Source organism: Oncorhynchus keta, chromosome 10 (assembly GCF_023373465.1).
Source record: "Oncorhynchus keta strain PuntledgeMale-10-30-2019 chromosome 10, Oket_V2, whole genome shotgun sequence".
Lineage (NCBI taxonomy): Eukaryota > Metazoa > Chordata > Actinopteri > Salmoniformes > Salmonidae > Oncorhynchus > Oncorhynchus keta.
This window is the reverse complement of record NC_068430.1, coordinates 66,611,424-66,683,512: the sequence shown is the minus strand read 5'-3', so window position 1 is coordinate 66,683,512 and position 72,089 is coordinate 66,611,424. Positions and strand designations below refer to the sequence as shown.

The following is a 72,089-nucleotide window of genomic DNA, read 5'->3' as shown; positions in this document are numbered from 1 at the left end:
CAGCAAGGAAGAAGCCACTGCTCCAAAACCGCCATAAAAAAGCCAGACTACGGTTTGCAACTGCACATGGGGACAAAAATCGTACATTTTGTAGAAATGTCCTCTGGTCTGTTGAAAGAAAAATAGAATTGTTTGGCAATAATGACCATCGTTATGTTTGGAAGAAAAAGGGGGAGGCTTGCAAGCCGAAGAACACCATCCCAACCGTTAAGCACGGGTGTGGCAGCATCATGTTGTGGGGGTGCATTGTTGCAGGAGGGACTGGTGCACTTCACAAAATAGATGGCGTCACGAGGAAGGAAAATTATGTGGATATATTGAAGCAACATCTTAAAATAAAGTGCTGATCCTAACTGACCTAAGACAGGGAATTTTTGATAGGATCAAATGTCAGGAATTGTGAAAAACTGGGTTTACATGTATTTGGCTAAGGTGCATGTAAACTTCCGACTTCAACTGTATACACCTGTTCTGAAAGGCCCCAGAGTCTGAAACACCACTAAGCAAGGGGCACCACAAGCAAGCTGCACCATGAAGACCAAGGAGCTCTCCAAACAGGTCAGGGACAAAGTTGTGGAGAAGTACTGATAAGGATTGGGTTATAAAAAACATCCGAAACTTTGAACATCTCACGGAGCACCATTAAATCCATTATTAAAAAATTGAAAGAATATGGCACCAGAACAATCCTGCCAAGGGAGGGCCTCCCACCAAAACTCAGACCAGGCAAGGAAGGCATTAATCAGAGAGGCAACAAAGAGACCAAAGATAACCCTGAAGGAGCTGCAAAGCTCCACAGCGGAGATGGGAGTATCTGTCCATAGGACCACTTTAAGCCATACACTCCACAGAACTGGGCTTTACGGAAGAGGCCATTGCTTAAAGAAAAAAATAAGCAAACAGGTTTGGGGTTCGCCAAAAGACATATGGGAGAGTCCCCAAACATATGGAAGGAGGTACTACTAATAATAATAATAATAATAATAATAGCCATTTAGCAGACGCTTTTATCCAAAGCGACTTACAGTCATGTGTGCATATATTCTACGTATGGGTGGTCCCGGGAATCGAACCCACTACACTGGCGTTACAAGCGCCATGCTCTACCAACTGAGCTACAGAAGGACTCTGATCAGATGAGACAAAAATGTTGCTTTTTGGCCATCAAGGAAAAAGCTGTCTGGGGGGAAGAGTTATGCACGCTCAAGTTGTTTTTGTCTTATTTCTTGTTTGTTTCACAATAAAAAATATTTAGCATCTTCAAAGTGATAGGCATGTTGTGTAAATTAAATGATACAGACCCCCAAATAGTCTATTTCAATTCCAGGTTGTAAGGCAACAAAATAGGAAAAAATGCCAAGGGGGGTGAATACTACCTTGTGGCTGTGCTCAGTCTTGCCATGGTGTATGACTTTTGACAGTAAACTGTCTTCAGCAACCTCACCTTGTAAGCTGATCCTTACCCAGTTTTATTCCTCCTACACCCATGTTTCAGTTAATGATTGTGTTTCAACCTACATATTTAATTGATGATCATTAGCACCTGTGTGGTATAATCATACACCTGACTATATGCCTACACAATCCCTGACTTTGTGCAAGTGTACCTACAAGAATTGATGCTGTTTTGAAGGCAAACAGTGGTCACACCAAATATGGATTTGATTGACATTTTTCACTCACTTTGTATTTAGTTAATGTAATCTTTATTTAACTAGGCAAGTCAGTTAAGAACAAATTCTTATTTAGAATGATGAGTGGGTTAAGTGCCTTGTTCAGGGGCAGAAGGACAGATTTTTACCTTGTCAGCTCAGGGTTTCAATCTAGCAACCTTTCGGTTACTGGCCCGATGCTCTAACCACTAGGCTACCCTATAATCTATTAATATGTCTATTTTTGAATGCATTCTTACTTTACAGCATTTTTTCATACCTGCCTAAAACTTTTGCACGGTGCTGTATATTTTGCACCCTTGAATATTATTACATCCATCCAATTTTATATTTAAAAAAATAAGCATGAATATAACCATAAATAATATCTAAGAAAGTCAATAAACAGCCTCAAAATGTAATATAGGAAGTAGGCCAAGCTTTTTAATAATTTCCATGCTTGTAATCTGCTGCCTTGAGGTTAACTGCTTCCTTTAACCTACTAGATGAATGCCTGATATGTCAGATATAGTATCATCAAAATGATCCATGGAGCAGCAGGACATGACTAAAATACATTTCATGTGACCGCTGGTTTGGCTGCCTCTAATTTGAACATGGCTGGGCTGCAAACTGCAGGGAAGTTACTTTTATGATGTACCCAGGGAACTTCCACTGGATTTATTTAGGTGGTTTTCTATAATAATGTTTTGTCTGTTGAAATCAAACAACAAGGTATTTGTGTACATCTTATACTTACATGTTAGCCACATTCTGAACACATTGACATTTGTAATACATACAATTTCACTAAATAGTTTTCATATTTGCGCATGAATGCGAGATTGTTGAGGTGTTCATCATGTCTGTTACTGTTCCTGGGGGCCACTGCTTCAAAGTATTCTAGCTAAGCAAGGAGGTTGCTCGTGAAACTACATGTTCCATAATGCTTCGCTTCCAAGATGACCAAATACAGACGGACCCAGCGCTTTGAAAGCCCGAAGTCCGGAGGAAAAGTTCCTGTCAAGTTTGCCTACAATGACCTTGAAGAACTTGGATAAAAGCAAATGCGTAAGTCTCTATAAACTTGTCACCGTATGTCACAGTATTATCTGTTGATGGTTGCATTTAGGTAATTATCTTCTAAACAAAGCAATGTGTGACCAACTTCATGAAGCGAAGTTTCCATAGGGTGGGATCCCTGCCCTCTTGTTGTCGGTGGAAATGCAAAACGCCTGTGCTCTTTGAAAATGTTCTCAAAAGAAACACTTATTTATCTCAGAAGTAGGTCACATTAATTCATTGTACACGACTGTCACCCTTTTCAGTTGCAGCATAGTGAATTAATTATCAGCAGAAAAGATGAAGAGAGATGTAACGTTAGCTCGTCAACTGGAAAATTGGCTGAGGCAAATCGGATCGTATCACGACAACATTATCTAATCTTTGTTAGGCCTAATTGACAAATGAATCGCACCCATCAGGTTGCCGACAATTCAAGTCGATAATTAACATTTCCTTTTTACCCCAAACATGTCAATCTTTAGTTTACATGCAATTGATTCATAGTGGACGACAAATTACAACGGGATATAGGAAGACGGCAGATAAATATTGAATAGGATAGTTTACTAACAGGATTTGCCATGTTTCTGTTTGCAACATTGTTTCTGTTTGCGACACAATATTTGCAACGTTTTGCAATGTTTCAAACAAACAGTACAGTTTGTCTTTGAAAATCCCCTACCGGTATAACTGTGGTAGGCTATAATTTTATGACTACTGTCAATGTGTTCTGTAGTGGTGTTTCCGTACCAGTCCTCTGTCAATGTGGCCATGTTTTGAAAACATTTATCAAAATAGGTGTATAAGGCCCTATTCTGTCATTTACTGCATATTGATAGTGTTAAACAACTGATGTTAGTCCTTGGAACTATCCAACACACCATTGACACTGACTATACCAACCCTACATATTGATGGGTGTTTGCAATATACTGTAGCACCTCGATACAGATACAATCAAGCGAGTTGCTGCATGTCAGATCCAGTCACCTCACTCTTTGAACGTCATAATCACTTTAGCCTAGGCTGTCTTGACTGCATCCTGTTGTATTAGCTCGGGACACAACAGGAGGTGGCGCTATCACCATCATTTTTTTGATGACTAAATAGAAATGCCCTTATATGGCAGCCGTTATTACTCAGAGCTGTAACTTAGAACATGCCTTTTTTTAAATTTGTGATACTTTTCCATAAATAGCCTAACATGACCAGCCAACTGGTTTAGAGTCTATGCCAAATAATGACACCTCTGTAATCACAGATCTATGATGTATTCATGCCTTTCATATTCAGTGCATTCCTTTATTGCCCATTGTCTGGTGTTGCCCTACCATATGCCATCAGCATGTAGCCGAATCGTCCTAGTTTTCCGGTTAGTTTAATTGTCAAACTACAATGGACAATTATTTCTAAAACCTATAAGCCAGATTTAGAGAGCATTTTGGAGCCAAACAACATGAGCTAAGTTTATCTTGGTTGGTTGCACGTCACTGGTTTCATTATGACCATATTTGAGCATTCTTGTTTGTTAATCAGTCATCTTCTACTTTAGAAAAAACGATTCATTATAATAGCTGTAGGTAATAGATGTTGAACTGTAGCGTAATATAGTAGTGCATGAGTAAGGCATTTGATTTAGCTCGTGTACAGCCTTGTGTAAAGCAGAAAGTGAGATGTCTGATTTGACTGATGCAAATGAATGGCTCTAATCAGAGCACCAGACGGAGGCAGATAGTATGACAGAGAGAGAGAGGGGAGAGGGAATTCCTTGCCTGCAGCTGCAATACGACAGGGTGTACAAGTGCTGACTCACACACTGTCTTTCATTCTCACACACACACACACACACACACACACACACACACACACACACACACACACACACACACACACACACACACACACACACACACACACACACACACACACACACACACACACACACACTTTGTCACACACACCCTCTCTTTCTGTCCCTCCCCAACTCTCCATTATAACCCCACCTCTTCCCGCCTTCCCTCCCTCACTTACTCTCTCTCTCTCTCTCTCTCTCTCTCTAAGGTAGCTGACAAGAGAAACAGCAGCTGTAGAGGCCATTGGATTTGACTCGGGCTCACTCACTCTCAAGGAGAGACTGTCCTACCAACAGTACCTGCAACCAATCAATGCAAGGATACTCCTAGCAGCACAGGAACAACTGTAATTTACAACAGTAAGTGATATACTGAGTTAGTCAATAAATCGAATAACCTAACGTTATTAGCATTATTAGCATACCGTCTCTGTGTCTATGCTGCTGTAGTTAGCCTCTGACTCGGTTTGCGTTCATTATCCCTTATTTGTTGTTATTTTGAAGATCATAGAGGCTGAGGTTCACTTCATAGCTGATGTATTGTGTTGTCATGTGTGTATTGTTGGCCTTAGCTAGGTTGTGTAAGAGCCAGTCAAAAGGCCTTCAGAAGGACTATCGGCCTGTTGAACCACAGGTTGATTTGGTTGTAGGCCTGTTGAACCACAGTACTTGCAAGATGGGGTTAACATATACCAAGATACGGTATTTCACAAACTGATACTGTGGTTGTACTTTATCAACTGTTTAACTGTTATTATGATGGTATGGTTTATCTATCCTAAGGTTGTGGCTGTGTTATTACAATGGCATGAGTCTGCTAATGTTGTGGCTATGTTATTATAATGGCATGAGTTGGGTAATGTTGTGGCTATGTTATTATAATGGCATGAGTTGGGTAATGTTGTGGCTATGTTATTATAATGGCATGAGTTGGGTAATGTTGTGGCTATGTTATTATAATGGCATGAGTTGGGTAATGTTGTGGCTATGTTATTATAATGGCATGAGTTGGGTAATGTTGTGGCTATGTTATTATAATGGCATGAGTTGGGTAATGTTGTGGCTATGTTATTATAATGGCATGAGTTGGGTAATGTTGTGGCTATGTTATTATAATGGCATGAGTTGGGTAATGTTGTGTCCATACCACCTGCCACCTGTTCTCTTGACTAGGGAGGCCTATATGGAAAATATTAAATATATAGAAGTATAGGGAAATATGTGTCTGGTGTGTGAGAGGGCACATGTCTGAAAGGATTTATAGTTTACCAGGCGTGGTATGACTGACAAACAACTGAAGGAGCTTTTGGCCAGACAGAGCATATGTAGTTGGCAGCCATTGCAGAATGTGTGTGTGTGTGTGTGTGTGTGTGTGCACTCAACACGTTCATTTGTATTTGTGTGGGGCCACTTTAGGTTGATTATTGACCTGTGAGAACTGCCTCGTGAGCTGGCACAGTGGTTTCAGTTTGTAATACCGTCTTCCTACTAAAAATGTCGAGAGAATGTAACACGGTGTAGTCGTCCAAGGTATTTGTGCAGCGTCAAGTTAGCATGAGTCTGATTGCATGTTGTGAAAGTCTAGTTTAGCCACGTCGTAACTGCAGCAATTCACACCAGCGCAGATCAAACGTGTGCATGATAAAGGATACAGTGCATGCATTGGCGTTCCCAACTACCCAAACCATCAGCGTACTCTCTTCAAATACAACCATGTGTCTAAAATAGCAACTCTCTGTCTGTTAGCATATTAGAATTAGAATGTCACTCTGCTAAGCTGGAATGGTCCTATTTGTCTTCTTAATGCCGAGTTGTGAATGACATTACATTGATGAGAATTACCACTTGACAGACATAATGATGACAGTGTGCGATTCTCAAACCTTCAACCTCTCATTCACTTGTAGTTTTTGTTCACAGACTCTTGTCTCTAGCTACAGAGTGTGCAGGCTTTTGTTGCAGCCCAACACTGATGTCAACTAATTCAACTGATCAAGGTCTTTATGAGTAGTAGATTGGTCCGGTCACATTAGTGGGTATGTTAGAGCTGGGCTGGAACAAAAAGCCTGCACACCCTTTGGTGTATTAGATCTGTAGGAGCAGGGCTAGTGACCTCTGGTCTACACAGAGAATCAGCTGAGAGTGTGTTGGTATTTAGGTTTAGGCATTTAAGGCCACTTTCTATTCACACCATAGTTGGAGTCCAGATATAGCTGCTCCAGTTGTCTGGGTGACTAGTGGGTTGTAAAAATAACCGGTATCTGTCCAAGTAAAGGTTCTCCTGATACACTGCTGTTGTCTCTCTCTTTCTCTCTCTCTTTTTGTGGCTCTGTGGCCTCTCTCTCTGTCTCTCACCCCCCTCTTTCTTTGTCCACTTTCCCATGCCCTATACCTGCCTCTTTATCATAGCTGTGTTCATTAGCTTGGAACAAATCTTCTGAATAGAGGTCATTTTTAAAGATGCATGCTGGTGTCTGTGTAGTATCTCTCTCTAGCTTTCTTACTATTTCTCTCTCTCTCTCATCCACTCATCCTGTTTTGTCTTTCTCTCAGACTATACCAAGTGTTTCCTCATTTGCTTTGTGGAGCGTTATCTCTCACCTCACATCCTGCCTTTTGTCATGACTCATGACAGGCTTGGTGATTTGCATTTTGCCTTGGTTTGTACCTGATCGAGGCCCTGCTCCTATGATCATGTCAATAGTACCTGTGGCTTCATCTCTGTAGATCCAGAGGCTTCAACGTTTATCCAGACTTTGGTTTCGTCTGTACCATCCATATGAAATGTCACAGTGGAAATGCACAAACAATGATCTTCAAATGCTTTGTCCTACTCCTTTCCCTCTCTATTCCCGTACCAGAATTAACACCATATACGTTTAAGAGACGCCACACCTTTATCAGTGAGGTGGTTGATAAGACTGGGTCTTTATGGGAAATAGTACAATGAGGAAGTTAATGGTTAACCGAACAGTGCTCCCAGTTTGAGTTAATGGAGATTGCAGTGTTTGGGGTAGAGGTCGACCGATTATGATTTTTCAACTCGAATAGCGATTTATTGGAGGACCAAAAAAAGCAGATACCGATTAATCAGCCTATTTCATTTTTTTTTACAACAAAACTGAATTAACACTTTTTTTTATTTTAACTTAAATATAATACATACATAAAATCAATTTAGACTAAAATAAATATGAAACAACATGTTCAATTTGGTTTAAATAATGCAAAAACACAGTGTTGGACAAGAAAGTAAAAGTGCAGTATGTGCCATGTAAAAAAGCTAACGTTTAAGTTCCTTGCTCAGAACATGAGAACAAATGAAAGCTGGTGGTTCCTTTTAACATGAGTCTTCAATATTCCCAGTTAAGAAGTTTTAGGTTGTAGTTATTATAGGAATTATAGGACTATTTCTCTCTATACTATTTGTATTTTATATACCTTTTGATTAGTGGATGTTCTTATAGGCACTATAGTATTGCCGATCTAATCTCTGGAGTTGATAGGCTTGAAGTCATAAGCAGCGCTGTGCTTCAATCATTGTGAAGAGCTGCTGGCAAATGCAGGAACGTGCTGTTTGAATGAATGCTTACAAGCCTGCTGCTGCCTACCACCGCTCTGTCAGACTGCACTATCAAGCATCAAATCATAGACTTAATTATAATATAATAAACACACAAATATGAGCCGTAGGTCATTAATATGGTCAAATCTAAAACAAAACGTTTATTATTTCAGTGAAATACAGAACTGTTCTGTATTTTATAGAACGGGTGGCAACCCTAAGTTTTTAAATATTGCTGTTACATTGTTAGGAAGAAATGGTCTTCACACAGTTCGCAACGAGCCAGGCGGCCTAAACTGCTGTATATACCCCGACTCTGCTTGCACTGAATGCAAGAGAAGGGACACAATTTCCCTAGTTAATATTGCCCGCTAATATGAATTTATTTTAACTAAATATGCAGATTTCAAATATATACTTGTGTATTGAATGTAAGAAAGGCATTGATGTTTATGGTTAGGTACATTGGTGCAACGATTGTGCTTTTTTCGCAAATGTTTTTTTGTTAAATCATCACCCGTTTGGTGAAGTTGAAGTAGGCTGTGATTCGATGATACATTAACAGGCACTGCATTGATTATATGCAAAGCAGGACAAGCTAGTTAAACTAGTAATATCATCAACCATGTGTAGTTAACTAGTGTTTATGTTAAGATTGATAGTTTTTTATACGTTTAAAGCTTGCTAGCAACTTACCTTGGCTCCTTGCTGCACTCGCGTAACAGGTGGTCAGCCTGCCACGCAGTCTCCTCATGGATTGCAATGTAATCGGCCATAATCAGCATCCAAAAATCCTGATTACCGATTCTTATGAATTTGAAATCGGGCCTAATTAATCGGTCAACCTCTAGTTTGGGGGGGACGTTGTTTTATAGGAGTGAGAGCTAAGCGTCTGTTAGAATACCTATGTAGACAGGGTGTGATAGATGTGGTGTCATCTGTTGGATGGGATGGTGTGTGTCAGTTTGTCTTCAAAAAAGAGAATGTGTTAAACATTTTTAGTAATTTAGCAGACGCTCTCATCCAGAGCGACTTATAGTTGTGAGTGCATACTTTTTCATACTTGTTCCTACCGGTCCCCCGTGGGAATCGAACCCACAACCCTGGCGTTGCAAACGCCACAAGCTACCAACTGAACCACACATTAATTGAGAATCTTTGCACCAAGTGACAGCTATTTTTTTTCCATTTGCAATTTCTATTTTTCTTGTTTATTTTGTACTTTAGAGTAACCTTGTTTTTGGTGTATGAATGTATTTTGATATGTCACGGCAGTCTGTTTACAGGGGCGTTGACTTTGTCAGCGGTTTTAATCTGGTTAAAGAGAAATTTAGAACATGTATCGCGTTCCTCGTCCTCTGAGAAGCTTGAATTAGTTTTTTTTTGTATTGGAATCAGAACTTTGTTTACTTTAAAGGTAGGCTCAGCGATATGATGTCGATGCAGAAAGTAAACGGCACAGTGGGCCAATTTCCGCAACAACTGAGAGCGTTGAAGTGTGAGGCTGTTTTGGTGCCCCGTCTACCACGCTTTAATACTGTGTGAGAGCGAAGTCTTGCATCTCACTTATCTCAATATCTGCGGTGCTGCTCGTGGCGACGTCATTTCGCAGAGTCCACCTTTTTAAATTGAGATATAATTTAGTTGTAATTGCCTTGTGACTTGATGAATCAGGTTTGTAGTGAAGGCAGTTCAGCCATGGTAAGTGTGCAGAAGGTTTCGTAGGCAATGTTTATCGTTTGGGGAGTGAACACTGTGTCTAGATACTCAACTGATACAACACAGCAGCTTATCTCTGACCATGAGACAGTGGCTAAGGTCATCTCATCAGTTCAGCTGTTTGAAATGTCTCTGCATACTCCTCACCCGCCTCAACCCATGTTGTCTGGCTGCTTGGCTCCAGAGATGTGTATAGTATTTACTTACTTACTCAGGCCTGTTACTCCTTCTGGATCATAGGCCCTCGACTATTTTAATAGTTAATTTTCTGATTTTTATTAGTATAGTGTGTTGACTAATTATTGTCTTTTCTCAGAGGTTTGGTGGGTTTTTGGTGTCTTTCCCGCAATTTTAGTTTGAAGGCCTACCTAGTAGGAACTAATGTTACCTGTTCTATTTTGGGGGGGCACCTCTATTGCCATGTATACACTTGACACTTACATGCGGTTTCTGCTATCAGAATACGAAGATCGTATTAAAAATTACGGGTCTAGACGCATAAAAGTCCCACTGTGGTCTGGGATGCATTGTGGGCGGGTTTCTCCTCAGTCTGGATGCAATCAGGCTACCTAAAGCGTACACAGTGGGTGACGTCATCAGCACTCCGCCCATAAGTCTCCAGAAAACGTGTGTTTTGCTACTGAGAGGCACCTTTTCATTATAACGCTGGAGGAAATACGTTCCTAGTGTGTGAGGAGCATGTTCGCTGGCCTCAAATGCTAGCCGGCTAGTTAATAGTTAGAAAAAAACATTTTCTTTTGGCTAAACTTATGTTCTCCTGTTTGCAATCCCTTTAGTTTTGCTAGTTGTTGTGTTATCATATTTAGCCTATCCTACCATTTGCAGAATGCAGTCTGGCATTTTAATATAGTGCGGGAAAAGGGAATCCGGACACAATGTGGACATGGTGGACACATTTTAGTGTAGATGCATGATTTGTTCGGTATTCCATGATCAGAACTCCATAGTCCGAATACAAAAACTGCATTAACTGTCAAGTCTAGACACGGCCATACGGGAGCCATACGGGAGCATCACTCCAAAATGAGGCCACTATAATTAGCCTGAACCACAATCATTAGAAAGGCTCTAATCTCGTCACCCATAAACTACATTTCATGTGCATGCTGGCCGTTCAGCCTATCAGGAGAGACTATATACGCTACTATCTCATGGCAGTGTTAAATAATGAAATGGTGGGTATCGTTCAAGCACTAGTTTTATCTACTTACCTATCAATCTGATCTCAATTTCCCATAGTGCCCACACTGCCCTCCCTGGCCACCACAGTAATGGACAGTGTGGCACTGCTTGATGTAAATGAGGCCAGTTATGGGGTCAGTTACACCCTCAGTGAAAGAACGTTGAAGTTCTTGGATGGAAGCCCTGTCTGGGTTCAGAAAACAAGTTTCATCACTGATGCATTGTATATTAGCTTGTGTGGGGCGGGGTGATCTGGCTTAGATTTACTAAAGCGATCTCAGAGTTGTACTTTCCTCTTGTTGTTATGTGGAAGTCTTAAATGGTTTGCCTTTGATTGTTCTAGCTTTTCCTGTTCCCTCTGGGGGGGAAAAGGTGCGGATTTCGCTCTAGTGCAAAAGGTCTTGTAAATCTTGCCCCATTTTAGTACAGAGCCTTTCTCTGGTTTGTGTAAAAGCCTCTACCTTGAAGTTGAATAATTACGTACTTACATTTGACTAAAATCCCTACTGGCAGAGGCATCAGTTGGGCTTCGTCACATGACTGAACTGTTGCCCGGGTGACCATGGGTCCAGAGTCCTTGGCCCTCTCAGCCAATTAGAGGCGCGATTTGCATTTGACAAGCTTCTCCCTCTCAGCTGGTTTGCAAATTCTGATTTGTTATTCAATCTGGTGGTGACAGGCTAAACCCATTCATCCCTTTCTTTCCTCTTTCCTAAGTACCCTTTTCTCAAGGGCCCCTCTCCTCCCTCCTGTGCCCTCTCTCGCCGTCTCAGTTTGCGCCCTCTTTCCTACCCCTTCCCTTCCCACTTTCCTAAGTACTGTACCCTGCAAGTGTCCCTCCTCCCTCCTCAACCATCACTATCTGTCTATTTTCTACCCCCTCCCTCCCACCCTCCCTCCCTCGCTTCTTTCTGTAACACCCTCATCTGCCCTTCCTTCCTCTCTCGTTCGTGTGTGACTCCACACACGTACACACCCCTTCTGAATGGCCAAAGAGCACCAAAGACGGGATCTTCCAACCGGCCTCTACGAGTTCAACGCGAGTCCTCTGGAAGGTCAGTCGGACTCAGAAGGACATCCATTATTAGAGTCAGAGAGTTACACTTTTATACGTGACTTATTGGAAGTTCCCTCGGACAAGTCTCCTTATTATTCCTTCACCTTTGGCGCTGTTCATCTTGGATGAACGGCCCTATGCAACTGTAACACTTTAAGGTAACGTTTTAACTTCTCATTTACGTTAGGAAAGCCGTTTGCGATCCTTGACATTCAGATTGACGTAACTTTCCTTGTTTGAGTTAAACCACGTAGCATACTGCTGTGCATATTGCTGTTCATTCCACATTTCTCAAGAGTAACTTGTGTAGGCTACACAAAAACAATCGCCTGTGTGTTTGATTATATCCTCATGGATATACTGTACTGAACACATCCTCAGGGATCAGACGTTTTTGGCTTTGCCCTTAGTAGTCTTCCGCACCCCACTGTGTGTTTGTGTAGGGAACTGGACAATTGTTTTCTCACAGTTCCTGTAGATTCTCTGGACTGTTAATTTGCTGGCAGACCTCGGAACGAGGACCTAGTGGAGCCCAGGGTTGTACAGTGGGCACACTGGGCAGCGTAACAGGGTCTTTCCCTTGGCATTCTGCCTGGCCCAATGACAACCACACAGAGAAAGAGACGGGGAGATGGCCAATAACCATACTCACTGGTGACCCCCTCTAAATGGGATACAAGGCTGCGCTTGGCTGGGTAGTTAATAGACCCACAATACAATGCCTGCCAACTTGGCCTTGGCAGCATGTAAATATGACTGATAAAGATATGACATGTCTTTTGTTTGTGTGTGTGTGTGTGTGTGTGTGTGTGTGTGTGTGTGTGTGTGCGCACGGATGGGCATGCTCCATTTGTTTTGTGTGTGAGACTGTGTGGTTAGTTGAGTGCCAGTACCAAATGCCAATTGATTCCCCTCTATCTTTTAATTTGTCATTTAAGACGTGGGAATAAGACATTTTATAATTGTATAATAACATGATATTTTGGATTGCATCCATGCACCCTTATTTAGCATCCTAGTGTAAACACAAGTACTTCTTATCATTCTTGTCAATAGACACGACATGCTACAGGACTACCAGACATAAATCATCATGGTGGTGGGTGTGGATACAGTAAAAGCCAGACCTAGAGTATGTATACGACCCTGCTGTATGTATACGACCCTGCTGCTCCCTCTGACAGCTGTACGTGGAGGGAGTGGATGGATGTATTTGGCAGGAGTGACCAGCGCAATACACTCAGTTAATTAAGGAGGTTGGAGAGGGGGAGGAAGGAGGAGGAGAGTGTCATTCTCATCTGTCTCTTGAGTGGGTGTGTGGCGAGCTGCACACAGCTGAGTTAATATTTTTTTTTAAATGTAACCTTTATTAAGGTGGGCAAGTCAGTTAATAACAAATTCTTATTTTCAATGACGGCCTAGGAACAGTGGTTTAACTGCCTTGTTCAGGGGAACGACAGATTTGTACCTTGTCAGCTCAGGGATTCGATCTTGCAACCTTTCGGTTACTAGTCCAATGCTGTAACCACTAGGCTACCGTCGTGTGAGTGCATGCGTGTCACATGTTTTGTCTACCCACATGCACGGTCAGTGCTTTGTTAACCAAATAGTCCTCATTGGGGCGGCAGGGTAGCCTAGTGGTTAGAGCATTGGACTAGTAACCGAAAGGTTGCAAGATCGAATCCCCGAGCTGACAAGGTACAAAATCTGTCGTTCTGCCCCTGAACAGGCAGTTCCTAGGCCGTCATTGAAAATAAGAATTTGTTCTTAACTGACTTGCCTAGTAAAATAAAGGTAAAAAAAGGTAAATATACATATAATATGTCCTCGACTCAGACTGCAATGCATAGCTAACGTATTGTATGATATCCACTGTCCTTTACCACTGACCTTGATATTGCCTATGTCTGATGTATCCAAACACTAACAACCACAATATGACAATAAAACTGGATGTGACAATTAGGACATTGTTAGAATGTCCTGAACCCCCCCCCGCAGCATTTCCTGGCAGACATGTAGATGAATTGATATGCCTTACAAAGAGGGACACTCATGTTTCTCTTTGCTTTTGTAAACGGTATGAATTAGCATTTTACTCCTAATACTATAATACAGGTTACAGCAAGCCTTAGCACACAGTCCCAGTTCACTATTTATTGTGCCTCGTCAACATTTGTTTAGTAACTGTGTTGGTTTAAATGTCAAGGTGGTGCGTTGTGCTCCGGTTGTAACGTGATCTGTGTGTAGCTAGGGTAACTCTAGCTTTCTGACCCTGAAAAGTCTGGGGAAAAGGCCAAGCCTAGTGAGACAATTGGAGCATACATGGCTTTAATAAAATTAAGATGCTTGTAAATTCGTGGTTCAAGTGTCTGAAGTAAATTTATTTTCAACTGGTCCTTAAAAGTGACCGAAATCTGTATGTCTTTTCACCAGGCTGTTATAGAAAACGAGAGCATCATTTCAGCGTCTCACCTGGAAAAACGGGTGAAATACATTTCAGTAAAGGGATAAGAGTTTTCTTGATACATACATTCCGCACTAAAACGTAAAAGACTATGATGTTGGTGAATTAAAGATGGTCGGTTTGAATTCATCTTTCTAACCAGGTTTCCATCCAACCTTTTTATGCGAGTAAAGTACATGTCAGATCAAAACATGTAAATGACAAGACTGATGGAAACAGAAAATGTTTCAGTAAACTTTCCAAAAATAAACTAGACTAGGTGGGATCTTTTTGTCTGCAAAATGAATTATGCCTAAAATGTCATTGGAAGCTCTTTTATGCAAATATGAATATAATAATCGTAATGTCAAAGGTAACTTGGAGTCACACATGGAGTTTATTAGGCTACAGATTTAAATACATTATGATGAACTTCACAGGGTGGTGAAAGTGCAAGGTGATGAGCTTGATGCTCCTTTCCAATAAATACCCAAAGGTCTCATTCTGGTGACATGGTCATCAATGCTTGACTGCCGTTTGACAAATAAAAAATAATCTTGCACTTTTGTAGTAGATACAGTAGCCTACTGTATCTACGCTGTTGGCTGGAGAGCACGTGCCAATACCAGAGTTGGCACATGCGCTACGTCACGCAATTTTTTGTTGTTGTGATAAACCTGTCAATGTAGTTGAAAATGCGATGGAAACCCATTTAAACTTGTATTTTTTATTCAGTACATGGGAACTTAACTGCAAAATGTATTTTGATGTGCATTACGTCATCACACACCTTTCATCTGCAACAAGTCAATTTGATGGAAACGCATCTCTGGTGGGAAAATGCGCATAGTGTTTTTATGCAGATTTTTAGAATATTTGCATGAAAATCTGTTGCCAATTGGATGGAAACCTAGCAACACTATATATTTTTTCTCTCTTCCTCTCTCAGACCAGCCCTGGTACCAGATGTGCGATCAGCCTGCTGTTTCTCCCTGATCCACCAGGGGGCCTCAGTCACTCACAGAGACCAACCCTGAGTCCTCCACCCTCACCCTGAACACCCTGGCCCCAGTCAAGCTGTCCCACCCTCATCCCTCTCCCTCTCCTCCTCATCTCTTCTTCTGGCCCGCACACTCCCCACTGGACCCCCTGTTGACCCTCTCCCTTTATAGGGGGGAGGCGTCCGGGGGCCTCGATGAGGAGACCCTGCCCCTTTATGAGGGCCTTAATAAGGAGTGCGACCTCCTGGAAAGAGTGGATAGGGGAAGCCATGATGTGTCCACCCTCACTGGTAGGTCACAGTAAATGAATGTAGCAGATGGGTTGTAGGGAATTGGAGAAGGGGTTCACTTTCATGTTGGACAGCACTTGTTAGAAGCTAGTGGGAAGATGTGTCTCCTAGAACCATTGTAGGGGACATTAGATGGGAACTCCATCCAGTCAGTGCCTCAGGGGGGCAGCAGAGACTTGGAGATTTCAGAACACTCAATCCAATGTGATGAATGCTGTCTCTTTGTTCTTCCATATCTCCCTTGCCACACCCTCATACACTCCCTCCCCACTGTCAGAACTTTGTTCAGGTGGCGATAGTGAGGTAGAGATAGTGAGCCTGCTGTCTGAGGGACTGCCTAACTACACTCTGCGGGCAGACTGCATGTTTGGCTACGACCACGACGACTGGCTCCACACTCCTCTGCTGCCCCCGGAGGTTGCCCTGGGACTCACACACGACCAGATAGAAGAGACACTCAAGTACTTCTGTAAGTTCACCACTCTGTCCACGCTAGGCATCTAACACAGGAGAAGGCAACTCTGGTACCGGAGTGCCAAATGTACCGCACCTGTTTTACTAGTTAATCACTTCACCAACTTAGCTTGGAGGGAATCAACCACTTAAATCCAATGATGAGTGAAACCACCTACCTGGTCTCCTAGATCTAAATTGGAGCTCGTATTCATAAAGGGTTTTAGAATAGGAGTGCTGATCTAGGATCAGGTCCCCCTGTCTCTCCTATATTACACCATTATTATCATTGCTGCATATCAGAGGCAAGAATAATATAATAATAATATAATATATGCCATTTAGCAGACGCTTTTATCCAAAGCGACTTACAGTCATGTGTGCATACATTCTACGTATGGGTGGTCCCGGGGATCGAACCCACTACCCTGGCGTTACAAGCGCCATGCTCTACCAACTGAGCTACAGAAGGACCACAAGAACAATTCGCAGATGAACATGAAAATGTCTGGTATAGCCTACGCTCCAAATTGCGATGTGATTTGACGAAAACACAGACATTTTGCCAAGGCAGAGATGAGTGGCTGACACCGAGACATACTTGGACAGCAGTGGACACGTCCATTCGGGCCCTTTTGACAATCGCCAAATGTCATAATACTTTTTGGTGTTTTGTGTAACAGATGTCTCTTTCAATTCACCACTGTTTGGAGGCTGGAAATATGTTGCCAGTGGCTGAACATGCACAGGTAGTCTAGTAAAACAGCCCTTTGAAGCAGGGCTGGATTAATGCAGGGGTTTACAGGGGCTGATGCCCCTGGGCCTAGGACTGTGGGGGGCCCAAGAGGTAGCAAAAAAATATTTAAAAAATGTGTTTCAAAAAAATAAATATACGGTGCATTCAGACCCCTTCCCTTTTTTGAAATGTTATTACGTTACAGCCTTATTCTAAAATTGATTTTTAAAATGTTTTCCTCATCAATCTACACACAATATCCCATAACGACGAAGCACAAACAGGTTGTAGAAAGTTTAGCAAATGTATAAAACATAAAAAACATAAATACCTTATTCACAAAAGTATTCAGACCCTTTGCTATGAGACTCAAAATTGAGCTCATGTGCCTGTTTCCATTGATCATCTTTGAGATGTTCCTTCAACTTGATTGGAGTCCACCTGTGGTCAATTCATTTGATTGGCCATGATTTGGAAAGGCACACACCTGTCTATATAAGGTCTCACAGTTGACAGTTCATGTCAGAGCAAAAATCAAGCTATGAGGTCGAAGAAATTGCCCGTAAAGCTCTGAGACAGGATTGTGTCAAGGCACATATCTGGTGAAGGGTACCAAAAAATTGTATGCAGCATTTAAAGGTCACTAAGAACATCATTCTTAGATAGATGATGTTTGCAACCACCAAGACTCCCCCTACAGCTGGCCGCCTGGTAAAACTGAGCAATTGGGTAGAAGGGCCTTGGTCAGGGAATGTTTTCCTCAACCACAGGAGGACTCAGAAGCCCGCTGTCAATGAGTGCACACAGCCTGCTCCTGCTGCCCTGTTAATCGTTAGATGGTGGGGAGGAGAAGGAGGTAGGGGGCCCACATGGGTAACTGGGGAGCCCTGTCTTGATTGGTTAACTGATTAATAAACTTAAATTTTTTTTTTTTTAAATGCATAATAAATCAATGTTACTGGTCAATTGTGTGAGTCAGGGGCTGGGCCCAAGCCTGTTGGAAGCCCAAGAGGCAAAATAAAATGTATTATTATTATTAATTTTATCCAAGGGAATTGACCAAGAATCCGATGGTCACTCTGACAGAGCTCCAGAGTTCCTCTGTAGAGATGGGAGAACCTTATGGAAAGGGAAGCCAGTCCTCAGTAAAAGGCACACGACAGTCCACTTGGAGTTTGCCAAAAGGCACCTAAGACTCTCGGACCATGAGAGAAACAAGATTCTCTGGTCTGATGAAACCAAGATTGAACTCTTTGTCCTGAATGCCAAGCGTCTTGTCTGGAGGAAATCTGACACCATCCCTACGGTGAAGCATGGTGGTGGCAGCATCAGGAAAGAAAGAGGAACGGAGCAAAGCACAGAGATGAAAACCTGCTCCAGAGCGCTCAGGACCTGACCGGGGCGAAGGTTCACCTTCCAACAGGACAACGACCCTAAGCACACAGCCAAGACAACGCAGGAGTGGCTTTGGGACAAGTCTCTGAATGTCCATGAGTGGCCCAGCCAGAGCCCGGGTCTTGAACTCGATCGAACATCTCTGGAGAAACATGAAAATAGCTGTGCAGCGACATTCCCCATCCAACCTGAGAGCTTGAGAGCTTCTCTTCTGCAGAGAAGAGTCTGTAACGTAATAAAATGTGGAAAAAGTTGAGGGTCTGAATACTTTCCGAATGCACTCCATCTTTCTTTTTACTGCAACCGCCAACCACAGGAGGACTCAGAAGCCCGCTGTCAATGAGTGTACACAGCCTGCTCCTGCTGCCCTGTTAATCGTCAGATGGGGGGAGGAGGTAGGGGGCCCACGTGGGTAACTGGGGACTGATTTAATAAACTTAAAAATAATAATAATTGCATAATAAATCAATTTTACTGGTCAATTGTGTGAGTCAGGGGCAGGGCCCAAGCCCATTGGAAGCCCAAGAGGTAAAACAAATTGTATTATTATTATTTATTTTATCCAACCACAGGAGACAACTCTCAATGTTCAAAATACAACAGAGAGCATAATTTAGCCAAAGAGGATCAATAGTTTCTAAACAATAACTGTGGATTACATTTGATCACAAGCCATACATCTAACTGCCAAAATAAATGAAACACCAACATAAAGTGTCTTAAAATGGTTAGATGCATAGATTCATGATGCATAGATTATACAAGTAGATCTAAACCATGCCAGGAAAATGCACCCGACACCATAACATACTGTATACTTTGTATGCCTCATTAAAAAATAAATAAGCCCCCAGCTTTGAAGTCATTGTTTGACAATCAGATCAAAACATCATGACTGGTTGTGTTTATGCCACAATAAAAGGTCATACATTTTTCGAGTAAAATTACAAATCTTTTTGACTAGGCCCACAGAGATCATATTAAATTGATTGGGATTCTATATTTAATTCTATGTTTTAGGCCCATACATTTTTTGGGGACACACTCAAATGGATGCACATATAGGAGGTCCTGTACCGGGAAGAAATTAGTTCTACTTTCAGCCCTTACAGGAACTGATGCTTAAACATACACAACTTGATGTACTGTACCTGTGGCATTCAGGACCAGGGCTACCGACTCCCAAAGCTATTGCATGTACCACTGTGGAGGCGTGTCTTATATTTCAGGGTTGAGAACATGCTGTCCACTATCTAGTGTCCTAACCTGGTAAGATGAAGTCAATACATGACTTATTCCTCAGTTGAATATGTACTGAATGTCGCAGGGCTATTCAATTCCGGTCCTGGAGGGCCGAAACACTTCTGTTTTGCGTCCTCTCTTTCCAATTAGGGACTAATTTAGACCTGGGACACCAGGTGAGTGCAATTAACTACTAAGTAGAAACAAAAAAACAAATGTTCCGGCCCTCCAGGAACAGAATTGAACAGCCCATAGTGTTTTATAGGCAATGTTTTAGCCTACAGCAATTCCATCTTAAAGTCCTACTGTGAATTGACCCCTCACATATGCTCTGTAATTGGTAAATGGAAACCTTTTCACAGATAACACATATCCTTTAATCACTGGACTTTTTAGTATAACAATGATAGGATAATCTCTCTCTCTTTTGCCGTTATCAGGTCATCCATATGGTGTGGATCTAAAGAGCTTGTGGTCTGACTCCTTGCCTGTAAGACAAATACAATTGGAAGAAATAAGATACAATGCCTTGCAGAAGTATTCACCCCCTTGGCATTTTTCCTATTTTGTTTCATTACAACCTGTAATTTACATTTATTTTTATTTGGATTTCATGTAATGAACATGCACAAAATAGTCAATTGGTGAAGTGAAATTTAAAAAATTACTTGTTTCAAAAAATAAAAAACCCCACGGAAAAGTGGTGCGTGCATACAGTGGGGCAAAAAATTATTTAGTCAGCCACCAATTGTGCAAGTTCTCCCACTTAAAAAGATGAGGCCTGTAATTTTCATCATAGGTACACTTCAACTATGACAGACAAAATGAGTGAAAAAAAAATCCAGAAAATCACATTGTAGGATTTTTAATGAATTTATTTGCAAATGATGGTGGAAAATAAGTATTTGGTCAATAACAAAAGTTTATCTCAATACTTTGTTATATACCCTTTGTTGGCAATGACAGAGGTCAAACGTTTTCTGTAAGTCTAAACAAAGTTTTCACACACTGTTGCTGGTATTTTGGCCCATTCCTCCATGCAGATCTCCTCTAGAGCAGTGATGTTTTGGGGCTGTTGCTGGGCAACACGGACTTTCATCTCCCTCCAAAGATTTTCTATGGGGTGGAGATCTGGAGACTGGCTAGGCCACTCAGGACCTTGAAATGCTTCTTACGAAGCCACTTCTTTGTTGCCCGGGTGGTGTGTTTGGGATCATTGTCATGCTGAAAGACCCAACCACGTTTCATCTTCAATGCCCTTGCTGATGGAAGGAGGTTTTCACTCAAAATCTCACGATACATGGCCCCATTCATTCTTTCCTTTACACGGATCAGTCGTCCTAGTCCCTTTGCAGAAAAACAGCCCCAAAGCATGATGTTTCCACCCCCATGCTTCACAGTAGGTATGGTGTTCTTTGGATGCAACTCAGCATTCTTTGTCCTCCAAACACGACGAATTGAGTTTTTACCAAAAAGTTATATTTTGGTTTCATCTGACCATATGACATTCTCCCAATCTTCTTCTGGATCATCCAAATGCTCTCTAGCAAACTTCAGACGGGCCTGGACGTGTACTGGCTTAAGCAGGGGGACACGTCTGGCACTGCAGGATTTGAGTCCCTGGCGGTGTAGTGTGTTACTGATGGTAGGCTTAGTTACTTTGGTCCCAGCTCTCTGCAGGTCATTCACTAGGTACCCCCGTGTGGTTCTGGGATTTTTGCTCACCGTTCTTGTGATCATTTTGACCCCACGGGGTGAGATCTTGCGTGGAGCCCCAGATCGAGGGAGATTATCAGTTGTCTTGTATGTCTTCCATTTCCTAATAATTGCTCCCACAGTTGATTACTTCACACCAAGCTGCTTACCTATTGCAGATTCAGTCTTCCCAGCCTGGTGCAGGTCTACAATTTTGTTTCTGGTGTCCTTTGACAGCTCTTTGGTCTTGGCCATAGTGGAGTTTTTGGGGTGTGACTGTTTGAGGTTGTGGACATGTGTCTTTTATACTGATAACAAGTTCAAACAGGTGCCATTAAAACAGGTAACGAGTGGAGGACAGAGGAGCCTCTTAAAGAAGAAGTTACAGGTCTGTGAGAGCCAGACATCTTGCTTGTTTGTAGTTGACCAAATACTTATTTTCCACCATAATTTGCAAATAAATTCATTAAAAATCCTACAATGTGATTTTCTGGATTTTTTTCTCTCTCATTTTGTCTGTTATAGTTGACGTGTACCTATGATGAAAATTACAGGCCTCTCTCATATTTTTAAGTGGGAGAACTTGCACAATTGGTGGCTGACTAAATACTTTTTTGCCCCACTGTATGTATTCACCCCATTTGCTATGAAGCCCCTAAATGAGATCTAGTGCAACCAATTACCTTCAGAAGTCACAGAATTAGCTAGATTGCACACAGGTGGTACACGCTCTTAAACGCTAGTAAAACCAAATGCATGCTTTTCAACCGATCGATGCCTGCACCCGCATGCCCGACTAGCATCACCACACTGGATGGTTCCGACCTTGAATATGTGGACACCTATAAGTACCTAGGTGTCTGGCAAGACTGCAAACTCTCTTCCAGACTCGTATCAAACATCTCCAATCGAAAATCAAATCAAGAGTCTGCTTTCTATTCCGCAACAAAGCCTCCTTCACTCACGCTGCCAAGCTTACCCTAGTAAAACTGACTATCCTACCGATCCTCGACTTCGGCGATGTCATCTACAAAATCGCTTCCAACACTCTACTCAGCAAACTGGATGCAGTTTATCACAGTGCCATCCGTTTTGTCACTAAAGCACCTTATACTACCCACCACTGCGACTTGTATGCTCTAGTCGGCTGGCCCTCGCTACATATTCGTCGCCAGACCCACTGGCTCCAGGTCATCTACAAGGCCATGCTAGGTAAAGCTCCGCCTTATCTCAGTTCACTGGTCACGATGGCAACACCCATCCGTAGCACACGCTCCAGCAGGTGTATCTCACTGATCATCCCTAAAGCCAACACCTCATTCGGCCGCCTTTCGTTCCAGTACTCTGCTGCCTGTGACTGGAACGAATTGCAAAAATCGCTGAAGTTGGAGACTTTTATCTCTCTCACCAACTTCAAACATCAGCTATCTGAGCAGCTAACCGATCGCTGCAGCTGTACATAATCTATTGGTAAATAGCCCACCCATTTTCACCTACCTCATCCCCACAGTTTTTATTTATTTACTTTTCTGCTCTTTTGCACACCAACATCTCTACCTGTACATGATCATCTGATCATTTATCACTCCAGTGTTAATCTGCAATATTGTAATTATTCGCCTACCTCCTCATGCCTTTTGCACACATTGTATATAGACTCCCCTTTTTTTCTACTGTGTTATTGACTTGTTAATTGTTTACTCCATGTGTAACTCTGTGTTGTCTGTTCACACTGCTTTGCTTTATCTTGGCCAGGTCGCAGTTGCAAATGAGAACTTGTTCTCAACTAGCCTACCTGGTTAAATAAAGGTGAAATAAAAATAAATAAAAAACAGGTGGACTTTATTTAAGTGTCACATGATCTAAATATATATACACCTGTTCTGAAAGGCCCCAGAGTCTGCAACACCTAAGCAAGGGGCACCACCAAGCAAGCAACACTATGAAGACCAAGGAGCTTTCCAAACAGGTCAGGGACAAAGTTGTGGAGAAGTACAGATCAGGATTGTGTTATAAAAAATATCTGAAACTTTGAACATCCCACCATTAAATCCATTATTCAAAAATGTAAAGAATATGACACCACAACAAACCTGCCAAGAGGGGGCCTCCCACCAAAACCCACGGATCATGCAAGGAGGGCATTAATCAGAGAGGCAACAAAGAGACCAAAGATAACCCCGAAGGAACTGCAAAGCTCCATAGCGGAGATGGGAGTATCTGTCCATAAGCCATACACCCCACAGAGCTGGGCTTTACGGAAGAGTGGCCAGTAAAAGCCATTGCTTAAAGAAAGAAAATAAGCAAACACGTTTGGTGTTCGCCAAAAGGAATGTGGGAGACTCCCCAAACATATGGAAGAAGGTACTCTGGTCAGATGAGACTAAAATGTAGCTTTTGGTCATCAAGGAAAACGCTATGTTTAGCGCACACCCAACATCACCCCGAGAACACCATGATGGTGGCAGAATCATGCTGTGGGGATGTTTTTCATCGGCAGGGACTGGGAAACTGGTCAGAACTGAAGGAATGATGAATGGCACTAAATACAGGGAAATTCTTGATGGAAACCTGTTTCAGTCTTCCAGGGATTTGAGACTGGGATGGAGGTTCACCTTCCAGCAGGACAATGACCCTAAGCATTCTGCTAAAACAACAATTGCGTGGTTTAAGGGGAAACATTTAAATGTCTTGGAATGGTCTAGTCAAAGCCCAGACCTCAAGCCAATTGAGAATCTGTGGTATGACTTAAAGATTGATGTACACCAGCGGAATCCATCCAACTTGAAGGAGCTGGAGCAGTTTTGCCTTGAAGAATGGGTAAAAATCCCAGGGGTTTGATGTGCTAGCTTATAGAGACATACCCCCAAGATACTTGCAACTGTAATTGCAGCAAAGGTGGCTCTACAAAGTATTGACTTGGGGGGGGGGGGTGAATAGTTATGCACGCTCAAGTTTTCTGTTTTTGTCTTATTTCTTGTTTGTTTCGCAATAAAAAATATTTTGCATCTTCAAAGTGGTAGGCATGTTGTGTAATTCAAATGAGACAAAATCCCCAAAATTCCAAGGGGGGTTGAATACTTTCGCAAGACACTGTATCTCAATACACAGTGTAAGCATTAGTAGTGTCCACAAGAGAAGACTGTGAATGTAGCAATTTGTCCTGCAATAATATATCTGATATTGCACCAATTTATACTGGTGTCTTTAAGTCACACTTGAAAATACCCTCATAATAGAATCACACATAGTGGTGACAAAATTCTTGGTTGGATGGGGTGGTATGGGTCCAAAGGGCTTGGTTTGTAGCATGTTGACAACAGGGAGTACCGTATATAATGACCATGGTAAACTCCTGCTAGTTTATCTTGAACTGTAAATCTGAGGTCTGACGCAGATTCTGAGTTAAGGTCCAGCTAAAGATTATATCTGTTTCAATTGTCCTTTCAACAAAGTGTTTTCGCTTGACTCTCCTACGTAGACGTGGAAAAACAAATCTAATGAGATTTGTAAATGTTTTTTCAGCAATATTGTGATCGTTTTAATGGGGTAATGTTATAAAGGTAAATGCTAAAATATGAGCTAGAGATAGATATGGGTGAAATTGATCATAGTCACAAGATCATAGTCTGATTCTAGGAAGAAACAGTTGATTTGGTACATGGACTCCTGCATACTTTATCCCTCAATCTAAACACAACAAACACTCAGTTTACCCAAATCCAACACTCAACATCATCATGCTACTGACTATTACAATGCTACTCCACTGTCATAATCACGTTAACGGGACACTATTATATCAGCATCTCCATTTATCAATACAGTACAGTAGTACGCCTATGTATGGTCTGTTTAGTAGAGGAGCTAACAAAAGATCCTTACCCCTCCCTCTGCTCCTCCCCCTTCCCTCTGGTGACTTTAGGGGAGGTGTCTAATCCTCTAGCCACATCCCTTCCCCTGTTGCTTGGGGCCACAGATGCCAAATGCCACTAAACTGATTAGCCTGTTAGCTACAATCAGTTTCCTTCTGCACCTCCAGTCCAGGACTGACTTTAACAGTAGCCTTTACAAAGGGCTTGGTCCCGAGCACTGACTGTTCTTCCGACATCACGGCGACACTGACCGTACTCTCGTCACTGTGTAGGACTTGGTCGTCTTAGCAACCCATCAGTAGTGTATATTTTAATGATCTGTCTGTGAGCATAGTTTAGACCAGAGAGGTGTCGGAATGGTGACAGGTTGAAAGCTCAGAGATTGGGTTTGCTGTGTAAACAGTGTGTATTTGTGGCCTTTGGTGTAATTCTTGAGAGAGACATCCTGAAGAGGTTAATTAATGTGAAAGCAAGTCGAGGGTCTCAAATATAGACGGACGTTTAAGATTGGTTGAACATTTTGGCCAGGTTTCCCCTGTTTTTTTTTTTTTTTTTTTGTGTGATTTTTTTTTTTATACCTCAATGGGACAGCCTGGTGATATATGATGTTTGTTTCCAACATTAGGACTGTTTCCCTAAAGAAGTTAAATCCGCTTTGTGTTTTGTTTCCTTGCCAAGATACTAACGAGTATCGCAAGGCTGGTATTGTCCCAACCCTACACTCAAGCCGATCGTGACTAGGGGTACATTGCCATGTTGGTTCCCATGTAAGACAGGATAGACTACTCTCTTTTACTCAAGGCAATCGTAACTGGGGGTACTGTGCCAGGGATACGAGGGTTGCCTGATTCCAATAAGATAGTGAGAATAATCCCCCATAAGGCAGGATAGGCTGTACCCTCCTTTCATTCAAGCTGCTTTGGGCTGGGGGATACAGTCCGTGCCAGAGTTGCAATATCCCATATGATTGCATGGCGTACTCCTTTATAAGGCAGGATAGGCTGTACCCTCCTTTCACTCTGTCTTCTTTGCAGAGCACAGGACAGACGGGTACACAGCCAGTCAGCTGACACACAGCTGTGTCTTATGCCTGATCCCGTGTTGACATTAGCTCCTTAGCACGCGTCACGTGCCCTAAACTTCTGTAAAGCTCTTATTTGGGTGTCCCTCTTCAGGCAATCTACATTGGTGCACACCTGTTCTGATCTAAATCTGTTCCCTCGCTCCTGTTTTTGCTCTCTGTTCCGTCTGTGGGTTGACCCATTCACTGCTTCTCTCACTTTCTACCCTCCTCTAGCTGTCTCTTTTATACCAATTCAGTATGTTTCTCTTACTCCCTTTTCTCTGTTATTTCCGGGTTCTTTCATGCACCTTCTGGCTTCTTTTTCTCCATCTCAAAGACTCTCTCTCCTTCTCTGCCACCCTTCTTTTTTTTTTTAAGATTCAACTTCCTTCCAGTTACAGACGTATTAGTAAGTAGTCCTTTTGTGTCTGGCTCTGTTGCTTGAAATACCGGTACAGCTTACAGTCTTAACAGAGCTGGCAGGGATATGGGTGGATGCCCATGTAAGTAGATAGACCCACCTGAAAGGGAGTTAACCCCTATCTCTGGGTGAGTCTGAAATGGCATCCTATTCCCTATGTAGTGCACTACTTTTGACCCTGGCTTGGTTCAAAAGTAGGGCATTAGACAGGGAGTATGGTGACATTTCAGATGCAACCTTTGTGTTTTGCCGTTGCGCTGGACGGCTGACCACGTCAAAGAGTAGAACGTGACTGATTACACTCTTCATATGTCTTTGTTGATCAACGCTTGCTATGTGACCACTTCATAGTGTACTTTACACTGGTTCAGTCTCTCTTTATCTGATCAGTGATATGGAGCTTACGGTGTTGTTTTTCTCATACTGTGTTTCCACGGAAACCGTAGGCGCCCATAAAACTATTTGGCCATTGACCTCTAAGGGTGTGTTCTTTCATCTTAGTCAAATATTGAACTGTGAACTGCATTCTATTGGTTGATTGCAAGGAAGTGATATCAGTGCAAAGTGGTTTCTTGTGTCAATATTGACTAGCAACTTATGTTTTTGTCCATATCTGCAGAGGCAGAATGGATTTGTCCATGAATAGCAGCTCTTGGTAACACTTTACTTGATCCTTCCACTGTTATTAGTATGATATTACATAAGTCATGATAACTGACATCATTTTATGTCAATATAACATTGTCAGGTTGCTTGCAGTGCTATTTTATGCACTCTAATAATGGCTAGGCTGGGGTGTGGGACTGTGTGGGGGGTCCCAGATGGTTGAGGGGCAGTTCTTGGGGAACCGTAGGGGGAGGACGGTTTGGGCCGGTGGCTGATGGATCACTGGTTCAGGTCCCCGTTTTTGACCTTGTGGGAGATCTTGAGCAGGGCGTTGACCCTGGTTACTTCTGTGTGTCTCTCTGGATGGGAGTCTGTTAGACGACTAATGTGATGTGGTTGTTGAGCGGCTTCACTGCCAGTATATTGTATGTTTTTTAAATATTCAATACAAAAACAATACAAAAACAAAACAATGGCTAGGTTGGCATAGTCATGACTGTTTCAAATCAGTCAGCTAATTATGACTGCTTAGTGCGTATGGTACGTGTTATTTCATGCCTTTGCAAAAACGTCAGCTTTGTCATAGATAATGTGAGGAAAATGTTAACAAACTTTACTACACGGCTTTTAATGAGCTTGGGTTTGGTGCACTTTTTATTGGAGACAAAGGGCCCGACCGTGCATATTCTGCACTGTAGCCTTCTTTAGCCATCTTGGCCCTAGCTTAATCTAACTTTCCATTGTCTTTCTAATACTGTGACTCAACAAATCCTATTGTATCAGCGACCGGTTTCTGTTAACTGAATTAATCAGTGAGGTTTGGAAGGGTAAGGAAGTCCACTTGTATTGGATGGGCTGATATTTGTAGGGAGCTGGCAGCCTCCATTTTGTCTTGGCTGGCTAATGCGTCATGTTGGGGTGCTGTGTACACAACCCTGGTAGGAAAGCAACGTGGATAGGGGGATGAAACGGGATTGGGGGAGGTGTAAAGAGCGAAAGGAAAGGGAAGGGGAGACGGTGAAAGTTGTGTCCCAGCCGCCCCTTGCGTGCCGCACTCGACCTGAAAGAAACCGTCTGCGGGTGAAACATTTATGAAGGGGAGGTTAATATTTGATCGGGAGAGAACACTTGAGTGCCAGGGTAGCAACAGGGACGGCACTGGGTGGATGAAGTGATGATGATGGTTGGTGGTGATGAAGGCTAGACTTCAGTGATGTGTTTTTCCCTATACAAAGTTGTTATATGTCAATAAAGCATACCTGGCATATATCTGATATATTGTTTTTCCACATATCAGTTGATGTGAAATAAGCAGCTTTAGTACTTTGGGATTACTTTATTTGAACTCTGTCAATACAGACCATTATTTGCAAAACACGAAAACAATGGGCATCTCTCCAGTTTGTACATTCACTATTGTGTTTGCATTATTTTACTGTGCATGTGAGGTTTGTGCTAACATACTAAAGAGCTCAGTACATTGAGAGGCCCTGCTGAAAACCCAGCTTGACGTCAATTCATATACTACTTTCCCTCTGACACCTATCCTCTCACCACACAAACAGCAACAGCCACACAAACATCAACAGTCGATTTACAATCCCAGTCTGTTTGTACAGTATCAGTGTTGCATCCCTCTCCCTCTAGAAGGGGGTGTGGCTCAGTCTGCACCAGTATTATGTGTGCAGGAAGATAACAGTCATGGCCTTGGCTGGAACGTACCATCTCACTTTGCCTCACGGGGATGCCGGGACTAAATGCATTCTCTCGCTAAACCAGATTATAATTTTGTATTGTGTTTTATATTAAAGACTTGCATTTCTATATGTATAGTTCTTAGGCAAAGTTGGGTATGATCTATTTTAGCTTTTATGCGTCGTTCTGGTCTCAAAACTACCTCCGACACCGCTCCTTCTCTTTCTGCGTTCCCACAGTCCAGTGTGGCCAGGTTGATATAAGCAAGAGGGTGACGGCAGATGGACCTCCGAGTCAGAGGGATTACATATTAACACTAAGGACAGCTCAGTCTCCTCTCACACACGTAACACATACCCACACAGTCACAGGGACACAGAGGAGGATACTGTTTTGAACGCGCCACGGAGCACGAAACGGGGAACAGAAGAACAAGAATAAATAGAGCAATATAACAGAAGGAGGGATGGAAGAGAGCTTCTGTCCGGTCACCATGGAGGTGTGGAGCTCCTCTGCTTCCGAGGAGGAGGAGGAGGAAGAGAAGGAGAGCGGCCACGGGAGCCAGGAGGAGGAAGAAGAGGAGGTGGAGGAGGGAGGAAAGCCACACAATACGGAGATTCTTTGCAGGGAACTGATGCAAGGTGAGGGGGTAAAGGGAGGATGAGAGACGGACAGAGAAGAGAGAGTGATTGGGAGAGGAGCAAGGATCGAGGGAGCAATGGAGGAGGTTGAGAGAGGGGAAAAGGAGGGAGTTGCAGGCGATCAGGGGGATTCTGCAGCCATAAATCTGTCTTGTTGGCAGTGTTGCTGTGCTGTTAACATATTGTAGAATCTGTGCAGGTTACAGTCAAGCTAAGTGAGTGACTGTATGGCTGGGAAGGTGCTTATGCATGAATTATTTGTTGTATGAATGGTTCTTTCAGCTGTGATTTCATTCACATGCAGTAACACATGGTTAGGTTATCGACTGGCTGTATGTGTGTATATGAATATCTGAAGCCTGATCTGTGTCTCTACTTTTGAGTCATTGAAGTCACATATGCCAAATGTGTAACTTACCTCCAGTGAACAGGGGCTGCCAGGTATACTGAGCTTGCAGTTCTCCCCATTGAGTGTGAAGGTCACTGTGCACAGTGTGTGTTCTTAGCAGCAGTTTGTGTGTTTTCCGTCAGCAGCAGCAGTGTTTTCTGTGGTGTATTGTCTCTGTGCCTTTTGAGTGTCATTGACTTTGGGCTGCAGTAGACAGACTGGCTGGAAAAGGTTTGTGGACTTTTAGGACTCAATATGAAGGTCAAAAACATGGAAGTACTGGCTACCCACTCGGCACAGACGTCAGTTTGGTTAAAAATACATTTCACATGTTATTGGATTTATGTTAAAAGTTGGGTGTCTAAATGCCCTTACAATTGATGACATTTTGCAAATCCAATTAGTTTTCCACGTTGATGTCATCATATAGATTTTTTTGGGTTGAAATGACAGGAAACAAAGGTTGATTCAACCAGTTTTTGCCCAGTGAGTATGTTATTGTACTGTCCAATTGCCCTGATGAGAACAATGTTTTGTAAAGATGGGATCTATCATATCTTAAATTAAGAAATTGAACCAACCCCTCATGTTTGAATTGGGTAATTTTCCATAATTGTTTCAGTGGGCATTTAATCGAATTTTCAATTCATGCCCTAAATTGATGAAATGACAAGCTGGTCATGCTGACCATGCTATTCTGTTATGGTCCTTCAATGTGGCAGGTATCATGATGATGCCCTAGATTCACACCCTAGTTAATTGTCTTCACTCCGTGCCTCTAGCAATATTCCATATGCTGGATTACAGTATATTATACAGTGAGTCACGTGGCTTGCTATATAAAGCAGGCATGGAGACATTCCGTTTTTGTTCAGTTGAATGTTAGAATGGGCAAAACGAGTGACCTAAGCAACTTTGAGCGTGGCATGATCGTCGGTGCCAGGCGCACTGGTTCCAGTACCTTGGGACACACAACTCGTCGGTCCTTGTCGGGGATGGGCTATTGCAGCAGATGAGCACATCAGGTTCCACTCCTATCAGGTAAAAACAAGAAGAAGCGGCTCCAGTGGGCACGTGATCACCAACACTGGACAATTGAGGAGTGGAAAAATGTTGCCTGTTCTGACGAATCCCGGTTCCTGTTGCGTCATGCTGAGTCAGGATTTGGCGTAAGCAGCATGAGCCCATGGCCTCATCCTGCCTGTTGTCAACGGTAGAGGCTGGTGGTGTAATGGGGTGGGGAATGTTTTCCTGGCACATGTTAGGTCCCTTGATACCAACTGAGTAACATGTCTATTCCCCAAAGAATTCAGGCTGTTCTGGAGGCAAAGCGGGGTCCGACTTTGTACTAGATGGGTGTACCAAATAAACTGGCCACCGAGTGTATAATTTTATTTCACATTTATTTGTCATTCTGAACAGGCAGTTAACCCACTGTTCCTAGGCCGTCATTGAAAATAAGAATTTGTTCTTAACTGGCTTGCCTAGTTAAATAAAGGTAAAATAAAAAATTTAACCAGGTAGGCTAGTTGAGAACAAGTTCTCATTTACAACTGCGACCTGGCCAAGATAAAGCAAAGCAGTGCCACACAAACAACAACACAGAGTTACATATGGCATAAACAAACATACAATAGAAAAAATCTAGAATGATACTACTACAGTATAATACTGAGTATATGAAATAAGAATACGGCAGATTATTCATTCTATCTCAGAATATTCTAGATTGATTCTTTGCAATATAGATCAGAAATTACTGTACACTATCAAGGGTTTGACTTGCAGATTAAAGGGGCACCCTGGTTTGACACACTGATATATAGTTTCTAAGAAGTGGCCTATTTCAGCTAGAGAACGTCTTTCTTTTCAGCCTCCATTTGGTCCTTTGTCTGAACGGGCAGCGTGCTGGCTGGCTGGCACCTTTTCTGTTAGTGCACTGCGACACTGGCATAGATGCTGGCAGATACCCAGAAAACGAACAGACTTTTCTAGAAAATCTCTGGCGTTACATGACGGTTACACAATGGCTAAATAAAATTGGATGAATTATAATATTTCATTACACAAGTACAGTAAAGCTGTAATCTGTAGGCACTGCTACTCAAGGGATTTGATGATGATGTCCTCAGGGCTGCCTACACCACAGACGGGCAGAAACTTTAACCTGGGTGCAGTTTCTGCCACAAATTATGATTTCTTATCTCCCTTGTCGTCATTTAGTATTACGTGGAATTAACTAGGCTAATGATGTAATCATACATTATGTATAGCTAGAGGCCGGATATATTTGATGAGGTCTAATATATTTAATAGATTACGTAGAGGTCTAATATTTCAGACCAAATAGTCAATTGGGTTTTAATGTTTATAGACCCAAGTTCAATATTGAGATTCACTGGCTCTTTACTGCCTTAAAGCACTCATAGTAGGCCTCAATGACCCTCTAGGCAGGACATTGGTGTACTGGCTGTCTCTTTCTCCCTGACCCCTGCACCACACAGCTAAACGGATCAGGGCAGGAAGACGTAGGTATTGTGATGTCACGTGCAAGTTTCTGAAATCTGTCCCAGGCCCATACAATGGCCTGCCCTGTATTAGTAGTCTAATGCCGCAGAATGGACGTTCCAAGAAGATTGGGAGAAAGGCTTATGATAACGTCTGTAGTGATGCGAGAATCAGACTGACAGTTCAGCTTGTGGGATTGATCCCTATGGATCCCTGTTGATCCTGTAGGCTCCTATGTACTGTACAGGATCCACTCTGAACCCTCTCGGTTAGGGTACATTGAGCTAGGATAGTGTGGTCTTAGTGGGTAATATAGTACAGTATGTATTGCTCACAGACAGTCAATCAACTACTGTACTGTGGCATAGCTTTAAAAGGGATAGTCCACTCAGATTTCATCATTCTTGAAACATTTTCTTTCCAAAGAAATCAATAAAGCTTGACACTGTGAAAATAAATTAAGAAAATAAGTTAACATAAAAATTCAGCATTAGTTCTTCTTGATAGTCCAACACAATGTTCTGTCTTCAGTGTGTCTGAACTAAATACCCTTTTCTTGTCTGGAAAGTAGTCCGGTCTATAAGCTTGTAAAGATTGAGAAGCTATTGGGGAAGCTAAATGGGGATTTAGCATTAGCATAAGTATGTACTCCAAGTAAATTACCATATAATCATTGGATTTTAAGTTCTATGGATGAATCTATTTTGATAATAGTACAATTAGGAATTGTTCCATGGATAGAGCTATTTCAATTGTAGTGGCCCGATTTTATAATTAATCTTTGTTCTAGGAAGTTACTTTAATTGAAGTAGGCCTAGCCATATTAGAAAATGTGCCTTTTTGTTCTATGGAGGAAGCTATTTTAATTGTAGTTCCAGATGGGAACATTAGCAGTTCGCCTATCCCAGTTAGGACGACAGTGTTTTAGGAAGCTATACTTACTTAGGGTCAGTTATCCATGTGGCTATGTAATCTTATTATTGAAAACTGGACACCCTTGCTCTGCTCTACCATTGAAAATGGTAGGCTACCTGATCAAACTGATTGTCCAGATTAGGCTATTCCGGGGTATTTTACAGAATGTTCGTCTTAATAAAAGAACACAATTAGGGTTTGTCTTTATGATATACTGAACTGTAGGAATGTATCATTGTAGACTCAGCGATAAACAAATGACCTGCAACGTATTGGCACTTCTTTTGGTGCATAAGTAGCAGCTCTGTCTGTTGCAGGGGATAGGTTGGCATTGTAGCTGCAGTCTGCTAGTACCCGTGCCCAGTGCTGCGGGAAGCAGTTGGATCCAACTCAACCACCACCCGCTTCTGTGGACCGGTCTCAGTATCCTAGAACAAGATGTTATTTCTCTTTCTTTCTCTCCTTCTCCTTTTATTTAATTCTCTGTTTCTCTCCTTCTCATTTGCTCTCCCTATATCTCTTTTTTTCCCACGCTGCAGACCCCCATCCCCTCTAAACAAGGACACACACTATTTTCTTAAAGGGTTCAAAGGATTAATGACTGTAGGCATACAGTTGATCCGGCCCAGGACCATTTCATTCCATTGAATAATTGGCTCATGGATGCTGTTACAGTCACCCCATTTTCAGCCAAATGCTGCCCCTCACTTTAATGATTTGAATCTACTGTACAGTACTGATGAGTACCTCATCTCCTTGGTGCCAGCCAGGCTTTTGATCAAAGGGAGATTTTTAATGGCATGTACCTGCATGAGACTACATCTGCAGGATGTATGCTGATGAAAATAAATGTCAACTTGAAATTCCCGGCTGATTGGTCGGGATAGAAACATATTTTGGGATTATTTGGAGATGAGGCCTTGCACAGAAACCATGGGTCCCCCTTCTTTAGGTCACCAGAATGATTACTATGACAAACGAAGCATCAACTGTAACTCCATGATGACTCAGCTTCTAAACAGGATGACCACTATTGACCCGCCCATCAGTCCTGAACATTGTCGCGGTGTCCATTCACAAACCAGTAAACAAACTGACCTGTCAATAACCAGACTTCTCTATAATCACGGCCATAGATATCCAGCCCGACTTCCTACTGGGAGTTAACTGTTCTCATTACCGTTTTCTACAGCAGCTTGTGCTGAGGTATATTTATATCAGAGGGAAAGAGAGAGATGGGTCTTATCCCTGTAATGAGGATCAGGCTAAGAGGATAAGCTCTGACTGACTGGCTATGTGGCGGTCAGTGCCCCGGTCTGTTTCCTTTCAACTGTTGTTGACCATGAGTCATTCACTGAATGAGAGGGGATAAGAGAGGACATAGTTGCGGGACAATAATGACCTGGGCAGTTAGCTTTTACCTGTCAAAGTTTTACTTCCTGATATCGTGGTCAGTGTATGCCAGAAATGATCTTAGCTCCTGTGACCAATTTAAGTTTCTAACCAGAAAGTTACTGTCTCTATACTGTCCCAATAATTCACTGTCCAATACTCTTACTTTTCAGTGAACCATATATTAACCAGGTATTTTTCTTTTCTCCCTCCATTCCCCATCTCCCACCTACAGTGCTGTGTTCAGAGAGAGTTGGCCAGGTCACTAAGACGTACCATGACATCGAGGCTGTCACTCACCTACTGGAAGAGGTAAGTAAATATAACGGGATTGTTTTCATACGTGAACCCTTCATCAAATTGAATAACGTGTACCTGAGTATATTATAGATTTGAGCAAATCACAATAGTCATCAGCCAAAAGCATGTTGCTTGTAGACTCAGCGATAAACAAGTATTCTACTAGAAACTAGACTGTAACTACATCACAGAATGAAGAACATCAAACCGCTGTCGTCTTGCAGAAAGAGCGGGACCTCGAGTTGGCGGCCCGGATCGGCCAATCACTGCTCAAGCAGAATCGGGATCTAACGGCACGGAATGAGTTAATGGACGAACAGCTGGAGATTGCTAAGGAAGAGGTATGAAACCATCACTGTGGTCCTACTTTGATTTATCTCACCTATTACAGACAGAATACAGTAGTACTGGAGCATAGCATTTAGCGAGAGGAAATGCATACACCGTATGTAGTCTTTAGTTCCACCCCGGCATTAACACAGCTGGTTCAACTTTGATTTAGACCTTGTATCACTTGAATCATTGCATGAATGCTAGGCAGGATCAAAAGCCTGCACACCCGGTAACTCGCCCGGACCAGGAATGGGGACCATTTTACATGATAGATCCTAGTTCAGTACTCTGACCCTGCTTCCTGGTTCCAATTCACCAGATAGCCCAGCTGCGACATGAGCTCTCCATGAGAGACGACCTGCTCCACTTGTACGCCAGCACAGAGGAGATCGAGAACGCCTCCGACTCACACGCACTGTGAGTGTGTACACACACACATACACTGCAGAGTACACATACACATCGTACATCCCCTCAGGCATATCAGCACAACTTTGGCAGGTACAGTGCCTTGCGAAAGTATTCGGCCCCCTTGAACTATGCGACCTTTTGCCACATTTCAGACTTCAAACATAAAGATATAAAACTGTATTTTTTTGTGAAGAATCAACAACAAGTGGGAAACCATCATGAAGTGGAACGACATTTATTGGATATTTCAAACTTTTTTAACAAATCAAAAACTGAAAAATTGGGCGTGCAAAATTATTCAGCCCCCTTAAGTTAATACTTTGTAGCGCCACCTTTTGCTGCGATTACAGCTGTAAGTCGCTTGGGGTATGTCTCTATCAGTTTTGCACATCGAGAGACTGACATTTTTTCTCATTCTTCCTTGCAAAACAGCTCGATGTCAGTGAGGTTGGATGGAGAGCATTTGTGAACAGCAGTTTTCAGTTCTTTCCACAGATTCTCGATTGGATTCAGGTCTGGACTTTGACTTGGCCATTCTAACACCTGGATATGTTTATTTTTGAACCATTCCATTGTAGATTTTGCTTTATGTTTTGGATCATTGTCTTGTTGGAAGACAAATCTCCGTCCCAGTCTCAGGTCTTTTGCAGACTCCATCAGGTTCTTCCAGAATGGTCCTGTATTTGGCTCCATCCATCTTCCCATCAATTTTAACCATCTTCCTTGTCCCTGCTGAAGAAAATCAGGCCCAAACCATGATGCTGCCACCACCATGTTTGACAGTGGGGATGGTAGGTTCAGGGTGATGAGCTGTGTTGCTTTTACGCCAAACATAACGTTTTGCATTGTTGCCAAAAAGTTCAATTTTGGTTTCATCTGACCAGAGCACCTTCTTCCACATGTTTGGTGTGTCTCCCAGGTGGCTTGTGGCAAACTTTAAACAACACTTTTTATGGATATCTTTAAGAAATGGCTTTCTTCTTGCCACTCTTCCATAAAGGCCAGATTTGTTCAATATACGACTGATTGTTGTCCTATGGACAGAGTCTCCCACCTCAGCTGTAGATTTCTGCAGTTCATCCAGAGTGATCATGGGCCTCTTGGCTGCATCTCTGATCAGTCTTCTCCTTGTATGAGCTGAAAATTTAGAGGGACGGCCAGGTCTTGGTAGATTTGCAGTGGTCTGATACTCCTTCCATTTCAATATTATCGCTTGCACAGTGCTCCTTGGGATGTTTAAAGCTTGGGAAATCTTTTTGTATCCAAATCCGGCTTTAAACTTCTTCACAACAGTATCTCGGACCTGCCTGGTGTGTTCCTTGTTCTTCATGATGCTCTCTGCGCTTTTAACGGACCTCTGAGACTATCACAGTGCAGGTGCATTTATACGGAGACTTGATTACACACAGGTGGATTGTATTTATCATCATTAGTCATTTAGGTCATCATTGGATCATTCAGAGATCCTCACTGAACTTCTGGAGAGAGTTTGCTGCACTGAAAGTAAAGGGGCTGAATAATTTTGCACGGCCAATTTTTTCAGTTTTTGATTTGTTAAAAACGTTTGAATTATCCAATAAATGTCGTTCCACTTCATGACTGTGTCCCACTTGTTGTTGATTCTTCACAAAAAAATACAGTTTTCTATCTTTATGTTTGAAGCCTGAAATGTGGCAAAAGGTCGCAAAGTTCAAGGGGGCTGAATACTTTCGCAAGGCACTGTAAACGTAAGACTTAAATTCTGACCGCATTCTCCCTCTCTCCTGGTTTTCAGAATGAAGAGGAACGAGTCATTTAACTCCATCAGTAACTTTGTCAATTATGACTTCATACAGCAGAAACTCAAAGGTCTGGAGGAGGAGAACCTCAAACTACGCTGTGAGGTGTGGAACACTGACTACTTCCAAATACCTGAAATCGTTGAAGTGGATTGGAAACTTGCTAATGCAATTGATGTTGCTACTCCACAGGCCAATGAACTGACATCAGAGACCGCTAACTATGAGGAACAAGAGCAGGAGCTGATGATGGTGTGTGTGGAGGAACTCAGTAAGTATATGTACTACAGTGTAATACTATGCATATTTGTTAAGGTATACGTTATTACTGTGTTCCTGAGGTAGAGGTAATTGGTGAGTGGGTGAATACAGTGAAAACAGTATGTGTTCATACTGTGTATTCATACTAACCCTCTCTGTCTCTCTCCCTCTTTTTCTCTCTCTATCGTGTTCTCTCCTTCTCTCCCTCTTTTTATTTTTGTTCTACCTCCCTCCCCCAGCCTCTGTGAATAAGCAGGTGGTGGACCTGTCTGATGAGTTGGCCCGCAAGGTGGAGGACACCCTCAGGCAGCAGGAGGAGATCAGCTCCCTGCTCGCACAAATAGTCGACCTGCAGGCACGGTGCAAAAGGGTGAGTGATCACAGACCCAACGAGGCAAAGTCATACACACACCTAAATGCATACCCAGACACACACACACACATGCAGTGCACGGACACACACACAGAGTTGACATGGCACTCCTCTCATGCCTTGAGGTTCCACAAGGACAAAAGACTCAAGACTCACCCACACCGAACACTTCTATAAGGGAGTACATTAAATATTTACGTGTGCACTGAAGTTGGAATCTACAGTATCAAGTTGGTAAACAGTGTCACTGATACGATCATGGTATTAACTCTCCACTCTGTTCCTCTAGCTCACCACTGACAACGAAGAGCTGACCCAGCACCTGAGTGCCTCACGGGAGAGCCAATCACAGCTCAAATCAGAGGTAAGACACGCCCTCCACACTCTCCCAACAATCCATTACCCTCCAATGAGCTATCTAGAACTATTAGGATAAAGTTGCTCTTTAACACAAATCTATGGTCTGTTTTTGGCTTTTCCCCCTTATTGTTAATGCAATGATTTGAGGAGGCTAAGCTGATCGTAGATCTGTCCCTCAAGGCAAGCTTGTAAATAACCACAGTAGCAGTGTGTATCTAACTGACCTCTGGCACTCCCTGGCTGCAGCTAAACTACCTGCAGGACAAGTACTCGGAGTGTGAGGACATGCTACGGGAGGCCAGAGAGGACATTAAGAACCTGCGCAACAAGAGCCTGCCCAACAGCACGGTGCAGCGCTACAGCTCCCTATCAGCCGTGTTCCCCATGGACTCCCTCGCAGCGGAGATTGAGGGCACCTTCCGCAAGGGCCTGGACGTCCCCGCCCCCTCCGAGTACAAGTGAGTGATGATGTCACTGTGAAAACATAAAACACCGGGGACAATGTGCTTTTTCCAACCTGTTAAGCTCAGTTGAATGACAATGCCGGTATGTCAGTCATGTGCCAGAGGTGAAGTGTTATCAAGTATGTTTGATTGAACAAAGACAGCATGACATAACAAAGCACATCTGTTGATGAATAATATAGAATAAGTCAAGTACAATGTTTGAAATGTTTCCAGAATTACACTAAAGGAGATTGGATTTTCAAGCAGAAACACACTGACAATGTTAGACTTACTACCAAGCACTTTGTCACCACCACTAATCTATATGGTTTATCTATGGTTGTCAAAGGAATCACCCGTGGCGCGTGTTTGAGACGGTGAAGGTGGTGAACCAAGCGTCGAGGCTGCGGTCGCGGTGCCACTCCCCCGGCCAGGTGCCCGGCTCCAGCCCTGTGTCGCTGCGCTCCAGCCGTGCCTCCACCCCTCGTACCAGCTACTACGGCTCAGACAGCGCCAGCCTCACCTTGGAGGACAAACCACCTCGTGCCGTATCGAGACTGGCAGAGGTGGCACACACTGAGGACAGCAGGTGAGACTGGCAACCGTGTGTAAATATACACTCCCGGTCAAAGGTTTTAGAACACCTACTCATTCAAGGGTTTTTCTTTATTTTTTTGGTATTTTCTACATTGTAGAATAATAGTGAAGACATAAACTATTAAATAGCATGAAATTATGACTGTCGTGTCTCCTAACTTATTTGAGCTGTTCTTGCCATAATATGGACTTGGTCTTTTACCAAATAGGGCTATCTTCTGTATACCCCCCTACCTTTTCAGAAGACTACTGATTGGCTCAAACACATTAAAGGAAAGAAATTCCACAAATGAACTTTTAAGAAGGCACACCTGTTATTTGAAATGCATTCCAGGTGTCTACCTGATGAAGCTGGTTGAGAGAATGCCAAGAGTGTGCAAAGCTGTCACCAAGGCAAAGGGTGCCTAATTGAAAAAGCTCAAATATAAAATATATTTTGATTTGTTTAGCACTTTATTTGGTTACTACATGATTAGGCATTCTAAAACTTTTGACCGGGAGTGTACATGGGTATTTATGGGTATATGTGTGAATCACATTAACTCTCATAGAGTCTACAGACCTCAGACACACAGAGTATTTACTTTTCAAATGAATTTGTATTTGTCACATACTTCGCAGACAACAGGCGTAGACTAACAGTGAAATGCTTTTCCATAGTATATTAATGGACTGTCTTTCATACATGTTCAAACATACAGCTTATATTTCTCTGGTCTATGTGTACTAATAACAGCAGTGTATTTGTATTCAAAACCTATCCTACCTCCTCTGCTCTGAGTGTTCGTGCATCAACAGTGTGCAGTATATCATTAACCTTCCTTTATTTCTCTCTGATCTCAGTGTAAGTGGCCCTAAGCGTCTGGGTATGCCGGGCATGCCTGGAGGCCAGGACCTTGAAGCCGCCCTCCGCTGTTTATCTGACCGCCAGCAGAGCCATGCCTCAGAGCGCCCCTTCTTTGAGGTGGAGCGTGAACGCAAACTCCGCGCCCTAGCCGCCGCCTGCCAGCGGGGCAGCGAGAAGGGTGAGGGGGTGGGTGAGCTGGGCTCCAGCGGGTTCCTTACGCCCAACGACAGTCTGGTGTCCAGCTCGGTGGCGTCAACAGGCACCAACTACTCCAATGGCAGCTCGCTGCACTCCTCGGCCGGATCGGGTGGCTTGCGCTCCTACCTACCTGACCGCCTGCAGATTGTCAAGCCCCTGGAAGGTGAGGAGGGACGGGGAGACCCTGTGTGTGTTCTTAGCGGTAACTCAACTGTTAGTTTTACGGTAACTTGCCTAAGGTTGATGGACTCAGTTTCAAGTGAAACTATGAATGTAGACTTCATAGCTGAAATTAGACACTCTTTACAATTATTTCCTTCTTTCAATCTGAAAAATATGCATGATTAGAGAAATACAGGTTATTACATAAACAAATGTGTTATTCCCAACATGCAACAATGTTAACTATATCACACTTCCTCTGCACCCCAGGCTCAGTGACCCTGCACCACTGGCAGCAGCTGGCCAAGCCCAACCTGGGAGGTATCCTGCACCCTCGCCCGGGGGTCCTCACCAAAGACTTCCGGGAGCTGGAGATCGACCTCCAACACGTCTACAGCCTCAATGACCTGGAGGAGGACGAGCCTGACCTATTACAGCTCTCCCATGGCCTGGCTGCCGGAACCATGGGTAAGAAAAGAGGCCACAGGGTAGTGTTTAGTTGAATTTAGTAGATACGGTTGATAGGGTCTCAATTGTGAGTGAAAACACTCACACATACACACACATTACACACTCATTCCTCTGGTCCATCTAGTCTGGTGTGGAAATCTGATCATTCTCCCTTCTCCCTCCGACGGAACTCTTTAGGTCCGTCAGATTGGGTAAGGGAGAACGATCAGGCATTGACACTGGAACCTTCTATTTGGATAACATGTCTACTGTGGTCCATATCCCCCTAAGTTCACCTGTGTGGTAGGTGTGATGTTACTAAACAGTTTGTGTCATTCCAACTCATACTGTCGTTGTATATTATACATTCTCCCATCTGTGTCGTGTGGTGGGTGGCTCTGGGATTTTCCTCATCCATTGTGAGTAGCTTTGTGTGTTGTTGTGTGTTTGTGTGTAGTTGTGTTAAGTGTGTCCATCACCCACAGTCACTCCTCCATCCTCTGGCCCCAACCTACCCCAGACCCCTCCCACCCACACCGTCACCACCTGTCGGCGCCACCACCCATCCCTCCTGCTCCCCTCCTTCTCCACCAGGTAAGATCTGCGAGTCCCTCACACATTCATTGGTTACACTTTATTTTACAGTCCGGTTTCACATTTTATTTCATGTTTGTTTTATTTAACCAGGAAGGCCGTTAAGATATTTTTTTAGAGGGAGACCTGGCCAAGAAAGCAGCATACAGTCAAGTGCATAAAGTGACATGTTTTTTGTCTGGTATTTACTAAGAGCGTATTTATGGTGACAATGGATACTGGTAATGACGTGTAATGTAATTTACAATATGACGACAAAAGACTACACCACTCTCAAAACAGCAGCTTTTCTGCCCCATTTTTCTCCTCAAAGGTACCTTGCTACTTTGTGTGTATAGCAGTCCTTCTCTCCTCCCTTACTCAATCTGTCTCTCCTTACCCCATGTCTCTCCCCTCAGTGGTAGGAAACGCTGGTCCAAGCACTTTCTCCAGCTCTAAAGGGGGCTTCCTAGGCAAAGTAAGAGCCAACAGGCACGGACAGAGTGGGAATGATGCAGGAAAATCCCATATGTAATCCCCTAACTTTTCTAAACCATGCCCCTTCTAACTCTGACCCCACCCAACCCGGAAGCAAAACTATTGATCATACCCCACGCTAGAGCCTTAAACAAACACCACTACAAAGTAACGTGAATGAATGCACTCGCAGCTTCGACAATGCTTCAACCTTCTATGCGTAAAACAAATGGATGTTCTTGTGTCTATTTAAATGACTTTGAGGTTTAGTATTCGATTATTGGGGTCAAATCCTAAATTAAGATGCACACGTAACTCAAACTTTAATACACACAGGTCTCCCATTCCAACATCTTAATGCCTGCTTCTCTATTAAGGATGTGGTCCATTATCTTGAATCTACTTCGTAAGCAACATGTCACACACTTGCTTGGCTTGCTATCTTGGACACCATGGCCCCTGTGCTCATCTTAACAGTTCCTGATCCCTTCCAGATTCTTCCAGGTAAACTGAATGAGCCAACAGAAATCCTCTTTTCAGTTCTCAGGCTGACTAACTAACTGACTAACACAATCTCTAACCCACCCTTACAGGCGTAATCCATCACTGGGAGCAACTAAACTGACTAACCACTCTTAACTAATGCTGCACTGTTACTAATGCTCCTAAGCTTCTCACTATGTATTTATTGTATTTAACAGAACTCCTGTGTCTGATTGGTATTTTTCTCTTGTCCTGTATATACAGCCTTTGCTCTCGCAGCCTGTCCGCTCGTGGGAGCTGTGAGCATCTGAGTCCCACGTCACCCTCCTCTTCCTATCAGCAGCACTGTGTGCTGACCTTGGACCCTAGCCAGAGTGGTGGCCACCATTCCACCTCCACCCCAGCACCTCCTCTATCACTGGGACTCCTGAAGCTGCTGGAGGAGCAGGGAATCTCTGCCTCCACCCTCCCCTACCCTTACCAGCAACTGACCCCACACACACCCCACACACGCCCCACAACGGCAGAGGAAGAGCAGGGTGGAGGAACGTGCATTATGGAGGAAGAAGGGAGAATGAACATTTTCAGCTTCAACCTGGTAGAGAAGCTGAGGAGTCTGGGACTTCACAAGGTGGCAGCGCGAGGCGTGGTGGACTGAAGAGAGAACGAAGAGGAGAGAAAAGCAATCTGACAATACAGACATCCACATAGAGTCTGAGAAAGACTGGGAAAACTCCTTCTCCCCTTCCTCCTTAATCCTCATTGACTTCAATCCACATGCTGGCTATGCCACTGCACCGACATTTTGTGTTTCGGGCCCACAGCAATACATCCTAAAATGGAACCTCCGGAGAACCATAGAGCCATACATTGAGTTTCTGTTACGTGTACAGTCACTCTTCTTTTTGTAATGGACTCATGTATTGTATATACTAGGTCTCCACGACGATGTGTGATGTCATGATCATTCTCAGGAGAATCACCTGACCACCAGTCCGGCTGGCTTGAACACGCGCAATTTATTTATTTTTCTTTAAGATAAAAAGATGAGGAACATCAAAGAAAAACATGCGTTTCTTTTTTATACCTGTGTTTCGTGGGTGTCAGATGGTTTAACACTTTTTTTTTTTTAAAGCCCCCCGCTATGCTTTTTTATATATTATATATATATTTTATATATTTTTTACCATCAAATACAATCACATGACCGTTTCATTACTTTGGGAAAGATTCAAGGCATCGTTATTTAAGAACCACCACCAAACGGATCAGTTTGTCATCCACAGATACACTGGAATTCAGTATGTCCTTTTGCATATTAGCTGCTATTAGAAAATGACGCATTTGTGGGTATTAACCACATTGACTTTACTGTGGTAAAACCACAAGCACTTCAATCACTCCCCATTACAGAATGGTTGAGAGATTGATGCACTGACTTTACTTCCTGAACGTTTGTGACATTATTGACATTCACTGAGTTATACTACTCTGCTCTTTACTCAAAAGTCCTCATTTAGCACTCGCAGTACTGTGTGTTTACATGGCATCACACATCATCACCTGCTGCAAGTCATTGTAAAACGCTTTACTTTGAAATGCTGTCAATTATTGTAAACTTCTGTATTTAGTCGAACCTCACCAAAGCATTCAGGTGGTCTACCATGCTGTATCAAAGACAACAGAAAGTGACTGTAAAAGGTCTCGGCACTAGTCTATGTGCTGGATCTGTGTTAACAGACCTTAAACTAAAGTGTTGTTGGTACAAATGTAATTCATGTCATCAGGAATAATGAAAGTGAGTTGTATGAAAAAACGATGATCAAGTGATCATGGACTGCATGCTTTTTTTGGATGCTCTTTCAGCTGTCTGGACAATCAATTGTAGATAAAAGGCGCAGGATACTGCATATCAAAAGGGACAATGATAGCAAATGATGACAATTTGAATTCGGAAGAAAATGAACCAAACAGCACTACATATATTTCAGATGTTGAAATTGACTACTCTGTGCTGAATTCTATGTTGTGATCACTGAGATGAATGTCTGTATATATTGTACCACATGTACATTAAAAAGTACATTGTATTTCCATCAGCCACACGTGCATGCGTGATCTTTTTCTACTCTAAGGGCCGATTTCCCCAGACACATTAAGCCTGGTCCTAGACTAAAAAGAACAGTTAGTGTAGATTCTGTGTCCGGCCTATGTCCTAAATGAAATCAAGAAAGTTCCGTAGACATATACTGCAAACATGTTTATTTTGACACTTGGATAAAAATCAAAACTCATGACATAAGCCAATGAAAATTTCAAGTAGGGATGGCTTCCTGAGTAACGCCAGTGCAGGCAGACGTTCCTCATTTGGCGAGTGATACATCTCTACTCTGCACTCCGCCGTCCAAAGTCTACCCATCCTTGGTAGTCCCGGTCCGGACACTCGTTCATCTCTGCGAACAATACAAACCTACATGAACCAAACAGAAAAGTTCAATGTGCATTTAAAGTGCTCAAGCAAAAAACTATACACTTCACATTTGCCACATCTCTCTCTCACGCACTTGACTCGACACCACTACTTACCTGAGATGGCCTGCATGATTTGCTTGGACATGAACTCACGCTGGTCCTCCGACAAGTGCGCCATCCTCTCCATCCGTGCCATGCTCATTTGAGTGTCTTGCGCCGTCCTAACCATGTTCTCCGCAGCATTCCTCACTGCCTCCCTCCTGGCCAGTAGCTGTGGCAGTATCCCACCCTGTTTGCTGTTGCCATCCAACTTGGATACAGGTGATGTCAAACCAACCCCCACTAGCGCTGCCATGAGGACGCACACCAACAATCCACTCATTGCCATGCCTGGACACAGAATAAGAGTTTTCTTACAATATAGCTTTAGATTATTAGAAGTAGGGAATGCAAAAAGCTATTTTTTTGTGTGAAAGTGAGAGGTGACTGTATGTAACAGTCTGTACAAAACGAAGTCGGCAAGTGCGAATGATATTGCCAGTTGTCCATGTCAGGTCTTTTATAGACAAAGGTCTATGTAGCCAATATGGGAAAGAGCAATATCTGATAACAATGTCCAAGATGGATCCCTTGATTGATTGAAAAAGACGATGGAAACTCCATGCGTAATGGATGCTTGGTGCCAGAATGGGGCGCATCAATATTCTAATCGTTCACCTGGAAATGAGAGACAATAAAGTATAACTCAGATATTCAATAGTGGTTGTTGTTACAGAAGTCTACAACCCTGTCATAACACCTGTATCCAAGGCCAAGGTCCACCAACTCTAACTTCCACTTGCATTGACATGCAGTAAAACCCATAGATCAACAATTAGAAAGGCCATAGAAAAAGTTGCAAGTGGTGCATCACTTAGAAACACATTTGAAACACAAAGGCACCATATCATTACTGTTGTTCTTAATATAGACCTAGTTGTAAAATTATAATGACTGATATGAAAGCATAACCTAAACAACCGATGGGGAAGGTTTAAGTGGACAGTGTATGATGACGTACATCCTCCATCTTTGACTGGGAACAACAGAGTTGTTTACCTATAGATTTTTGTTAAAGAAGTAACTTCTGTATATAATAAAGTCTTTAGTGTCACTGTTGTAGAGAGGAGTAGGCAGGATGCAGTTGCAGGTTTATAACTACTTAATTTGTTTAAGCACCATAGATCAAAGCCTGTCGAAACCCAAATGCTGTTGTGCTCGAAATATATCTTCCTTATCAAAAGGCACAGGACGAACCCAAAGTGCAAAATATAAAGTACTCAGGAAATCGTAGGAGAGTTTCCTCTCAGGAAAACAAGTAACATTTACAATGACCGACAAAGACAAATGGCAGACGGAGTATATATACAGTGATAGAGTGGGGATTGGAATCAGGTGTGTGTAATAATGACGAGACAAGTCCGGGATTGATGAGTGAAGGCCGTTTGCCAGCAGTAGGTTCGACAGCAGCTCGGCCGGCGATGCCGAAATGCCTGAGCTGGACAGGAGAGGGAGCCAAAGCAAAGGCTGGTGTAACATTTAGAAGCTGTGTATTTTTTTAAATCCATATGATTTAAAAAACACGAATTGTTGTAAGGATACCACAGCCAAAGTGATATGCTATTGGATATAAGAGCAACGTCAACTCACCAACATTACGACCAGGAATACGACTTTCCCGAAGCGGATCCTCTGTTTGGTCCACCACCCAGGACAATTGATCGGATCCCAGCCGGCGACCGAAAACAATAGTGCCGCAGAAGGGGTAGATGGAGCGGTCTTCTGGTCAGGCTCCATAGACTTTGGATCCAAGATGGCGTAGCAGTAAGTCGTCTTGTGGTATCGTCTCTCTGTAAATATCTGTAAATATCGTCTCTTTTTCGTTTTAGATATTTTTCTTCGCATATCTTTAAAAACATTTTGCTAAACCTAAGCTTCCAAATACTCTCCTGCAATCCGCCTCACCCAATGTAGCTACTTTTCCTAAAGTATTTATATTTACTTCGGAACCGGAACCCCTCAACTGAAGCTAGCCAGCTAACCACCAGCTATGCTAGCGGTCTTCAGCTAACCGGTCATCAGCTAACCTTTAGCTCGGAAAGCTCTCGCCAGTTCGAACAACGCGACGCTAACCAGAGCATAACGGACCTATTTATTTTTTATCCCCGGATTCCCTCCGCAAACGGATTTTTTTTTTCAGCTGGATCTTCACAACTAGCTATCGAGCTAAACCGCAACCCTGGTTGATTACTCCTGGCTAGCGTTTCCACCCACGTAGCTTGAAGCTAGCCTGGCCAGAGCTCCTATGTTCCTAGCATACTCCTGGGCTTCTATACCCGGATCCACGACCTGTCTATCGATGTCACTGCATGAAGAGGAATAAACAGACACACCCCATCGCGACGTCCTCCAAAGGCTAACTCTCTAGCCCTCGCTCTCTCCTTGCTTGCTAATTTGGCATGCTAACTGCTAACTTGTTTAGCCCAGGTCCGCTAACTACTACCTTGTTTACCCCGGCCTGCTAATCTGTTAGCTTGTTAGCACAGGCCTGCTAACCGTCTGCATCGCAGTGGCCCATATGTACTTTCTATCTCTTCCCGATTTTTAAAAATTGTTTATACCTTCCGGAAACCTGCCTCACCCAATGTGATACAGAATCGCTATTATTTTTAATTTTTAGAACACACTCAAGAACCTCCAGAAGCTAACCAGCTAACTAGCTACAAGCTATTTAGTCATTGTTAGTTTTTTTTAACCTGGATAATACTCGCCAGTCCAGCCCCCCTGCCCCATCCACCGCTGCCCCTGGACTCTGATCACTTGGCTACATAGCTGATGCACGCTGGACTGTCCATTAATCACGGTACTCCATTCTGCTTGTTTGTTTTATCAGTCGGCCCGTTGCCTAGTCAATGCCATTTTACCTGCTGTTGTTATGCTAGCTGATTAGCTGTTGTCTCACCCACTGTTTTAGCTAGCTTTCCCAATTCAACACCTGTGATTACTGTATGCCTCGCTGTATGTCTCTCTCAAATGTCAATATGACTTGTATACTGTTGCTCAGGTTAGTTATCATTGTTTTAGTTCACAATGGAGCCCCTAGTCCCACTCCTCATACCCCTGATACCTCCTTTGTCCCACCCACATATGCGGTGACCTCACCCATTACAACCAGCATGTCCAGAGATAAAACCTTTCTCATCATCACCCAGTGCCTGGGCTTACCTCCGCCGTACCCGCACCCCACCATACCCCTGTCTGCGCATTATGCCCTGAATATATTCTACCATGCCCAGAAACCTGCTCCTCTTATTCTCTGTCCCCAACGCTCTAGGCGACCAGTTTTGATAGCCTTTAGCCGCACCCTCATACTACTCCTTCTCTGTTCCACGGGTGATGTGGAGGTAAACCCAGGCCCTGCATGTCCCCAGGCACCCTCATTTGTTATCTTCTGTGATCGAAAAAGCCTTGGTTTCATGCATGTCAACATCAGAAGCCTCCTCCCTAAGTTTGTTTTACTCACTGCTTTAGCACACTCTGCTAACCCTGATGTCCTTGCCGTGTCTGAATCCTGGCTCAGGAAGGCCACCAAAAATTCAGAGATTTCCATACCCAACTATAACATCTTCCGTCAAGATAGAACTGCCAAAGGGGGAGGAGTTGCAGTCTACTGCAGAGATGGCCTGCAAAGTAATGTCATACTTTCCAGGTCCATACCCAAACAGTTCGAACTACTAATTCTGAAAATTACTCTCTCCAGAAATAAGTCTCTCACTGTTGCCGCCTGCTACCGACCCCCCTCAGCTCCCAGCTGTGCCCTGGACACCATTTGTGAATTGATTGCCCCCCATCTAGCTTCAGAGTTTGTTCTGTTTGGTGACCTAAACTGGGATATGCTTAACACCCCGGCAGTCCTACAATCTAAGCTAGATGCCCTCAATCTCACACAAATCATCAAGGAACCCACCAGGTACAACCCTAACTCTGTAAGCAAGGGCACCCTCATAGACGTCATCCTGACCAACTGGCCCTCCAAATACACCTCCGCTGTCTTCAACCAGGATCTCAGCGACCACTGCCTCATTGCCTGTATCCGCTACGGTGCCGCAGTCAAACGACCACCCCTCATCACTGTCAAACGCTCCCTAAAACACTTCTGTGAGCAGGCCTTTCTAATCGACCTGGCCCGGGTATCCTGGAAGGACATTGACCTCATCCCGTCAGTTGAGGATGCCTGGTCATTCTTTAAGAGGAACTTCCTCACCATTTTAGATAAGCATGCTCCGTTCAAAAAATGCAGAACTAAGAACAGATACAGCCCTTGGTTCACTCCAGACCTGACTGCCCTCGACCAGCACAAAAACATCCTGTGGCGGACTGCAATAGCATCGAACAGTCCCCGCGATATGCAACTGTTCAGGGAAGTCAGGAACCAATACACGCAGTCAGTCAGGAAAGCTAAGGCCAGCTTCTTCAGGCAGAAGTTTGCATCCTGTAGCTCCAACTCCAAAAAGTTCTGGGACACTGTGAAGTCCATGGAGAACAAGAGCACCTCCTCCCAGCTGCCCACTGCACTGAGGCTAGGGAACACGGTCACCACCGACAAATCCATGATTATCGAAAACTTCAACAAGCATTTCTCAACGGCTGGCCATGCCTTCTGCCTGGCTACTCCTACCTCGGCCAACAGCTCCGGCCCCCCCGCAGCTCCTCGCCCAAGCCTCTCTAGGTTCTCCTTTACCCAAATCCAGATAACAGATGTTCTGAAAGAGCTGCAAAACCTGGACCCGTATAAATCAGCTGGGCTTGACAATCTGGACCCTCTATTTCTGAAACTATCCGCCGCCATTGTCGCAACCCCTATTACCAGCCTGTTCAACCTCTCTTTCATATCGTCTGAGATCCCCAAGGATTGAAAGCTGCTGCAGTCATCCCCTCTCTTCAAAGGGGGAGACACCCTGGACCCAAACTGTTACAGACCTATATCCATTCTGCCCTGCCTATCTAAGGTCTTCGAAAGCCAAGTCAACAAACAGGTCACTGACCATCTCGAATCCCACCGTACCTTCTCCGCTATGCAATCTGGTTTCCGAGCCGGTCACGGGTGCACCTCAGCCACACTCAAGGTACTAAACGACATCATAACCGCCATCGATAAAAGGCAGTACTGTGCAGCCGTCTTCATCGAACTTGCCAAGGCTTTCGACTCTGTCAATCACCAGATTCTTATCAGCAGACTCAGTAGCCTCGGTTTTTCGGATGACTGCCTTGCCTGGTTCACCAATTACTTTGCAGACAGAGTTCAGTGTGTCAAATCAGAGGGCATGCTGTCCGGTCCTCTGGCAGTCTCTATGGGGGTGCCACAGGGTTCAATTCTCGGGCCGACTCTTTTCTCTGTATATATCAATGATGTTGGTCTTGCTGCGGGCGATTCCCTGATCCACCTCTACGCAGACGACACCATTCTATATACTTTCGGCCCGTCATTGGACACTGTGCTATCTAACCTCCAAACGAGCTTCAATGCCATACAACACTCCTTCCATGGCCTCCAACTGCTCTTAAATGCTAGTAAAACCAAATGCATGCTTTTCAACCGATCGATGCCTTCACCCGCATGCCCGACTAGCATCACCACACTGGATGGTTCCGACCTTGAATATGTGGACACCTATAAGTACCTAGGTGTCTGGCTAGACTGCAAACTCTCCTTCCAGACCCATATCAAACATCTCCAATCGAAAATCAAATCAAGAGTCGGCTTTCTATTCCGCAACAAAGCCTCCTTCACTCACGCTGCCAAGCTTACCCTAGTAAAACTGACTATCCTACCGATCCTCGACTTCGGCGATGTCATCTACAAAATCGCTTCCAACACTCTACTCAGCAAACTGGATGCAGTTTATCACAGTGCCATCCGTTTTGTCACTAAAGCACCTTATACTACCCACCACTGCGACTTGTATGCTCTAGTCGGCTGGCCCTCGCTACATATTCGTCGCCAGACCCACTGGCTCCAGGTCATCTACAAGGCCATGCTAGGTAAAGCTCCGCCTTATCTCAGTTCACTGGTCACGATGGCAACACCCATCCGTAGCACACGCTCCAGCAGGTGTATCACACTGATCACAGCCTTTCGTTCCAGTACTCTGCTGCCTGTGACTGGAACGAATTGCAAAAATCGCTGAAGTTGGAGACTTTTATCTCTCTCACCAACTTCAAACATCAGCTATCTGAGCAGCTAACCGATCGCTGCAGCTGTACATAATCTATTGGAAATAGCCCACCCATTTTCACCTACCTCATCCCCACAGTTTTTATTTATTTACTTTTCTGCTCTTTTGCACACCAATATTTCTACCTGTACATGATCATCTGATCATTTATCACTCCAGTGTTAATCTGCAATATTGTAATTATTCGCCTACCTCCTCATGCCTTTTGCACACATTGTATATAGACTCCCCTTTTTTCTACTGTGTTATTGACTTGTTAATTGTTTACTCCATGTGTAACTCTGTGTTGTCTGTTCAAACTGCTATGCTTTATCTTGGCCAGGTCGCAGTTGCAAATGAGAACTTGTTCTCAACTAGCCTACCTGGTTAAATAAAGGTGAAATAAATAAATAAAATAAAAAAAGACGGGCACATTGTGCACCGCTCCCGAGCATACTACTCGCAAATTACAGAGATTGTAATTTTCTTTGTTTCACGGAAGCATGGCTCACTCGGGATACGTCATCAGACTCGGTACAGCTACCTGGCTTCTTCACGCATCACGCCGACAGAAACAAACATCTCTCTGGTAAGAAGAAGGGCGGGGGTGTATGCCTTATGATCAACGAGATGTGGTGTGATCATAACAACATACAGGAACTCAAGTCCTTTTGTTCACCTGACCTAGAATTCCTTACAATCAAATGCTGACCGCATTATTTACCAAGAGAATTCTCTTCGATCATAATCACAGACAGTCGTGTATATCCCGCCCCAATCAGACACATTGACGGCCCTGAAAAAACTTCATTTGACTCTATGTAAACTGGAAACCACATATCCTGAGGCTGCATTTATTGTAGCTGGGGATTTTAACAAGGCTAATCTGAAAACAAGGCTCCCTAAATTTTATCAGCATATCGAATGTGCAACCCGGGCTAGCAAAACCCTGGATCATTGTTATTCTAACTTCCGCGGTGCATATAAAGCCCTCCCCTGCCCTTTTGGAAAATCTGAACACGACTCCATTTTGTTGCTCCCAGCCTATAGACAGAAACTAAAACAGGAAGCGCCCATGCTCAGGTGTATTCAACGCTGATCCAACCAATCGGACGATTGCACCGTAGCACTCACTTCCGTCATCATGAAGTGCTTTGAGAGACTAGTCAAGGACCACATCACCTCCACCCTACCTGACACCCTAGACCCACTCCAATTTGCTTGCCGTCCCAATAGGTCCACAGACGACGCAATTGCAATCACACTGCACACTGCCCTAACCCATCTGGACAAGAGGAATATGTAAGAATGCTGTTCATCAACTACAGCTCAGCATTTAACACCATAGTACCCTCCAAACTCGTCATTAAGCTCGAGACCCTGGGTCTCGACCCCACCCTGTGCAACTGGATCCTGGACTTCCTAACGGGCTGCCCCCAGGTGGTGAGGGTAGGTAACAACATCTCCACCCCGCTGATCCTCAACACTGGCGCCCCACAAGGGTGCATTCTCAGCCCTCTCCTGTACTATACTATACTGCAGTACAAGTGTGTCCCGTACAGTAAGTACTACACTATACTATACTATACTATACTATACTATACTATACTATACTATGCTACAGTATGAGGTATGAGTATCAGCCCTCTCCTGTACTCCCTGTTCATGACTGTGTGGCCATGCCTCCAACTCAATCATCAAGTTTGCAGACGACACTACAGTGGTAGGCTTGATTACCAACAACGACGAGACGGCCTACAGGGAGGAGGTGAGGGCCCTCGGAGTGTGGTGTCAGGAAAATAACCTCACACTCAATGTCAACAAAACAAAGGAGATGATCGTGGATTTCAGGAAACAGCAGAGGGAGCAGCTTCCTATCCACATCGACAGGACCGTAGTGGAGAAGGTGATAAGTTAAGTTCCTTGGCGTACACATCACAGACAAACTGAAATGGTCCACCCACACAGACAGCATGGTGAAGAAGGCGCAGCAGTGCCTCTTCAACCTCAGGAGGCTGAAGAAATTAGGCTTGTCACCAAAAACACTCACAAACTTTTACAGATGCACAATCGAGAGCATCCTGTCGAGCTGTATTACCGCCTGGTATGGCAACTGCTCCGCCCACAACCGTAAGGCTCTCCAGAGGGTAGTGAGGTCTGCACATCGCATCACAGAGGGCAAACTACCTGCCCTCCAGGACACCTACACCACCCGACGTCACAGGAAAGCCAAAAAGATTGTCAAGGACAACAACCACCCGGGCCACTGCCTGTTCACCCCACTATCAACCAGAAGGCGAGGTCAGTACAGGTGCATCAAAGCGGGGACCGAGAGACTGAAAAACAGCTATCTCAAGGCCATCAGACTGTTAAACAGCCATCACTAACATTAAGTGGCTGCTGCCAACATACTGACTCATCTCTTGCCACTTTAATAATGAAAAGAATGGATGTAATAAATGTATCACTAGCCACTTTAAACAATGCCACTTTATATGATGTTTACATACCCTACATTACTCATCTCATTTATATATACTGTACTCTGTACCATCTACTGCATCTTTGCCTATGCCGTTCGGCCATCACTCATTCACATATTTGTATGTAGATATTCTTATTCATTCCTTTCCACTTGTGTGTATGAGGTAGTTGTTGTGAAATTGTTAGGTTAGATTACTTGTTAGAAATTACTGCACGGTTGGAACTAGAACCACAAGCATTTCGCTACACTCGCTTTAACACCTGCTAACCAGGTGTATGTGACAATAAAGATTTGATTTGATTTGATATGCTGTTATGGAAATAGGAAACAAGATAAAGGTCAAGATGGTTCATTGTTCAACATGGACCTGGTGGTTATGTTCATTGTGCACTTCACAGTAATGTAAAGTATCAACTAATTTATATAGAAAACTGGAAGGTTAGTTTCATATTGGCAGATTGAATTCACTGCAGAGCTCTTGAAAGAATTTCAGTGTGGTTGTGTTCTGATGAAACAGGTCTGAAAAGGTCCTAGAGGTCCCTAGAGTATGCCAAATATGAAAGTTGGCATCACTCAGGGCTTTTGGCAAGTCTGGGTTGCATACAACAGGCGAGTGAGATCAGGGAGGACATGTTTCTGGCACTCCAACGACATTGAGAATGCTTATGGAGGGTCTTTCCTAGGAAGACGGGGTTGAAAGTAGTTATGAAATTCTGTGTAATTGAGGTGCGGTGTGAGATGTTGTTCTTTCAGCTTTGAGATGTAGGTCTGGAAGAGAGAGTTAAGGAGAAACTGAAAATGAAAGGGAAATCAAAAGGATCATCATTAAAGCAAAAAAAACACAATAGTGTTGATGTCCTATATTAGAAAGACATCCATTTTGTTACTGTCCTTCCATCTCCAGGCCTCCAAACGGTGCTGGCCACGTCTGTGACGTGTCCCTCTTCTGTTGCTATCTTGCTACACCTTATACAACCAACTAATTAGCTTTACCTTAACTGAAAGGGGGGAAACGTCATTCCAAACCAACACAACCACGTTATTCTCATTTTACTGGTGTAACTTCCAGTAAAGGAGGTATACCACTCCCCTCTACAACTGATGTATCATAAAAGCCCAGACACACAGGCATTCCAACTGACATTTGAAAGGAATTGCACGTAGGCCAAACACAATTAGCACTCACCCTTTCGCTTTAGTTGCCATCTTACCTAATCGAGGCAGAACATGAATATCTCTACCGGTGATAATAGAACCAAAGAAAACAGTAGAAATAGCAGAAGGCCTGCCAAGTGATTAGGCACGCGATGGTGTCTTGGTTTCCCTGGAAATACCTCTGGTCACACGGTGCGAAAGAAGATTTGAGTCAAACACTCCCTTTTAACCTTTAGGGTCACCAGAGAATACATAGAGGCCATGAAGTTAAGTGTTTGTTTAATATACAGTCTATTGGCTGAATGAGGGGGCTTTGGGGTTTCAATAGGTGGTGGTTTGAGGATAGCCACAGTGAAGTCTTGATGGGGATGAGTTTACATAGCGAGGCATGTGTATCATTCATTATGTTGTCTTGTGGGTCTAATGTGTATGAATGATTTGTACTTTTGTGGCTTAGAGGTAACTCTAACCCTTCAGAAAGTATTCACATCCCTTGGTTTTTTTCCACATTTTGTTGTGTTACAGCCTGAGTCTAAAATTGATACAATTTAGATTTTGTGTCACTGGCCTACTAAAAATACCCCATAACGTGAAAGTGGATTTATGCTTTAAGACATTTTTACAAATGAATTGACATTGAAAAACGGAAATGTCTTGAGTCAATAAGTATTCAGGGCGGCAGCGTAGCCTAGTGGTTAGAGCGTTGGACTAGTAACCGGAAGGTTGTGAGTTCAAACCCCCGAGCTGACAAGGTACAAATCTGTCGTTCTGCCCCTGAACAGGCAGTTAACCCACTGTTCCCAGGCCGTCATTGAAAATAAGAATATGTTGTTAACTGACTTGCCTGGTTAAATAAAGGTAAAATAAATCAAATAAAATTCAACCCCTTTGTTATGGCAAGCCTAAATAAGTTCATGAGTTAAAATGTGCTTAACAAGTCACATAATAAGTTGCACTCTGTGTGCAATAATAGTGTTTAAAGTCATTTTGGAATGAATACCTCATCTCTGTACTCCACACATAGAATTATCTGTAAGTCAAGCAGTGAATTTCAAACACAGACTCAACCACAGGGAGGTTTTCCAATTCTTGCATAGAAGGGCACCTATTGGTAGATGGGTAAAAAGCAGACATTGAATATCCTTTTGAGCATGGTGAAGTTATTAATTACTCTTTGGATGGTGTATCAATACACCCAGTTACTACAAAGATACAGGCGTCCTTCCTAAGGAAACCGCTCAGGGATATCACCACAAGGATAATAGTGACTTTAACTAATGTACAGAGTTTAATGGTTGTGTAGTTACTCCACAATACTAACCTAAATGACAGAGTGAAAAGAAGGAAGCGCATACATTATACAAATATTCCAAAACATGCATCCTGTTTGCAACAAGGCACTAAAGTAAAACTGGAAAACAAATTGGCAAAGAAATGTACTTTAGGTTCTGAATACAAAGCATTATGTTTGGGGCAAATCCAACACAACAGATCACTGACTACCACTCTTCATATATTCAAGCATGGTGGTGGCTGCATCATGTTATGGGTATGCTTGTCATCGGCAAGGACTAGGGAGTTTTTTTGGGATGAAATGAAACGGAATATAGCAAATTCCTAGGGTAAAAGCTTGTTCATTCTGCTTTCCGACAGACACTGGGAGACAAATTCACCTTTCAGCAGGACAATAACCTAAAACACAAGGAAAAATATACACTGGAGTTGCTTACCAAGATGTCATTGAATGTTCCTGAGTGGCCTAGTTACAGTTGACTTAAATAGTCTTGACAGAGCATGAAGAATTTTTTAAATAATAATGTGCAAATATTGTACTGTCCAGGTGTGTACAGCTTTTAGAGACGTACAGTTGTAATCACTGCCAAAGGTGATTCTAACATCTAACATCTAACACTCAGGGTGTGAATACTTATGTGAGATGAGATATTATGAGATATTTCCGTATTTCATTTTCAATAAACGTGCAAACATTTCTAAAAACTACTTTTCACTTTGTCATTATGGGGTATTGTGTGTATATGGGTGAGATTATTATTATTTTATTCATTTTGAATTCAGGCTGTAACACAACAATATGTGGAATAAGTCAAGGGGTGTGAATACTTTCTGAAGGCACTGTATCTGTGTGCTATTCATCACTAATGGTTTTTGTTAGTGTGAAAAGGCCCTGAGGATATGTCTGTTCATGCTCTGACAAGGTGAAACTCATTCATCATCATTACATGGAAAGAGGCAGGGCTCAATTCAGTCTAACCTGCCTTGCAGTGCTTACACAGCAGCTCATTTCCCCCGAATTCAAATAACATCAGAATGGTTTTCACAACTGTAACAATCCAACTACAGACTCCTCTAACTTGGTTTTAAGAATTAGTGTGTGAGCTTGGACAGTTTTTATTAATCAAAGAGAGTGTGTAAACATACAATACGATGCACTCTCAAAAAGGAAAAAGCAGACATTGCTCTATTACAAGAGACACACGTCTGTGATGCCGAACATGCTAAACTCTGCAGAGCTTAGGTGGAACATGCTAAACTCTGCAGAGCTTAGGTGGAACATGCTAAACTCTGCAGAGCTTGGGTGGAACATGCTAAACTCTGCAGAGCTTGGGTGGGACAGGTCTATATCTCATCTTTCAAATCTAACAGTAGAGGCACAGTCATACTTATCCATAAGCATGTTTCATTCATAATTGACAAAAACACATCTGATTCAGAGGGGAGATATAATAACTGGGTCATTGTTTGGGTAACCAATTACTATCTTAAATATATTTGCCCCTAACACAGATACTCATGATTTCATGTTGTTAATAACCCTGTTCAATGAGCATTGTGTTTCCTTTGGAATGCTAGCTGGAGATTAGAATTGTACCCTCAACTCAACTCTGGACAAATCATCTCAAGTCCCCACCACAAACCCTAGATCGGCAAAGATGTTGAACTCTCTTACTAAAGACATGGGACTGATCGATATCTGGAGAGAGACTAAAAGCTCATCTATGGACTACACCTACTACTACAATGACCATAAGACCTACTCTCACATAGATTACTGAAAGAGTTAAACTGGATGGAGTGGAGATTTCTGTTCTCAGTCTTAGAAAAGTTCAATATGGGCCCAAACTTTATTAAATGGATTAAGTGACTATATTGTCATCCAAATGCCATGGTGTCTACTAACGGTCTGAACTCTGACAGATTCCCTTTGGGACGTGGCACAATACAAGCATTCTTGCTGTCCCACCTGCTCTACTTGTTGGGGGCGGAGCCTTTGGCAGAGTTGCTAAGGAGCAATCCATCCAAGTATCATGGGGGTTTCTGCAGGCGGTCTTTAGCACAAGAGTTCACTCTATGCGGATGATGTCTTGCTCTACATATCCAACCCTCCCATTTTAGACATAATGCTAGGTACATTTTCAGGATATAAAATACATTTGAACAAATCCATTGTTCGCCCTCTCAATCTTCCACTCAGCAGCTCTATGAAGACACTCTGCCCGTTCCAATGACAGAAAATACCTTGGAATCTTTGTAACACCAGATCTGAACTGCCTTTTCAAGGAAAATAATCTCCCACTCCTGAATTGAATTAAGAATGATCTCTGAACCTGGACCTCCCTCCCAATTAGCTTAGTCGGAAGAATCAATGTTATTCGTACAAATATTCTCCCTAGATTGAACTATTTATTTCAGATGCTCCCATGCTATCTTCCAGTCACTTTTTTTTTCTCAAAACAACCAACCAAAGTTTGGATCACAAACAGACAAGATTCAATGTCGATTCAGATAGGTGCAGTGAACAACAGGATCGGGCCTCTAAGATCAATTAGTGTATATTCATTAATAACTTTAGTGAAGGGGGCAACATACCCCAAACCTTTGTGATTTACAACACCCTACTAGCATGGAAAGACTGTGAGAAATACATTGGCATTTCCACCCTGATATGCACTCACTCGCCTGTTGTATGCAACCCAGACTTGCCAAAAGCCCTGAGTGATACCAACTTTCATCTTTGGCATACTCTAGGGATCAGGACCTTTTCAGACCTGTTTCATCAGAACACAACCACACTGAAATCCTTTCAAGAGCTCTGCAGTGAATTCAATCTGCCACAATGTTTTTATTATCTTCAAACTAGACACAGTCACTTCCAAGTGGAGGTTTAGAGCTGAGCTGAATAAAGTTGAGACGCTTCTTGCCATGCCACAATCCATCAAAGGCAAAATCTACTATATCTATAGAGTCCTTTCTGAGAATGTGGGCTCCTCCTTTACTCCTTTGAAAATAATCTGGGAAAAGGACCTTTATTTGACTATCAGTGAGTTATGGGCGGATGTTTTACGACAGGGTATACTGCTCCTCTACTAATATAAAAATTAAATACATTTTATTACACCCCAGTGAGACTCCATAGAAGGAATTCAGACATTTCTTCTGATTGTAAAACACGTACCTCTGAAAGTGGAACCTGCTGTAGAAGTATGTATATGTATAGAGATTGCCAAAATCTGGTAATCTATACAGTGAGGGAAAAAAGTATTTGATCCCCTGCTGATTTTGTACGTTTGCCCACTGACAAAGAAATGATCCGTCTATAATTTTAATGGTAGGTTTATTTGAACAGTGAGAGACAGAATAAAAACAATAACAGAATAACAACAATAACCACTTTTTCTCCCCAATTTCATGGTATCCAATTAGCTACTATCTTGTCTCATCGCTACAACTCCCGTACGGGCTCGGGAGAGACGAAGGTTGAAAGTCATGCGTCCTCCGATACACAACTCAACCAAGCGCGCATCCAACCCCAATGTGTCAGAGGAAACACTGCATACCTTGCAACCTTGGTTAGCGTGCACTGCGCCCGGCCCGCCACAGGAGTTGCTGGTGCACGATGAGTCAAGGATATCCCTACCGGCCAAGCCCTCCCTAACCCGGACGACGCTGGGACAATTGTGCGTCGCCCCCACGGACCTCCCGGTCGAGGCCAGTTGTGACAGAGCCTGGGTGCGAACCCAGAGTCTCTGGTGGCACAGCTGGCGCTGCAGTACAGCGCCCTTAACCACCCGGAAGGCCCCCTAATATTTATTTTAATGAAGGAAATAAGTATTTGACCCCATCTCAATCAGAAAGATTTCTGTCTCCCAGGTGTCTTTTATACAGGTAATGAGCTGAGATTAGGAGCACACTCTTAAAGGGAGTGCTCCTAATCTCAGTTTGGTACCTGTGTTTGTTACCTGTACAAACTGAGATTAGGAGAACTCCCTTTAAGAGTGTGCTCCTAATCTCAGCTCATTACCTGTATAAAAGACACCTGTCCACAGAAGCAATCAATCAGATTCCAAACTCTCCACCATGGCCAAGACCAAAGAGCTCTCCAAGGATGTCAGGGACAAGATTGTAGACCTACAAGGCTAGCTACAAGACCATCACCAAGCAGCTTGGTGAGAAGGTGAAAACAGTTGGTGCGAATATTCGCAAATGGAAGAAACACAAAATAACTGTCAATCTCCCTTGGCCTGGGGCTCCATGCAAGATCTCACCTCGTGGAGTTGCAATGATCATGAGAACAGTGAGAAATCAGCCCAGAACTACACGGGAGGATCTTGTCAATGATCTCAAGGCTGCTGGGACCATAGTCACCAAGAAAACAATTGGTAACACACTACGCCGTGAAGGACTGAAATCCTGCAGCGCCCGCAAGGTCCCCCTGCTCAAGAAAGCACGTATACATGCCCATCTGAAGTTTGCCAATGAACATCTGAATGATTCAGAGGACAACTGGGTGAAAGTGTTGTGGTCAGATGAGACAAAAATGAAGCTCTTTGGCATCAACTCAACTCGCCATGTTTGGAGGAGGAGGAATGCTGCCTATGACCCCAAGAACACCATCCCCACCATCAAACATGGAGGTGGAAACATGTTTTGGGGGTGTTTTTCTGCTAAGGGGACAGGACAACTTCACCGCATCAAAGGGACGATGGACAGGGCCATGTACTGTCAAATCTTGGGTGAGAATCTCCTTCCCTCAGCCAGGGCATTGAAAATGGGCCATGAATGGGTATTCCAGCATGACGATGACCCAAAACACACAACAAAGGAGTAGCTCAAGAAGAAGCACATTAATGTCCTGGAGTGGCCGTCACAAAGCCTTAAAAAGAACACAAAGAACTTAAAAACCTTGTGTAAGCAAGGAGGCCTACAAACCTCAGTCAGTTACACAAGCTCTGTCAGGGGAATGGCCCAAAATTCACCCAACTTATTGTGGGAAGCTTGTGGAAGTCTACCTGAAACGTTTGACCCAAGTTAAACAATTTAAAGGCAATGCTACCAAATACTAATTGAGTGTATGTCAACTTCTGACCCACTGGGAATGTGATGAAAGAAATAAAAGCTGAAATAAATCATTCTCTCTACTATTATTCTGACATTTCACATTCTTAAAATAAAGTGGTGATCATAACTAATCTAAGACAGAACATATTTACTTGGATTAAATGTCAGGAATTGTGAAAAACTGAGTTTAAATGTATTTGGCTAAGGTGTATGTATATTTTCCCGACTTCAGCTGTAGCTTATGCTTTCAGTACTAGATTCATTCTCTGATCCTTTGATTGGGTGGACAACATTTCAGTTCATGCTGCAAGATCTCTGATAGGTTGGAGGAAGTCCTCTGGAAGTTGTCATAATAACTGTAAGTCTATGGAAGGGAGTGAGAACCACGAGAATCCTAGGTTCTGTATTGAAGTCCTACACCATGGTGCTGTTGAGGCTACTGTGGACATAGTTGAGGATACAGTGCTTTAAATGAATTATTTGGCAACGTGAATATATTTAGTATAGTTTTATATTAAAATGATTACATTTGACATTTTTCACTTATATTTTTCTGAAATTCACTGAGGAGGATGGTCTTTCCCTTCCTCCATTGAAACAAAGTGTGTAGAGAATCAGTCAGTAGAGTTTCAGCAGAGAAAGTTTCAGTTACATCTATATATATATACGTTTTTAAACAGCTAAGAGTATGACATAGAGTAGCTCTGGTCCAGAGCGTTACGTGCAGCTTGAGCCATCAAGGCTCCCACCGCAGGTAAGGCTCTGGACCAGAGCTAAACATGGAGCAGATACAGTGAAGGCAGGTTTGTCACGCAGAGAAATGTTGGGCCTCATTCAACATCATTCAAAAACATTTTACAAGTTCTATATAGTAGTAGTAATTGGTTAGAGACTTCATCCATAACTGCAATGATTGATTACTTATTCAATTTTGCGTGTTACAACAATCTTTCCTCTCGGTCAGCAGGTGATACATAAGCACAATTCCTTATACAGCTAACATCTGTATGTGCCTGGTCCATTACTTCAAGCTTAAGCTAATTTAACAGAATGGGCCTTGATCAAAAGTAGCACACTATATTGAATAGGGTTTCATTTGTGCCAATGCGGGTTGTCTGAAAGCAGAGGTGTCTTCTGGTCCTAGCTATATCTTCCTCATCTGAGCCATCGGCTCATCTAGACTCTGTTCCTTCTCCCTTAACAGGAATTTTTTTCATGGGCCCTGTCCGAATACTCATTCTAGCATTCTAAATAGTAGGCATTTTGAGTATACGAAAATAGAATGTTATATATATATATATGCCATTTAGCAGACGCTTTTATCCAAAGCGACTTACAGTCATGTGTGCATACATTCTACGTATGGGTGGTCCCGGAATCGAACCCACTACCCTGGCATTACAAGCGCCATGCTCTACCAACTGTGCTACAGAAGGACATACTACGTTATACAGTATGTGAAATTTCAGAATTGTAGTAAGCTTTAAATACCAGGATGTCATACTCATTCATTTTTTTATCTAGTAGAATTCACTGCACTCTATTGAAGAAAGTAAATGTATTTTGCGACCTACATGTTTTTGACAACAGCTGGTAATCAGAATGGCGGGATTCAACACAATTGATCATTGGATGACACCTTAGAGGCATGGATGAGCATAGTATGTTAATATTAGTTGCGTACTGCATTAGGTTATACTAAGCAGCACATTCTAAATGGTATGCAGTTTAACTAAGTCGAAGAAAGGCCAGATTTCGGACAAGGCCATTGTTACTTGAAACTACTTAAGATCTGCCAGTTAGTTTCCCCGACTCATAGAGTCGAGAGTGAGTCACAGACCATACAAACGCTCCACACTGCGTGGCGCGACCACCCTAATCTGGTGGTCCCAGCGCGTGCGACCCACGTGGAGTTCCAGGTCTCCGGTAGCCTCTGGAACTGCCGATCTGCGGCCAACAAGGCAGAGTTCATCTCAGCCTATGCCTCCCTCCAGTCCCTTGACTTCTTGGCACTGACGGAAACATGGATCACCACAGATAACACTGCTACTCCTACTGCTCTCTCCTCGTCCGCCCACGTGTTCTCGCACACCCCGAGAGCTTCTGGTCAGCGGGGTGGTGGCACCGGGATCCTCATCTCTCCCAAGTGGTCTTTCTCTCTTTCTCCCCTTACCCATCTGTCTATTGCCTCCTTTGAATTCCATGCTGTCACAGTTACCAGCCCTTTCAAGCTTAACATCCTTATCATTTATCGCCCTCCAGGTTCCTCGGAGAGTTCATCAATGAGCTTGATGCCTTGATAAGCTCCTTTCCTGAGGACGGCTCACCTCTCACAGTTCTGGGCGACTTTAACCTCCCCACGTCTACCTTTGACTCATTCCTCTCTGCCTCCTTCTTTCCACTCCTCTCCTCTTTTGACCTCACCCTCTCACCTTCCCCCTACTCACAAGGCAGGCAATACGCTTGACCTCATCTTTACTAGATGCTGTTCTTCCACTAACCTCATTGCAACTCCCCTCCAAGTCTCCGACCACTACCTTGTATCCTTTTCCCTCTCGCTCTCATCCAACACTTCCCACACTGCCCCTACTCGGATGGTATCGCGCCGTCCCAACCTTCGCTCTCTCTCCCCCGCTACTCTCTCCTCTTCCATCCTATCATCTCTTCCCTCTGCTCAAACTTTCTCCAACCTATCTCCTGATTCTGCCTCCTCAACCCTCCTCTCCTCCCTTACTGCATCCTTTGACTCTCTATGTCCCCTATCCTCCAGGCCGGCTCGGTCCTCCCCTCCCGCTCCGTGGCTCGACGACTCATTGCGAGCTCACAGAACAGGGCTCCGGGCAGCCGAGCGGAAATGGAGGAAAACTCGCCTCCCTGCGGACCTGGCATCCTTTCACTCCCTCCTCTCTACATTTTCCTCCTCTGTCTCTGCTGCTAAAGCCACTTTCTACCATTCTAAATTCCAAGCATCTGCCTCTAACCCTAGGAAGCTCTTTGCCACCTTCTCCTCCCTCCTGAATCCCCCTCCTCCCTCTCTGCAGATGACTTCGTCAACCATTTTGAAAAGAAGGTCGATGACATCCGATCCTCGTTTGCTAAGTCAAACGACACCGCTGGTTCTGCTCACACTGCCCTACCCTATGCTCTGACCTCTTTCTCCCCTCTCTCTCCAGATGAAATCTCGCGTCTTGTGACGGCCGGCCGCCCAACAACCTGCCCGCTTGACCCTATCCCCTCCTCTCTTCTCCAGACCATTTCCGGAGACCTTCTCCCTTACCTCACCTCGCTCATCAACTCATCCCTGACCGCTGGCTACGTCCCTCCCGTCTTCAAGAGAGCGAGAGTTGCACCCCTTCTGAAAAAACCTACACTCGATCCCTCCGATGTCAACAACTACAGACCAGTATCCCTTCTCTCTTTTCTCTCCAAAACTCTTGAGCGTGCCGTCCTTGGCCAGCTCTACCGCTATCTCTCTCAGAATGACCTTCTTGATCCAAATCAGTCAGGTTTCAAGACTAGTCATTCAACTGAGACTGCTCTTCTCTGTATCACGGAGGCGCTCCGCACTGCTAAAGCTAACTCTCTCTCCTCTGCTCTCATCCTTCTAGACCTATCGGCTGCCTTCGATACTGTGAACCATCAGATCCTCCTCTCCACCCTCTCCGAGTTGGGCATCTCCGGCGCGGCCCACGCTTGGATTGCGTCCTACCTGACAGGTCGCTCCTACCAGGTGGCGTGGCGAGAATCTGTCTCCTCACCACGCGCTCTCACCACTGGTGTCCCCAGGGCTCTGTTCTAGGCCCTCTCTTATTCTCGCTATACACCAAGTCACTTGGCTCTGTCATAACCTCACATGGTCTCTCCTATCATTGCTATGCAGACGACACACAATTAATCTTCTCCTTTCCCCCTTCTGATGACCAGGTGGCGAATCGCATCTCTGCATGTCTGGCAGACATATCAGTGTGGATGACGGATCACCACCTCAAGCTGAACCTCAGCAAGACGGAGCTCCTCTTCCTCCCGGGAAGGACTGCCCGTTCCATGATCTCGCCATCACGGTTGACAACTCCATTGTGTCCTCCTCCCAGAGCGCTAAGAACCTTGGCGTGATCCTGGACAACACCCTGGCGTTCTCAACTAACATCAAGGCGGTGTCCCGTTCCTGTAGGTTCATGCTCTACAACATCCGCAGAGTACGACCCTGCCTCACACAGGAAGCGGCGCAGGTCCTAATCCAGGCACTTGTCATCTCCCGTCTTGACTACTGCAACTCGCTGTTGGCTGGGCTCCCTGCCTGTGCCATTAAACCCCTACAACTCATCCAGAACGCCGCAGCCCGTCTGGTGTTCAACCTTCCCAAGTTCTCCTCACGTCACCCCGCTCCTCCACTCTCTCCACTGGCTTCCAGTTGAAGCTCGCATCCGCTACAAGACCATGGTGCTCGCCTACGGAGCTGTGAGGGGAACGGCACCTCAGTACCTCAGGCCCTGATCAGGCCCTACACCCAAACAAGGGCACTGCGTTCATCCACCTCTGGCCTGCTCGCCTCCCTACCACTGAGGAAGTACAGTTCCCGCTCAGCCCAGTCAAAACTGTTCGCTGCTCTGGCCCCCAATGGTGGAACAAACTCCCTCACGACGCCAGGACAGCGGAGTCAATCACCACCTTCCGGAGACACCTGAAACCCCACCTCTTCAAGGAATACCTAGGATAGGGTAAGTAAGGGTAAGTAATCCTTCTCACCCCCAACAAGATTTAGATGCAAGTGGCTGTTCCACTGGTTGTCATAGGTGTTTGCACCAATTTGTAAGTCGCTCTGGATAAGAGCGTCTGCTAAATGACTTAAATGTAAATGTAAATGAGTCACACTTTAAATCAGAGGACGGCTCAATGTACTGGCTGAAACAGATTGAATGGAACAGTATCAAGCACATGGTTTCCATATGTTTGATACACTTTCGTTCAAGCCATTTCATTCCAGCTATTACTATGAGCTGTCCTCCCCTCACCAGCCTCCACTGATACATGGGGACTTGGCTTTTCTGTGCTCACCGTACAGATGCTACAGTATTCTTAAAAGGTGTATTTGGTACTGACCTTCTCAGGGATGGAGTAGGCCACGGTGATATCCTCTGGGAGGTCAGGGACAGGGCCTGAGGCTCCCATGAGCTCCTCATCAGTCACCTCTGAAACCAGCTCAAAACCCGAAAGAGCAACAACACAGTGCATTCGGAAATTATTCAGATCCCTTGACTTGTTCCACATTTTGTTACGTTTCAGCCTTATTCTAAAATGGATGACATTTATTTGTCTCATCAATCTACATACCATACCCCATTATGACAAAGCGAAAACAGGTTTTAGAATTGTTTACAAATGTATTAAGATAAAAAACAGATTCACCTTATTTACATAACTCTTCAGACACTTTGCTATTGCTTCAGGATGTGGTTGAAAATTCCAGGTGAGCATCTGTAGCCCTGTGGCAAAACCGAATAAGTAAGCTGGTGACCTTCATAGGTAAATGCAAAGAGTGGTTGAGATGCTTCATCCAAGGAATGCTGAAAAAGCATTAGCTAGGTCCACCACAGTGAAGTACTGATGCTTGGGTGAGAGATTGCTCAGTGTGATGTGAGGATCAGGGACAGGTAGATCGATGGGTGCAGTAACGTCATTTACTGCTCGGAAGTCTTGGACCATCCGGTATGTTTCTCCATAAGCCTTCAGTACGGGCAGGATGGGTGTGTTCCATGGTGAGACTTTGGGATAGAGGACACCTGCTCCTAGGAGACCATCTATGGTTGGCTTAATTCCCATCGTCTGTTCAGGTTTCAAACGATATTGTGTTCGGTAAACAGGTGTCTGATTTGGGTCCAGTAGGGTGATGATGACTGGGGCAACTTGGAGCTGACCCACATCGAAAGGGGATGTGGTCCAGATCTTATCATCTATAGTGGAGATCAGGGCTTTTGATGAGGTATGATCAGTGTATGGTTTCCCATGGTGTCTTGGCAGGGGTATACGTTCTGGGAGACATTTTTCTTCGGTGTCTGGTTCAAGGAATCTCCACATATTTTCCGAGGTGGCTTTGTGTATGCCTGGTGTTGAAGTGGGCTCCCAGGTTAGCTTGGATGCCCGCCTGATCATGGGACCTAGGCTTCGTGCTTCAAAACCATTTCCCACAGCCAGCGTGACATGAGGCGCTGATTCTTCACTCTACATGTACCAAGTTTTCAGGTGTGGTTGAAGAATGACCGGTGCTGCCACCCCTCTGGGCCACACACAATGGTACAACACCTGATAGTTGGGGTCAGGTGCATCAGTCTTCTGTGTAAGGGCAATCATCAGTTTCTGTTACATTGAGTGTGCAATGGATATCAGCTTGGGGAGTCTTATATGGGTGCATGGTGTATATCTGAGTTTTCAGTTGGTTGAACTTAAACTGGACGTGAGGGGTGGCAGGGCCTGTGGGTAGGCACTTTAGCCAGTACACTTCTTGGGTTTCAGACAGCGTGGGCGTCGGCAGGAGTGGCATCATCATGATGCTTACTGAAGAGGAGGGTTGGTGGATACTGCCACTCCACTTTCAGTAAGATATATGGTGCACCCCATTTTGCATAAGCGGTCTCGTCCTAGTAGGTTGATCGGGCATTTTGGACAGTACAGGAACTGGTGTTTCAACTGAGAGTTTTCCCAGGAGAATGTTAAAGGGATAGTGCGGCTCTGAGCAGTTGACAGCATTTGAGGGGACCTGATAGCAGAATAGGTGCATCCTGTATCTACCAGGAACTGATAGGGGACACCCTCAACTTCGCACATCATTGTTGGTTCAGTGTGCAGTTGAAAGTGTTGCCTTCCTTCTCCTGCCGTGGGTGGTGGGCATCTTCATGGCCAGGGCATGGCGTTCCCTGCCATACCTTGAAACTGTGGTTGGTGGTAATCTTGCTGTTCCTGCTCCGTGTGGCTAGGTCCTGGGTGGTTGTATGCTGGCTGTTGCTGAGGTCCTGGGTAGTTGTAGTGAAAAGGGGTGGTCCTCCTCTTCCTCTCCCTCTTCTTGGTGGCCCTCCACGTCCTCTTCCTCTCCATTGCAGTTGGTGCGGGAGAGTGGTTTCGTGCAATATCTGGCATAGTGACCGGGAATTCCGCAGTTATAACACTTGTAATTTCCCTCTCTGGGTTGTCCAGTGTAGGGACCCCGTTGAGCCTATACTGGCTGTTGTTGTTGCAGGATATACTGCTGTGGGGGAGGGTATTGGGGTGGTTGGGCCCCCCTAGTGGCAGTGAGTGAGGCTGCCTGCTGTTGGATCATCTGAGAGACAGTCTGTGCTACTATCTGAGTGATATCTGGCTGCTCCCCTTGGTCTTGAGTTTCTTCTGCAATCATTTGTTTTTTAGGTTTCTCACCTTTCTATGCCTCTTTTAGTTGAAGCTTCAAGAGTTGAACTTGGAGGGACTGGACCTGGCTCTCAGCTCCCCCTCTTTCCTTGTTGTGTTGGGATACATGGTGGTGCACATGCGTATTGAATTGGGTCAGAGGAAGTGCAATCAACCCCACTGTTCCTCTGAGTTTGGTTTTAACATCTCCAGGACACCCGTTCACCATCATTTCCTTCCACATGCTGAGCGTGGTATCAGTGTGATCGAATGGTTCTTCGTGGACCGATCTCCATGTGGTCTTAGCACTGTCCAGGTATGCTGCAGGTTGCTCACCTGGGTTGATTGTACAGGAGGATAAGGTGGCATGGTTTCTTTCTGTAGGGTATGCTCTCCGTAGAACTTCCCATAATCTAGTACGGAAGTTCTCTATGGGCAGTGCTGGGGCCTGCCATTCAACGCCAGCTGCTGTCATGAGGGCCTCCATGGTTCCGTGATCAGTGGCTCTTGCTAGTAGTGCTTTCATGTCTCCTAGGCAGAGTTGCAGGCCTGACGTAAGAGTCTGCAGTTGGAGTAGCCACGCTGAAGCTCCCCCATGTAAGCTAGGCATCTGTTCCATCAAGGTTGTTAAATCAGTCATTTTCCAGGGCTGGTACTCCAAAGTGTGTGCATCACCTGGTGTCGGTCGCAGGGGGTACTGTCCTGCCATCTCCTGCTCTCGCTCTCTTATATCAGCGATTCTGGAGGACCGACGGAGTGTTTCGGACCCCATTGATGACTTCGGTTACTGTTCCTCTCATTATGCCTTCCACACGGTAGGCTCCCTCTCTGTTGATATCTTGGTTAGCTATAAGCTCCCTGAGTTCCTTAGCTCGAGCTATTGATGATTGCAGCAGGTCCTGCATCCTAGTCACGTTTGGACCTCTCATTGGAGCTGGAGTGAGCACCATGTCAATTTCTTCTTCGTTTTCGATATCCATGCTCTGATGACAGGCCTCCCTATCCGTCTGATAGAAGTGGTTTGAATCTAATCTTGTTTGTAGGTGTCCTCTGGTTTCAGAGGTGAGAGAGTTCACAGAGGAGCATTGTGGTCTCCGTTCCTGGGGGAGGCCTCCTGCGCCTGGAGTCCCGGTTTCGAGCTGTTCACATACAATATGGCCACCCGTTATCCCCAGTGTCATTTGCCCTTTTAACTCCCCTTGGTCTACTCTCAGAACTGGAGCCTGTATTGTGGGAGGTGCCCTGGGCAGGAATGGGTTGTGTGACGGGCTCCGGTGATTTTGTCCCTTTGAGTATGGCGGGGCTGAACTGTCTCCATTGTCAATTGTGGATATAGTGAGGGAGAAGCGGCCTCAGGGGGAGCCGTGGGCAAGTTCTCAGGCAGAGCTTTAACATCCCCCGTTGACGCAGAGGCCACGCACATCATATCTGGTTTGTTTTTGGGCTGCATCCTCCTACACTCTTCTATAGCCCATTCTCCTACTTTCAATTCTGCTTCTGCCCGCTTTCTCTCTCTAGTCCCTTCCTTCTTGAACAAATGAGCTTTGTTCCTCTCTGTCTCACTTGCCGTTGCTTTCCCTATGTCTTCCTGTAGCTCTCTCTGCATATCTTGGAGATTCCCCCTGTAGGGGGTCCCCGCTGAAGTAACCTGCTTGTGTCCATTTTAGCCGTAATCCTTTCCACACTTTCTCCACTTTCTCATACTGTTCTTTACCTCCCGCTCTATTAATCATACTCTGATCTAAATATTCATTGAATCTGAGTTTGGGTGTGGTGACTGCAGCCATTTTATCACAAAATAATTTGTCTGATATTGTGTATAATGCGTTATCTAGGTTTAGTCAGTCCTTTGTGTGGTTTATTTCTATCTTTGTAAACTCAGCCCGTCCCTGATCGACACCTGGGATGTACTGTAGTGCTGGTTCAAACTTCTCCCATGCGCCCCCACCCTCGCACAGAAAGATCTTATCAGTAACGTGGTGGCATTCACGTGTGTACCTCTCCGGCATGTAATTTGAATTTGTTGAGCGATTTATTTAGTTATTTTCTAGAAATGATTTGGCGATTTCCTTTTGGATCAATATATTAGTGAATATATGCGGTTCTATTACAATTGTTAGAGTAATTCTAGCTCTGTAGGAAATATAGATAGACATTTTAGAAAACTAACAGTTGTTCAGCGAATTATTTAAATACTTTCTGCAAATAATTCAGTAACTTCCTTTATGAACTTATATCAGTAAATTCCAGCGATTCTATAACAAATGTCAGAACAATTTTAAACTTTAGGCAATACCAACAGGAATGAAAAAAGCCAGAGTCAGTGTTCGAGGCCAGCGGCTGTCAATCAAAGTTGCACGGCGATATGACTACTAAGGCATTTGTCTATCAGCTTTGTCTATCAGCACGTGTGCATAATAGCCCAGTTACGTATCTCAAACGTTTCTCTCAATTTAATTTCCCCGGTCTCAAAATCATGGAACGTCAACTCTGGTTCATATGTTTTGTCAAATACTACATTCATTCATACGAAATTCACATTGAAATTCCAACATCCATAATTGTGTCCATTTCGTGCTATAACACAGCCTCTATTTAACGTCACCTCTATACACAACCCAATATATATAATTAGGACAGTTTTCTATGCAGATTTCAGAACAAATAGGGTCCCGAAAGATTTAGCACATTGGTCAATCACAATTCACACATTCCTATTAAAATATCCATTATTGTGTCCTTTACATGTTAAAACACAGCCTCTGCTTAACCTCATCTCTATCAGATTTCAGAACAAACAGGGTCCTGAAGGAATTCAACACATTGGTCAATCACAATTCACACATTCCTATTAAAATAACTCAGTATAGGCCAATTATAAAAATAACAATAATATATATTTTTTAAATGTAACGTTTTTTTATTTTATTTTTTCTTCTACGAAACAAGATATCTGATCAATGCCTTAGGTTCTTATGTAAAACATAATTTGGCAACGATTCATACTCACGCTCAGTACTTTCTGATCATAATTTGGTTTAGGCTAAAATACAATATGCAGATTT

The 72,089-nt window shown here is 43.8% G+C and overlaps 2 protein-coding genes across 4 annotated transcripts; one reads left to right on the top strand and one right to left on the bottom strand.

The window, feature by feature from the left end:
* The first annotated feature begins 12,041 nt into the window (after positions 1–12,041).
* On the top strand, positions 12,042–44,060 carry LOC118389402 (trafficking kinesin-binding protein 1-like). The gene is made up of 16 exons (XM_052526062.1): positions 12,042–12,111; positions 15,557–15,850; positions 16,128–16,319; positions 35,111–35,187; positions 35,400–35,516; positions 35,828–35,925; positions 37,694–37,802; positions 37,890–37,968; positions 38,198–38,328; positions 38,621–38,695; positions 38,938–39,149; positions 39,487–39,726; positions 40,578–40,942; positions 41,212–41,409; positions 41,877–41,985; positions 43,189–44,060. Exons 1-16 carry the CDS (start codon positions 12,042–12,044, stop codon positions 43,580–43,582), a joined length of 2,760 nt encoding a protein of 919 aa, XP_052382022.1. The 3' UTR covers positions 43,583–44,060.
* A 1,109-nt stretch (positions 44,061–45,169) lies between these two features.
* Positions 45,170–48,189, bottom strand: LOC118389269 (cholecystokinin-like). 3 transcript variants are annotated; one of them, XM_035779152.2, is made up of 3 exons: positions 46,615–48,189; positions 45,511–45,786; positions 45,170–45,377 (listed from the first exon to the last, which is right to left on the bottom strand). In XM_035779152.2, the coding sequence occupies exons 2-3, from the start codon at positions 45,782–45,784 to the stop codon at positions 45,310–45,312; spliced, it is 342 nt and encodes a 113-aa protein (XP_035635045.1). In that variant the 5' UTR covers positions 45,785–45,786; positions 46,615–48,189; the 3' UTR covers positions 45,170–45,309. The 3 variants fall into 3 exon arrangements, with proteins under 3 accessions (XP_035635045.1, XP_035635044.1, XP_035635046.1); XM_035779151.2 differs by having other exon boundaries at positions 46,495–48,187; XM_035779153.2 differs by lacking the exon at positions 46,615–48,189 and having other exon boundaries at positions 45,511–46,391.
* Between the last annotated feature and the right edge of the window lie 23,900 nt (positions 48,190–72,089).

What these genes read in the sequence shown, in the direction of transcription:
- LOC118389402 (XM_052526062.1), top strand. Translation starts at nt 12,042, where the DNA reads ATGGCCAAAGAGCACCAAAGACGGGATCTTCCAACCGGCCTCTACGAG. An exon ending in GCCTCCGACTCACACGCACT is followed by an intron (nt 35,926 to 37,693) that starts GTGAGTGTGTAC and finishes CCTGGTTTTCAG; the next exon opens with AATGAAGAGGAACGAGTCAT. An exon ending in GGTGTGTGTGGAGGAACTCA is followed by an intron (nt 37,969 to 38,197) that starts GTAAGTATATGT and finishes TCCCTCCCCCAG; the next exon opens with CCTCTGTGAATAAGCAGGTG.
- LOC118389269 (XM_035779152.2), bottom strand. Translation starts at nt 45,784, where the DNA reads ATGGCAATGAGTGGATTGTTGGTGTGCGTCCTCATGGCAGCGCTAGTG. An exon ending in AATCATGCAGGCCATCTCAG is followed by an intron (nt 45,378 to 45,510) that starts GTAAGTAGTGGT and finishes TATTGTTCGCAG; the next exon opens with AGATGAACGAGTGTCCGGAC.